The following is a 51,791-nucleotide window of genomic DNA, read 5'->3' on the forward strand; positions in this document are numbered from 1 at the left end:
TTCTGTTTTTCTGGCTAACTAATGATGTTTTGTGTGCATAGCTTTTTTGTTGAAAGCTACTATATTTTTTAACTAATTTGGCCTTTAACTTGTGATTTTTAGAATACCTTCTGCAGATAAAATATAAAGCAAACTATGCTATGGAGATAAACTGCACGATTAAAAACAACTGTAAAGTCTGATTCAACTACCAAAGTACGCACATGGTAAAACTTTTAAGGGATTTTACAAAGTAGGCTACGTGTTTGACAGTTAATAACAATAAATCCCTTTCTCTAACTTGAACAAAAATTATGAATCTTCGTCTTTGATGAATTGCCAAAAATAATGCTCAGAAGCATTTGAGAAAGAAAAGTATTTGCTACACAAAGTTAAATAGTCACGGAACAAGTAGAACAAAGCATCCAACAAAAATCATATGCTTCGAAACTTAATTGAATGTTGAACCTTTTCACTTTGGATATTTTGTTGTTTGACGTCCGAACCGACAGAAATAAAAAACAGAATGTTGAGGTTTAAACAGGAGAGCAGTGGTGCTATTTGTAGGCGATAAACTTGAACATTTAATCAATGGGCGTAGCACGTAAAGTCAGCAATAAACGTTCCCAAGTATTGCGTGCGAAATGCCACTTCATCAGGTCTGGTTTCTGCTTTAAGATATTTGTCGACGAGAATTTTCCAACCTTTCTTTTCCCCAGGTTTTTGTAGACATCGCCCACCTGCAATTGAAAGTAAACACTTCGGATGAGAACTTCACAAAGCTACACAAAGAAAAACTAACTACATTATTTTATTGCCAATATTTTTTCTCGTAGCCTGCCGTAAATAATTATAAGAATTATCATTGTCAAAGTTGGATTACAAAAGTAGTCTTTTCGACAAAATCTAAATTGTTACCCTGAACTATGCAGGTTCAAGAATAAAAATGGAATACGTCAACGCATGGCCGACTACAGATAGGGAGCCATGGTAGACGTATAACACAAGTCAAGTATAGTAGACATAAGTCAACTACAAAATTTCTAAAGTGAAAAACATGGTTGAAATTTGTACAATTAGAGTTCTTGTACTAACAACACATAAATAGTTCGACAAGCTATAGCCTAAATGTAACAAGAAAATTAATTGCACCTTTCCAAAGCCAGACATAGAGCCATGAGAACTGAAATTTGCTTGGTGATAAGGACCTTGAGCAGAGTTGGAGAAAAGTCGTCATGATGACCGAGCAGAGAGTGTTGAAGCACTTATCTCTCCAACACCGGATAATTCTTTTTACAACGAGTGTTTGAGCATGTTGTTGATCGCACAAGATAAACATGTTCGGTCGATGACACCTTCCCGATTCGCATCACTGCCTTCAAGTAGCGAAACCCTCACCTAAACTTGATACTTAACGACGTCTAGTTGATGAAAACAAAGCTCATTTTGCTGTTTGAAAAGTTGAGCTATCCATAATGTGCCCATCGCAGCTGCGATAACCTCACCTCAATATGTGCACAAGGGCTTCAAAATAACCTGGCAAGACTATTGGACGGTCATGTGATATATTGTATGTGACCTGATAAAGCGCGTACTATTTTTCAAGGTTGATGTTTTATGCAACATTGGTTAGATTCTGAAGTTGCATTCGTAAGTAGCCTATACCTAGCCTATATGACTTGATAACTTCTTGCAGTTTTTCTCTAAAATGAAATGCCATTGCCACACCAATGGATATTGTCTGGAATAATACCGATATTAGATCAACAGGAAAAGCGTTGCATTCTTTTTTTCACGCACTAACATCTTCAGACCAATTGAGCAAAGCTGCTAGCTCGTAAACGATTGATATTCGTGACAAGTCTGCAAACTAAGAGAAAGTTATAGCTTTGGTAGAGAGGTACTTTTTAAAAACCATAGTCTGTCTAAGAGAAAGTTGGTGAAAAGTAAACTTCAGCTGTAGATAAAGATGTAGCGAGTTCAATACAAGCTGATATTTTTAGCCTAGTGTGTATTGGCAAATTGATAATGAAATAGTGAAGATATTCAGTTCAGTTTGTTTGCATTGCAACGAATACAATACCTACCAAAAATAGTGGAGATTAAGAAACATTTCAAAGCAACAAGATCCTTACAATCAAACTTGCTTAAAATCAAAGTGGTAGGCCACGTGGGTTATTGAGAACCGAGCTGCGTTAATCACCCATGTACCACGAAATAGTGAAGATATTGAATATTGACCACCAGTAGAGCTGACAGATCTAGCTGTAAGATACACTTGGAAAAGAGGATGATTATATGGGGCCGAAACCTTTTCAGAGCGCCTGCAACCATAAACAAATTCTAGACGCAGCATTTTTCAGAGCTAACTTGTTATTATGCTGTAATGCTTTTGTATCAAGCCATGTTTTGTATCCATTCAGGTGAGTTATCTTTTTAACGACAAGCACTACGTCACATGTTTTGATGCATCTCTTGAAGAAACAGAAATCATTGGTATATGTATAGTCATGTTTCTGAAGAAATAAAATTCAAGGTCAACTTTTTTATGCAAATAGTAGATCGAACAATTAAACCAAAAGAAATCTTTGACATTTTTAATTGGTTATCAATAAAATCTTTTGAAGATGGAAAAACGTATCTTCTTTGTTCTTTCGGCCGCTTTCGAGGGTGGCCCAACTGCCCAAACCTCATGCTTTCTTGTTCCAGTTTTAAGCAGGTAGTGGTTTGAGTAACATCATTACAAAACAGTAGGCGAGATCACTAAAAAGTAAGAGCCCGTCAGTGAGATGATGCACATACGGCACTGATTGAGTGTGTGAGTGATAATATTAGCAAAGTCCTGCACCATGTAACATATTATAGCTTCTAGACAGTAGCGTAGCCAGGAATTTTGAAAGGGGGGGTTTTGACCACCCAGCGGCGGGGGGTCTGGGGGACCTCCCCCAGAAAATTTTGAAAAATTACTTTGAATTTGGTGCATTCTGAGAGCATTTTCAACAAAAATGTGGGTACGAATATTCCTGTAAAATGGTGCTGTCTGGTAGCATAGCAAAAGGATAAGATCATGTTTTCTTCGGCATTTTTCGAAAATAAAGCTAAGTCTCTGTGTTTTCTTGTTGCTAATTCCTGGCTGAGATGGTTGAATGTTTGGTATTGGCAAAACCCGCTCTTTTAATGCAATTTTGTTTAAAATTAGGCAATTTTTTTTAGACTGAAAGCATCATTCTCAATATCGTGACGTCACACGCATGCCAAAAGGGGGGTTGTGACCCCCAAAACCCCCCCTTGGCTACGCCACTGCTTCTAGATAAGCATGTGCTGACATGCTGCTTGCTGCCGACAGCAAAACCAAAGTTAGTTTTGTTAATACAAACAAATTTAATACAGATAGCCATTTGGACAAAAATATGAAAAAAGGACAAGAGTTTAGACAAAAAAGATTGATATTTCTTACGGCAACACATGGTAAGATAAGCGGCGTTTTGGATTTTTTTTTTCATGTGTGCACCTTATCTCAGCACTTCACTTGAGTAAACATGCAAATCTTAAAAAAACCACTAACCAGCATAATAAAATTTCAAGTCTGCAAGCTTGAAGGTTTGGCAACTTGGTATCACAAAATCTTCAACGTTTTACACGAAAAAAAATATTTGTTTTTGTCACAAGGTTCTGCTTAATGTCGTTATCAATCATTATACTTCAAAATTACGCAAAAGTTTTTTTTCGAAAGTTTCATGAAAATTAACAAGGTGTTTTTTTTCTTGTTTTGTGTATTTATTACGTAATTCCAATTGGGAAATTTTATAAACAAGCTCAATATCAAAATGAAGATTATGCAAGTGCGACCACAATAGCTTTTTTCAGACAGCGTTTTTCACGTTTGAAGAAATAACTTGTTTACACTTTATCTCTAGGTGGCGTATTTTAATATGACGTAAGAAACTTTATTCAAAGGTTTACGTCAGATACGGGTTTGTAAATCTTTTGGCTTTAGTGATTTGTGTTGTTGAAGTAGTAATGAATAATACTATTTTACGCCATTCTAAGAGATATTTTAAGACCTTCAATTACTCAATCAAAGTCTACATAGCCTACTTTCGTAGTCATGTTTGCGATAAAAGCAGTTTTGGATCTCATTTGATTTAAACGTGTTTTTACGATTTCTCTTCAATGCGTATAAGTTGTCGAAATGTTGCTCACGTAGATGAAACAAATAGACTAATAGTCCAACTAGAAAACAGCAAAATTTGAAAAAATATTTTCCAATGTCTTACAAGATTGGAATGAAATTTCATGGCTACATAGAATTCGTAATTGTATTATTGTTGTAACAAGTATTGACATAAAAAATATGACACTAAGTTGTTAAATATTTTGAATCACTTGTAATTCTGAAGGGTGTATTTCTGTTCAACCAGTGACCAAACTAGTTGCGCATACAATTTTAAACTCATACCTTCAGAAAGTGGAATAAATATTATTGCAAATAATGGAATGTAGGATTTTTAAGCTCAACATTCTTATTTCTTTATATTTTTAAGCGCTCATTCCAACGCACATCACGTTAATTATTATTTATATCTTTTACGCACAATCACAGCTGATAACCTAAAAAATATTTGTCTTTAAATTTTCAACGTCTGTGATGTAACGGAAAATTTCAACTTTGAAGTAATTTAGGGGAATTGAAGGATGACGTAAATGTTTTCCTTGTTTTGATGGAGAAAAGGAGGGTAGGCTACAACTTGATATAAATTGGAAAAATGTGGTTATGAAACTCATGTGGAAAGCCGTTGTCTTCGAGACAATCGAAATGCTCTCTAAGAGCTCAATCTCTAAACTTCGTGGGTTTGTAACTAGTTTCAAGGTTATGATTTATTAAAGAGAAAATTAAAAGCAGTTTTTGGACACGAATTTCAGTTTACTCAAACTCCATTAAAATAAACCTTCAAGCGACAGCACGGTACTCGATTAGACGTTAGGTTTGATATTATTGCAAGGCGAAGTCAGAATTTCATATATTTTTATTTTTGTTGAATGCTTGTTTTAAGTTTGGTATTGCACAATGCACATAGCAAATTGTCAAATTTGTGAAAAACTTGTAAGAGATCTACAAAACAATGATATTTTAATTTGTTGTTATACTGCAACTAACTTATAAAGCAGCAGCAAAATAACAAGACTGAAAAATACAAGAACTACAATTTTCAGTTTTTTTTTGTTTTTTTGGGGAAAATTAAACCTAGTGATTCTTCCAGCGTTAACGTGTTAGACTTAAACTTGATTTATCTTAGTCTGGTATTTGCGGGAGACAGCCGGCAAGTCACATAACATAAACAACCAACTATGAGCTGTCTCTATGGAATCGCTTCTTCGACAAGCTATGCAAGATCTAAACTTAACTTCACGTAAAAATCTCTTGGGGATTTGATCAGGCAAGCTACGCTCACACTGAAAATGAAATTTTGCAATCTAATTTCCTCTCCTTGAAGAAGTTATAGCCCAACCTGAATGCAGCTGGACAGCGTCGTATTCTGAAACCTGCGTAAACGAATTGAAATAGCAGAAATTGGGAGATATTGTTTAAAATTAAGTGCTGGAAATTTAAAAACTGCAGTGTTATCTCATAACATCCAAAATCAAGCTTTAACAAAATAAAACTTATATTGACAGATGTGAAAGTTGTGTTTACTCGGAATAAATTGATTCAGAGTGACCATTGCTTTTGGTACAAGAAAAAAATGACAATGCAAACAATCATTAAATGTTGACTGAACATTCAGTACGCAAAAGGCCACGTTATAACAGTCGTCGGTGTTTGCAATAAAATAGTAATTTTGCAAAAAACAGTCCTAGCGACCACACAAAAGCAAAGCTGTCAACTTAACGCCGTTTGAGAATAGATATAGTTTTTTGAGTTACATAACTTTTTAAAAGTTTTAAAAGGTTGCAGCAATGCTACATAATTGATGAGTTGAGTGCTTGCAGTTGTAGACCTTCCACAGTTGTGATCAGTTTCGTTTTATTTCTGACCATCATAGGCCTTGCAATAGTCAAGCATGAGAAAAAAATAGGTACGAGAAAATGAGAAAACATGAGAAAAAAATAGCGACAATACGTGAAAGAACGTGCTCGTGAGCAAAAAAGAGATTGAGTAAAATGAACATGATTGCAATTCGTAACACTTTCAGAAATATTTACATAGTTTCGAAAATATTCAAATCTCCGCTCTCGAAAAAAAAATGCATGTTTAGAAAACTACATAATAGTGAAAAGTATTCATTTAGTTGTTACATTGGTGACCGAGGTGCGTTATCATGACGGTTGATGTCGCAAACTAGCGTGTCTATCAGTAGTGGTTATGTAGTTACTACCACTAAGCCAGGCAACTTGTAATAGCGTTTATATTAATGACTACTAAGTATTTGTATCAGTAAATGAATTTTGAGTTCGTGTCCACATCATCTTCAAGAAAAGTAAGTTTTTAAAAAGCAGCTGATGGCTTTGCTTATCAGTTGCAGTGCATGACGATAAAAATGTTACATAGCATTTCACCAGATAAACTATCCTAGACAGCAAAGTCGGTCATTTTTACATTGATTCAACGTCTGCAGAGGTTGAATCAATGTAAAAATGATGAATTTTGCTGTCTGGGATAAAATAGATAAATCTTCAACATAAGCTATATTTGTAGCACGTATTCTTCCGTAAGGATGTTTTATTCTCTGCATTATCAAGTCTTCAGCTAGCAAACTGGCGTCTGTTATTTCTTTCAGTATGTAAGTCGTGCGCCCAACCTACTATCCAAAACATGATAGAATCTCACCCCTTCTTCTGCAATTTCCATCTACTTTTGGCAATTTGAGATATTTTGGTTTGTCGTAGAGACATGCTCAGCATGGTTTTATGTATCATTATTTTCTGGTTGAATTATGTTTTGTTTAACGCGGTTTTAGTCCCATATGTCAGACATAATACAAGACTACATGAGCTTCTATTGTAGTTCAATAGCCTGCAATTGTCAATAAATGCATAAGTTACAATGGAGCTTACACTCAATAATAAGGGTTCAATTTATGCTTAGTCTTTGTAATCTTTTGCAAATTGCAAGATTTCTTCCATTGTACGACAATATTCAAAGCTAGCACTGGCCGGGAGACAGTTGAGATTAATGGTTGCAGGTTGGATCGCACAGATTGACACCGAGCATGGTGCCAAAAGAAGCAATAAAATTGATCATTTGTTATACAATATCAACATTGAAGACGTAAGGCTTGACGTGTGAATTCACAACACACAATGCCTCTACTGTGCGTATCACAGATAGAAGCTTTGCTTAGTTGTCTGGAGCAAGGAAATTGTTGGACCAAGTTTGTTTCATAAATACAATACTCGTGAATGAAATTGCAATTAGCCTGCGATATTTTACTTTGTACACCTTAAAAACAAATTTATATTTCTTCATAAAAAGGAAACGCCTACTTGTGAAATCGACAATAATGTATAGCTGTACACTTACGAAAAAAGATAATTGTGAGTAAAAAGCAACTGCAAGTTTTCATAACGTCACAAATTACTTTCTGTGATGCCATGAGGAAGTATCGTTGGTAAAAAAGTTAAAGCAATTTAACAGGTTTACGATCTTAATTACACGAATTTTGAAAAACAGAAAAAAGTAGTTAGGCAATAGAAAGTTCATGCAACCGTGAAAAGTAGCATTTTTAAACGAAGACTGATAAATGAAAAACCTGTAGCCAATTAGGCTGATCTTGATACATCTTTAATCTAATTATATTGTTGTTAGTATTTTCTAACATCAGTAACCCCGCTTATTAAGTCCACTTCGGCACAAGGCGATTTTATGTTTGTTACGCAGGTGGGCCTATAATAAGCGGGCGACGATTCTCTGCATTTCCTAAACATTCAGTAATTCCGGACCAGACCAAGTTAGGCTTGAAGGATGTGGGCCTATGAACTGTGGGCTTAATAAGCGGAGACTATGTTGTATCAACAAAATCAAATTGGGCCTTTCGAAAAACGATGTGAGATCAGCAATTACCTCGACAGAACAAGTGTGTTTTCACAAATTAAAAACTTAGCCTATCAAACACTCAATCTGAAATATCGTAAAATAAACAAACTTTTTCATGAGTTGATTCAGAATACTGTATATTCGTTTCGGGAAGAGGCTCCGGGCAGAGGCGCCGGAACGATTTTTGACTGGGGGGGCAACATTACAAAAAAAGGGCACTTTTGTTTACTAAAAGGCCAATTTTTTTTCAAGTTTTAAGATAAGATATAGCGATAATGCTAATCTATCAGCTCACTATCTAGGCTATTGAGTAATGATAGCCTACAAGCGTCCGGTATACAAAGAAGGGCATCATGCCATGTTATAATGATGTAACCTACTGTTAAGCCTTAAAGCAGCCTGCGGCCATGGCCGCTAAGTAGTGCTTGAATGACCGCCGGTGCTACCTCTTCAATCGGCCAAGTTTGGCCGCCGGTCTCTTCTAGCCAATTATTATTTAATTTCGCAATAGAATGATCGTGGATTAACTGTCGAAAATATGTAGTATCAAAGAGTGACGCAAAATTAGGTCAGCGCGTCATAATCGCCACTGTTGCATTGTGCGGGAATATTTGTTATTGATGGAATATATCCATCTGCGATCACCAGCGCTGTAAGTCTTGTTTGTAATTCCCGGCGTTTATTTTAACAAAGTCTTAATCCGAAGTGCTAATTTACATCGGCTGGCAATATTGTCATTTTTACGTCGATTCGATGTTGTAGGACATTGAATCGTTGTTAAAAAGGAGAACTAGGTTAGTTGACATCCAAGGGGAAAAATTTTTTGATCATAAGTTATTTTGCAAAAGTTATGCTTCTTATAGTAATATCCTTCACATCATTGAAATACTTATTTTATTACCTTGCCGTCATCGTCAACAGATGTCGAACGTTGTTTTTCGTTGCTAAAAAGAATTCTAGGGGAGTGGCGAACTCGTTTAAAATCAGGCACATTGGAGACACTTGTGCGAGTGTAGTTAGGTGGTCCCTCACTACTGGATTACAATCCCGAAAAAGCAGTTACTGCGTGGTGCAACGATTCTATTGTAGGACGTCGCCCAGGCCCAGACTTCAACAACGCTAAGTGATCATTTTAGCATTGTTGCAAGTTTAATTTTATTTACTTGTGCTATCGTTATTTTTATTTTGTATTTTGGCCTCCAAGCACGCAGATTTGGCCGCCGAGAAGGAGCTCCCAGTAGGCCACGATGGCTGCCGAAAAAAAAACAAGTTTTAAGGCCTGTACTGTGTTGCAGTTGCAAAATTTTGTGCCGTAAATATTATCTTGAGGCAAAAACGAAAGATTATAAATAGGCTAAAAGCAAACAGCAGAAATTGTTATATTGCAAAATGTGCAGTAGCTTACATGACTTTAAAAGGGCACCATTGCCCCCCTGCCCCTCCATCTGCAGAAAAATTGAGGGCAGGGGGGCATCCGCCCCCCCTGCCCCCCGCTTCCGGCGCCCCTGGCTCCGGGCCATTTTTATCCACATGTTGCAGGACACGTCACACTACGACATCGTTGAAACTCGGTGAAAGATTGGGGGTTTCCCTTCTAAAATCGAGATGGCACACTTTGACGTACATCTAAGTCTAGTGCAACAGTTTCCATAGATCATTAAGAAATATAACTCGAAACGTTGGAGCAAGTGCTGCCACAAATCTAAATCATTAGCATTCCTTATAAAGTTCAAGCTGGCTATTCAGAAAGAAACACTTGCCAAGGTTTTGTTGAGAGCTGTTGTGGACTTAGATGGAACTGTGATGATCGAATCATGGTTTGCATTCTTGTAGCTTGTAATTAAGAAAATTTGAGCAATCTTCCTTTACCACGCAATGAACTAAAAGGGAAGCAAGAATTTTTCTGTTTACTTTTTGCAACAATTTTTCGTCGCGTGCGATTGCCAGAGTCACATGACCATAGCGTGCAAGTGGAAGGTCAGGTGAAAGGTACGTGGCTTTAGTTTTTTGGGTGTGTAAGTAGATTTGTTAAAGTTCTAGCAAAACAGAACCGAAAAAAAGTAACCGGGCCAAAATAATCATGTTAATTTCTGACGTTGCAGCAGCAGACCTGATATATTTCGTGTTTGCTTTTTGTCAGAGGTAATTAAATTACAGTAGATTGACGTGTTTTTTTGCTTAGATTTATTGCATTTAATTTCCACTTGAGCTACTGTAACTACTTTCTAGTTATTTTTACGCAGCAACAATAGCGCACCCAGAAAAAAATTTAGGGGGGGACTAATTTAGAAATGTGGGCCAAGTGATTTGCGACGATAGTGACAGTAAGCCAATGCCCATCCCTTTAATTAATATAAGCACTCATGGCCCATAACCCACCGGTTGGCGATACATCAGGATTCGTTCTCACAATCAGATTAGAAGTTGGCCTAGTGAACCCCATGCTATTAGAACCATCAGCATCCTCATCTCTACGTGACACGTCCACTCTTGCAATCTCCTAAAAATTTCGACTTTTTTGTCATGTATGACAAAATAGAATTAGCTTTCCGTTTGCCAACACAAGTAAGTGCGAAAACAACAACTAGCACGAAAACAGTTTGAAACAAAACTCTAATTTTGTAAACACTAAATTTGATGCGGACATTTTTCCTACTTACAAAACATTCAGAATTAGTTCGTATTTTCAATTAAAGTCCCAGACGCCTTCGTCTCTCTGCTCAAATGTCGTATTGCCTACAGTTTTACATGACCGTGTGATTTGGCATTGACGTATGGTACATCGGTATGTCCACCAGACATTTGACCATGAGAGTACGGGAGCATCTGAACTTTAGAGAGTTAAAGAAAAGTGCCACCAAAGACCATATCATGAAGTATTCTTTTTGCACAGATCAAAAATTCTCTGCAGACTCATTTAAAATTCTACGCAAAGGCAAATCCCAATTTGACACCAAAATTTAGGAAGCACTGTTAACGCTACAACCCAAATTTAAACAAACAATTATTTGCTGGAGGCGCGTCCATTCTCCTCAACATTTGCTTGATGTATCACGTTCCCTGTGGTGCAAATTTGTTTGTAGGTATTTATGTAGGCTAGTTGCCTTTTCGTAATGTAAATTTATCTTCAAGAAGTTGAAATTTATTGCATTTTTTAATTATTATTTGTAAATATGTAAAATATATTGTTATAATGCTCAGCCCTGTTGTATTGTTGTGTCTTATTCATATCTAAGCTGTAAGCAAAAGGTATAAATGAGGAGCATACAAAAACGTCATTTTTTGTGGCGGGTTTCGGGGGGCTTGAGCCCCTTTAGCCCCATGCTGGGTGCGCTACTGCGCAGCAACATGCAGCTACTTTCTCGAAATAGAAAAATTCAAAAACGCATTCGATATTCACACATTGTCATGTGTCGGGGTTTTCATGATGATGTGAATGTCATGCTACTCGGTGTAATTCGCATAAGAGAACAACTTTTTTCTGTTTTACAAAGCGAGCAATGGTGTCAGCAAAGCTTCAGAAATTAAAAAAAAGTAAATCCACGAGAAAAGAGAAACGCAGACTTTGGTCAGCCGTATTTTATTTTACGAAACCAAATTAGCAGTGCTACTTGCCATTACAAGGATGCAAATGACTTATTTGAATAATTTTTGACCGGCTGTTAGGGAGGAGATGCATTAGAAACTAACAGGATGGCACAGTGTCTTCCATTGAGTTTTAGTTAAATGCTCACTGTTATAATTTTTGCAGCGTAAAAAGAATAAAGTAACACGTAGAATGGGATTAACAATAATTTTAAGTGCTGACTGCTAACATCCAGTGATCTAAATTTGTGTTCTCATTCTAGTAAACTGTGTTTAAAAAGTTGATTTGTAGAAACTAAAAAGTGGATTTGCAAAGATATCAATACAGAAACCTGCCGAAGCTTGTAATCTATTTATGACCTTTATCGGAAATCAGCATTTCAGATGGTGGATTTATCGACGTAATTATGTTACCATACTTCATGTCACCAACAACATGCTCAAGAAGTCGGCAAGTCAATTGTTGATACCATCTATATTCCGAGAGAAGATTCCCAAGATTCCTGCCTTTCGTCTGAAACTTCCAAAAATCTTACAAGACATTTTATTGAAAAGAAGGACTTCAGTTTTTATTTATTTATTACTTACAGCTTACTTCGCTTTGACAGCGAATGGGGTTTCGTTAAATCGACACAAGATGGGAGGAGACGCAATGTCATCTAAATCAGTTCAAGATGAGATGTCTTCTAAATTGATGACATCGTTCTGCAGAAATTGCCCTAACATTGAACAATTCATGTCAATGCTGGAGACTTTCAAAGAAAATTATATGTCTCATTTCTCAAAATTGCGTTTCAACAGACTCTGTCGGACACATGGCCTAAATTATTTCAAATGTAACTTACTTTACCAACGAATGAAGCAAATCGAAATACCTGAGCTAGATAAGACTGAAGAACTTAGTGCCAACAATAACATTTTAACTAAACAAGTATTTGATCACGATGTCACGGCAACACCGACTCCGCTTCATGGTCTTCCCCAGAGTATGAGTGTCTTATCCCGGCGAAAACGGCTTGCAAAGGGGGATCGTAGACTTGTCTATATGTACTGCCGGACTTCGTTTGTCATGGAGATACAAAATAACGGTGAAGTTGTTGGAAGCCGCAGAAAGACTCCAAATGGTAAGTTGCTGTTGATTATTATGCAGAGCAGTAAAATTTTGCAATGTTAATGTTAGCACTCCTGACGCAGAAATAAATGACAATTTTTTGTCCATGGACAGCGTTGGAAACATTTTTGTTTTATCATATTTTAATCAAATTAACAGAAAGAGGCATAGATCTTACAACGAGATATTTTTGTTAATTCCAATAAGAGTTACAATATTATTTTACTTAGGAAACGTGGTAAACTACATGATTGATTGCTTTAGCTTTAACTCTTTTTTTAAAGTTTCTTTTCCGCGGCTTTAAGCTTTCATAAACTCAGAAAATTAGCCTACCAATTAGGTAATTATGATATGCTAATTGATAAACTACTATTTTCGGGTTGGTCAAAACGGATTACCGCAGGTATGGCACGAGACTGGGGTAGGCTATATGGTAAAATATTTTCAACATCCAATCCCGACAATTTTTTGAACATATTCAAACAAAAACAGTAGTCTACACTTTAATGGTTTGAAGGATACTTGTATAAAAAAAAAAAACGATTATAAAAAGACCATTGCACAATCGTACTGCAAATTCCATTGTTTTTTTACGACTACCCTTCGTTTGACTTTGCCGATGTGTTGCGTCATACGTGACGTTGGCTTTCGGAGTTACTCGGGTACGCACGGGAATTTTCAAATTAGCTTCCCTTGATGGATCAAATCTATGTAATCGTTTAACGCATTAACTTGTTAATAATTATTTTTTTTCTAAATAGGTCTCTGTGTGTTTACCAAGTGTGTGAATTTATTGTGAGCGCTTGACCTCTTGTTATTTATTCATAACCTTAGGAGATCATTGCAAAAAAAATCGCAAAACTAAACTTTTTTACGTTATCAGACGTTGAATCAATGTAAAAAGTGGAAATGTTGTCAGCTGGGGTTTTGCATACGTACAGTACTTATTTCGCCATCTGCATCAGGACGCAGGCTACCATTACGCACTTAGAGAGTGGTTACCTAATCTATAAACGATTACACAGTTCAATTTCATATTTTGGAAACTAGACTAAGTCGCTTGGATGATGTTTTGCTAAAATAAAGCAATGATGTTCTGATGTTTTTCACAAACTGCGTAACAAGGCCAGTCTTTCAGTAATAAAACCAGACTTAAGGTGTTTTGTATAGTTGTGGGGTGTGTTGGCAATCAAGATCAAAACAGAATGTCGTCTTCAAATCAGTTCTTATTGTTTACTTATCTACTTTGAAAAAGATAAATTTCATGCCAACATTTCAACTATCATTTATTTTTAATTTCATTTCAAAGTTTTCAAATAAAATTTACGACGTAAAATTGCTAGCAGCTGTGCAGGTCAAATTTCGTTGAACATCCAAATTCGATATTCATTTCAAGCAATGTAGACCTACCATCTAACCTAATGCAAAATTTCAAGGGGAAAACTTCATGAGAAGATTACTTTACTTTGCTTTTATTTGATAGAATTTTATATAGTTCTTTTTAATGTAAATCGATAAAGTTTAATATGATTATACACTACATTATATCATTGGAAAAGCACCTTAACATCTCAAATGCAACTACAGCACATTAGTCTGTTACGACTTCATCGTTGAGTGGTAGTGAGCTATTGATTGTTTGCATTGAAAATCCTTCAAAATCATTTATCTGTTGTGTTAAAATGACGTATGTCAAAAAGCGTCATGAGAACGTGATTGAAAACGCGCTAAAAAGCGTCGTCAAAAATGTTCTACAGACCTGGAACTCCGTATTTCGTCGTGGGAATAGGACAAGGTGATAACAAATTGACAACAATATTTCTTTCGCACGAGCGGGTGGGCCACACCTGGTTTTAAAAGATTAGACTTTGTAGTCTATTTTCAAAGTATTTTCAAAACTCATTACCATCACTGAATGCTCAGTAGATCTTTACTCAACTTGAATAAGGGTAGTTATCTTTGAACTGCCTTGAATTCGTTCGCACGAAACTGCACTTCGGCATGCGATGAGTTTTGGAAAGGCCTACCAAGAAAACAAAATGTATCATACCTTGCAGTATTTACGTAACCTTAAAAGTGGCACTTTGATTTGTACATAGAAGACAAACGATACTGAATCGTAAATTATGTTAGCCATATCTACATTACTGCAATTACATTGCTAGTTCAACATTTTGCAGATACCACTGCTCCCTTCCCAAACAGTAAAAGTCCCTGTTTTCACATGGTTTCAACATCCCTTGGCGTAGAAACGATGTGAAAATAGAACATTTTGCTGACTTGATAACTGAAAATGTTGAGAATGCACAAAATGTATTCTTGCATTAAAACACTTTCATGTATTATTGAGGAGCTTTCGTTTAGCTTCAATAATAATCACTCATCTGCCCAACTTAGAAACATCTTAGTGTTGTGGATGTAATGCAGTCTTACAATAATTTCTACTTTCTCCTTCATCAAAATAGTCTTTGGTTTTATTCATTTACAGCAAATAGTTTTTATCGCAACACGTATTCGTTTGGTTCGCGTTTAAGTTGAAGAAGTGGTGAGGATTTTCAGAAAAAATAACTGGCTGATTATTGTGTTGTTAATATTTACATCCTCGTAAAAATACTTTAATGTTCAAGGCAATATTGCAACAATGCAGTAAATTACTAAAGCAAAAAATAGTAAAAACAAGTGTGGGAAATAATAACATATGTGAAACATTAATCAATAAGACGTGCCAACTTGCAAAATGGGATAGCTAGCACATGTGACGGCGATCTCTACCCACGTCTTACGAATGATCCTTTTGAAACTATCCTCTATAAATTTAACGCTGGTAGCCACCCAGTTGTCCACCCCATTACAGTGTAATAAAAGTCTTACAATTCAGTCGGTGCTGGTGACAATTTTCTCGGCAGCAATCGCGGCAGTGTATGATTCAGAGGCGCGAGACTTAAGCCCTCTGGAAATTACAAATTAGACTTAATGAAGAGCTTGGCATTTCTGCACCGAAAGTTCGCGACATCGCTCTTGGTTCGCCATTTAACCATCACTGCAATAAACCAGAACGGAAACCGTATGTTGTGCAGTCGCATATTATGGAAAGTGATATTGTTATGGCATTGCCGTCACACAGCTAGCCTACATGCGGAACCGTTTTGGCCAATCAGAAGCTAAGTATGATCCATAAAATGTGTATTGCTTTTGTGTTCTCTTTAACGCGTGACATAATGTCTTTAAAAACCAATGAATGTGCGTATCGACAGAATATTTGCCGAGATGTTTGGTTGAACCAGTTGAAGAAAAAACTGTACGAACGCCAATAAACGGCAAACGATGTTTTATGATCCAAAATAAATATTTGCGAAAAAGCGGTAGCCTAACAGAACCGGTCCAAGTTAGGCTCAATAAAAGTAAATTAACTTTCAGAGGGTAATCCTACTTCTTCAAATAGCGACATAAAGCGCGACTTTTTAATTGGTTTGATTTGAGAATTCCAGAAAACGGTCGGTCGTGTTTGCCTTGCTTCAAAAACTGCTTGTCATAACACACGACTGCGACTTTATTGTTAAGCTTGTCGCGACTTTGCACTGGCGACAAGGGACAATGATGAAACAAATTTAATTGAATTATATAAAGCACTTATCAGTCACCTTGCGTTAATCGTCATTGTTACGTACATACCCAGCTCGACGTCTCCAGTTTAAAAACAAATTTCAACCATTTGCATTGATCTTTTTAGAAATGTAATTGAACTGCACAAGTATAAGACTACTCATGATCCGTAGTGTTGACAAGGGTGTTCATGGGGTAGGCTACGAGCCCGGCATTATTTTATGGGTCCGTAACCTATCCAAGGGGGCCGGAAGTTTAAAAGAACCACATCGTATTCGTTGGATATCGTGCGTTTTTCTCAAAAATATCATGATTAAAGGCCCTAGGATTTTATTAGTACCGGGCCCGAATTGTCCTCCCAATGGCCCTGCTCATGATCACTTGGGCCACTGTATTTAAAGAAAATTTTCCACTGCCCGGCGTATAGGCTACGTATGGCGTTGAGAGTTTTTAGTCCCTAAAAAGTAGCCACATTTTGGGAAAAAAACGCGTTAAGATGATGTATAGGTTTACCTATAAGTAGAATAAGCCGATATAATTTTTGCTGTAGTTTTGATTGATTTATATTTACGGAGTATGTGAGTGTGTGACATTCCAAACTTTGTTGTCCTTGGAGAAGAACGTTAGATCACTTGTAAATGATTACCAAATTGAAGTCATTTCACTTTGTATTGTTTCAATGTATTCAAATATTGCATAAATGCATAAAAGCGACCTTCATTGTCTTGATTTCCTTGAGAAGAAAGTTTTGCGTAGTTAGCTACGTAAACTTTTATGATGTTTGGGAAAATGTTATCCTCTGAATAAGCTTGAACTTTCATGAACCAAATCAGTTTGTTTTAGTTAAGCGTCTACACTTGTATTGCAGCGAGCCAAATGGTACTTTTTACATTGATTCAACGTCTGCAGAGGTTAAATCAATGTAAAAAGTACCAATTTGACTCGCTAGAATGAAATTTGCTAAATGATATTGTGGTATGTTTGTTGGAGGTGTTGTGCAACCTTGGAAACCAAAAGCTTTTTTTTCTTTAGAACTTGTCACGAAACCAAACTGGTGTTGGCGATTTATCTGCAAGCCAAACTCTGTATCTAAACAAATTAACATTTTTGAGTTCAAACGTTGATACTGTGAACAAGCAGTAGCATGTTTATGCTTCCATCTAATGTCTGCCTTTGTAGACACTATGCAGAGAATTTCCCCCAAGACCGACGATGCACGCGATTACTAATCATTTCGGCGTTAAGTAGCGCTAGTCCTGGGATAGTTTTGCAACTGGGATAGTCTTGCCCAAAAATCTTTGTTGTTCAAGGTTTCTTTCTTCAAATAGATTAAGAGGATAAAACGTTGTTTAGCGGACCTCGAAGTGCTTCAAAAGTTACTCGTCAAGAAATGTTATCAAGCTATTGTGGATAAGTTGTCACAAAAAAACTTTGTTTCAATTGTAAACACAACTGATATGCGTTGACCGCTAACCCTTTTTCACATGGTGTATTTGATCTATTACTTTGGGGCTTAGTTGTATTGAGATACTATTCATCACTGCACTGATAGCTTATCATTAAACAAAAGTTTACGACTTTGAACAAATTTAGGTGAAATTCAATTCAAAAATTTTTGTCACAATTATACGATTACAGAAATCCATTTGTTTGTGAGAAAACTTAACCTACTGCATACCGAAAGTTTAAAAAAGTTTATCGGTTTCCGTTCGTTATTTTCTTTTACTTGCATTTTTAAAGTTGTACTTTTTTTAATTCATCAGGGTAAAAAGGTCGTCTTCGTTGTTGCATTGCACCACTTACCTGAAACAGGGTGTGTCAAAAGACTAACTATTAAAAGCTTTAAAATTAGCTAATAGCGTTTACAACTTTGTTTTCATGCCTTTGTAGAGAAGATTCAGCAACTCATAATTTAGCATAGATGCAGCTTTGTTAAGACTGTGCCAGCTTTTTCCGAAAACATCACCAACGTCTTTAATAAAATACAAAAATGCTGCTATAGTGTTTTGATTCCTTGTTTAGGTTGTAACAATTCTGAATTTGAATGAACCTAGGTAATTTTCAACAGATTTGAAGTGTTAAATAATTAACAATTCAAGGTCCAACATCCGGTTAATTGATTGAGAGTTTTCACCCTGGATCGTGTCGTTTCGAAGCAAAAGAAACTTCGTCTCGCAACGAAACGATCCAGGGTGAAAACTCTCAATCTGAAAACTCTTAATTTTGTTTTGAAGTAAATTCTCGGCGAAATGTTTTGTTTCGACCAAAATGTTATTTCAATTAGGTGAATAACCTTCAAAACCACAGGAAACATCTTTATCACCGCTGCTGTGCAACGTGGATTCCCCAAACTACCAGTTGAATATCTCATAAGCGACTAAACATCGAACAATTCATCAATGCGGCTGTGTCTGTGGCAAAACAATTAAAGGCACGCCTGAAGGTGGACACGAAGATTGGCTTGCTTGCCTTCCCGTCCACTTAATCTAAATCTTCAACCTCCTGGTGTAAGCCAGGATACAACAACAAAAATTCATCAATTTGTGCATGCTTTGGATACGGTACTTTAAGTACTTTTTTGCCATGCTTGTGACAGCTTACTGGTGAAAATAACGCCATTTCTTTTCTTTGTTTCAGCAATTCTTGAAATTCAGTCGGTGAGACCTGGGGGTATCGTTCGGTTCTTCAGTCCGTATACTGGCTATTATCTTGCTATGAATGAAAAAGGAAGATTATATGGAACAGTAAGCCAAATTTACTTGTTCTTTGTCGCTGCTACAGTATCATAGTCAAATGTTTCCAGCGGCAGCATTCAAGCTAAATGATTTTGACAAAATTCTTTCGAAAAAATGTTGTATTTTTGCAAAAATAAGCTATCAAAAGTTGTAATTATACGTAAAACACCTTTAGTTTTAATAATAAATTTTACAAAACACATGCTATTCAGCATAGGCCTATGCATGTGCGTCTGCCAATTATGCAAGTAGTCTCGGTTTGGTGGCAACGACGTTTTTAAAACTCAGCCAGCAACAATGCTCCTTTTACATAGATCTAACATCTAAAGATGTTGAATTAATGTAAAAACGGCCAATACCCGATTTTTATTGCAAGATCATTGTTTCAAAGCAAGTTGAATTCAATGTGCAGCTAGCCTTATTGTGGTACATTTAGGCTACTGTATCAAAACCAAAATTTTTCTATGTCTTCGATAGCACACCAGAAACTACATGACAACAAAACGTGTTTTAGCAATAGCCCTATCCCAAATAATAATCATAGACAGTCTTTTAAGTGATCGTTGAAAAATTTGAAGCACATGGCCTGAAATAGATGATAAGCTACATTTGATTTTAGGACATGCAAGCAAAGCTAAAAAAGGTTTGAGAAAAACATCTTGCAACAGTTGTTTATGGTCACATGACAAATATCAGAAATCCATTAATTTTGATTGACGGAGGAAATGCGTTTTGCACTCTGCACATACATAGCGATTAGCAAGGATACAAATTCAAAAGGGATTCGCTAAAGACTATGTAAAAAAAAACAGGCTACTGCTACTGACATATTGCTACCTATGTCAAAAGCATAGTCTTACGCTAAAATACTCCTTATGTGACAAGGCTGGCCAATCATACTGACGAATTGCTTCCAAACACTTGATAATTTGCCCACAGCCTAATTATTGAATTCTATTCTAAACAAAAAATTTTGAGTAAATTTAGTTTTTTTCTTCTTTTTTTTAGAAAAATTATTCCTCTAACTGTGAATTTGTGGAACGACTGGAAGAAAACATGTACAGCACGTATTTCTCAAATTCACTACCAAACGAGAGAAGGAGAAAAAGAAAAAAGAGACGAGGAGGAAGAAGAACTCGGAGTGTGAAAAAACCTTGGTACGTGGCCATCGGAAGGTCTGGACAGGCTCGAAAAGCAACAAGAATAAAATCTCCAGCAAGCACTGCAGCTCAATTTCTTCCGCGACCCCTCTGGTGAAAAGAACCTGTTGAATCGACCTCGAATATTTTTGAAAATTTGCGCAACAGAATTAAAGAAGTACGAGAAAGAGTTCAACTTGTAAACACATGCAATGAAGGTATCGATGATTGAACTCGGAAAAGTCAGGAATTGAAGCGCTTCTTTTCGCTGAGCAAGCATGACAGTAGTATGAAGTTTCAGCTTCAAGGCAATATTGTAAGCCACAACATAGTTTCTTTGTGGTTATTTCTGCGTCACCTGCATTTAGTTCATATCGTTGTGTAGCAATTAATGTAAGTTTCAGAAATTAATTGTTTACACCCAGTCGCCTATAGCCTATAATAGCTATAGGTAGCCTATAGGCTATACCTTAGGGTGTTTCATTTTTTCACCATTTTTGAAATTCAAAATGCCTGGGGTCCCATCTGGTGGTATTTGGGGAAAAAAGTTTACACCCCAAATTTTTTTCAATTATGACGTCATATTGAGGTGGTCCACGAGGTTTGAAATTTTTGGGCCTCAAAATCTCGAAATTTGGGCGTATCTCCGGAACCACACATCATAGATCGACAAAATTAGTATCAAAATGCGCAGAAGGGTCGGTTTCCTATACCTGATGTAGAGAATATTAAGGTCTATCTGCTTGAGAAAAAAAGTTATTTCAAAAAATTTGATTTTCGGTCTATTTTCTCCTGATGAACAGAGATCAGGTGATCAAGATAATAAGTTTTTCTGTATTTTTCCACTCTTGGAAGCTGCTATTGCGTAATAATAGTCCTTGTTCGTTTTGCAAGAGACGAAAGGGTAATAATTGAAGGTAATGCTATTATAATGATGATGATGGCTATTCCTCGTCGAGGATATTATAATGTAACCGTTGAGGAAGAGGTATGTATGCTCACCTGCTTTAGATTTTGATTAAGTGTCATTATGGCATTAAGGCCAAGTATTAGTAAGTCGATGCAAAACTTCAAGGAATCGGAGAAAAATGTGCTTCCCCTTAATTCAGATATAATCATCACTATTTTTACTTGAGGAAGAGAGTACGGTAGCCGAAACTAATCCCAAGTTTTTGAAGAAAATACGGTACTCTATTTCAAAGATTTGAAAGATGAACTGCTGAAAGATGTAGTTGGCATATGGAACAAAACTGGTCTTCCAGTGCTTAGCAAACAGAGAATTGAAGCCAAGTTAAAAGACGTGATAGAGAAGTACAATGCAGCAAGAAAAAAAGAAATGAAACGCAGAGGTAATGAGGTTAATCAAGAATGGTTACAGAACTTGTTCGATATATGTGCATGTAAGTGAAGTGTTCGATCTCCGAAAATCTGGTTGTTTTTCAAAAGAAACTCTCTTGCACCTGTGAACTCGAAAACCGAGTCCAGGAGAAAGAAATCGCTTTCTTGAAAGATCAGCAAAAAGATTGAAAAATGCTTATCAGTGGCGTAGATGTCAACCATGTAGAAAAGGCTTTAGAACGGGAAAATCATAAAAGGAGGTGGGAAACGAGCAGTGAAGTTGAACAACCGAGCACTTCTGGCATACAATCTGCCAAAGCATCGGCATTACTATGTTCGAAACAAAGAAAAAGAAATGAAGCAGTTAGATGTCTACACAGTAGCGAAAGCGACTCTGATGGGGATATGAATTAGGAAGATGATAGGGAATACGAGCCTCTGAAACCAGCTATTGGGGGAAAAGTGTACAAGAAAGTACATTCTTTTTCAATAAATGATAGAAGTTGTTTACTTGCTGATCGTAGGATGACTTCGGTACGCCAACAGTCAGATCTTATGAGGTCGGTTCTTGGAAAAGATCAAATAGCTGCAGCACCTTCGACAGTATACCGCCAACGACAAAAAACAAGAGAAAAATCTCTGATGGAAAGTGAGAACCTTCTCAACTCAGCTTCTGCCATGCAGTTATGTTATGATGGGCGCGTTGTCGATAAAATAGATCGATACGTTTTCTTGGGTCAACTTGTTGATGATAATGGCATGAAGCACGAAAGTGTGCTTGCTGTTAAATATTTTCCCAAAATTGTGTCGGTCACTGCAGCACTGATTTTTGACACCATCATCCAGGAGGCTTGCAGAGTTCACCTATCCCAAGTATATTCAGTCATGGCTGATACGACTGCTCTCAATACAGGAAAAAAGTCCGGAGTCAATACTCGACTGGTCAATTATTATAATGATGAAGTTGGTCATGATATTCATACCCTTAAATGTATGTCCCACATAAACGAAATATATCTTTCCCACGTCATTTCTTTTGTGGACGGCGCCAAGAAGGGACCCGGAGCAATGCAAGATGGGGCTTTGCTTAACCAGATAGCAAGACTAGACAAGCCCAGTACTGAAACCTTAACACCAACTATTACTACGCAATAACAGCTTCCAAGAGTGGAAAAATACAGAAAAACTTATTATCTTGATCACCTGATCTCTGTTCATCAGGAGAAAATAGACCGAAAATCAGATTTTTTGAAATAACTTTTTTTCTCAAGCAGATAGACCTTAATATTCTCTACATCAGGTATAGGAAACCGACCCTTCTGCGCATTTTGATACTAATTTTGTCGATCTATGATGTGTGGTTCCGGAGATACGCCCAAATTTCGAGATTTTGAGGCCCAAAAATTTCAAACCTCGTGGACCACCTCAATATGACGTCATAATTGAAAAAAAATTGGGGTGTAAACTTTTTTCCCCAAATACCACCAGATGGGACCCCAGGCATTTTGAATTTCAAAAGTGGTGAAAAAATGAAACACCCTACTATACCTATAGTATAGGAATCAAATACCTATAGCCTATACTATAGGTAGCCTATAGTTATAGAACCTATAGCAAGGGTTTTCACTTCTCCAAGAGGGTATAAGAAAAAAAAAACACAAACTACATGATAAATTCCCAAAACCTGATATAAAAAAGCTGATGTGACTGAATTTTTCTTAGACACTCGGCAAGGAGGAAATTTGGTTACAAAAATTGAAAACCCCTCTCCCTTGAGTTAATGCTGTTATTTTTGGAATTCATATAACTTAAAACAGTTGGTCACTATTTTTGTGTTGATTGTTCGTTGTCAAGACAACGTTTTATATAATTTTCAATTCTTTTTCATCAGTTTTATCTTAAGTCATCGCTGTAATGTATATTTTATTTGTATGTTAGAGATTTTCGTGTAGTTTATTTTTGTGGTCGATGAACTTCGGCGCATGCAAAGCTAAGTGGGCAATAAGTTAATGTGGAATATCTCATTTCATTACTTACTGACGTTTAACTTTGTATAATTAGTCGATCTGTATTGGGTCATACTAAACTTTGTCTTCTTCATCTGCCTCTTTCTTCAAACCGCAATCAATTGTTTTATTTTAAAAGCAAATACTACTGTTTTAACCTTAATACAACGTTTTCAGACTTTAGCTCTGGCTAGCTGGGGTAATATATTTATGTGACATGCTTTACCTTTTTGTTGAAGTTTTTTCAGCGTATTAAACATAAGCTGACCACATCTTGTTGTGGCAAAAACTAGATGTTGTAACGACAAAAACGGTAGGGAAAGTGCGGGATCCATTAGTAGGCTACAGTAGGCTACGTAGGTCTACATCGTAGAATATAACCGAGCGCATTTAATAGTTGAATTGACCGCGTATGACTGCAATATCACACAATAGTGCTCTGTAGCGCACCCAGCATTGGGCTAAGGGGGGTCAAGCTTCCCCAAACCCGCCACCAAAAATGAAGTTTATGTATGTTTCCCATTTATAAATTTTGCTTACAGGTTAGATATGAATAGGACACAACAATACAACAGGGCTGAGCAGTAGGTAACAATATATTTTACATATTTACAAATAGTTCAGTCGAACGTTTTCGGTTTAACTTAAGCCATCGTCAGGAACCTGAAAATATTTATAAAAATGCAATAAATTTCAACTTCTTGAAGGTAAAATTACATTAGGAAAAGGCAACTAGGCCTACATAAATAACTACAAAAAATTTTGCACCACAGGGAAGGCGACACATCAAGTAATTGTTGAAGGGAATGGACGAGCGTCCAGCAAATTATAGTTTGTTTAAATTTGGGTTGTAGCGTTTTATTAACAGTGCTTTCTAAATTTTGGTGTCAAATTGGGATTTGCCGTAAAATTTTAAATGAGTCTGCAGAGAATTTTTGATCTGAGCAAAAAGAACACTCCATGATATGTTCTTTCATGACAAGTTTTTTTAACTCCCTAAAGTTCATATGCTCCTGTACTCTGCTTCTGTACTCTTGTGCAGTGGCGGCTGGTGGTGTTTGTGAGCAGTGGGGCTGCAAACGACTTCGCGGGGGTCTACGGGATCTCCCACAAAAAAATTTGAAAAATCGCAATAAATGTGGTGCGTTCTGAGCATGTTTTTACCCAAGTTTTGAAAAAATGCATTCACACTCTGTTGAAAAGTTGATGTATTCCTAAGTTTAAAAAAAACTAACAGTATTGCTTTGTAGACAAACTTTACTAGTATTAAGCTTAGTCTTGACTAGCCTAGCCGTTGCATACAAGGTTCAAATAACTTTGAGATGTCCTAGCACTTCCTATGACCTGTTAAATACCCTAACTCTACAGCTAACACTTCTACATTCGTGGCTCATCGCTACTCTGCAAAATAAAAGCTAACTTTAAAAAGTCTGTAAAGTTATTCGGTTAGGTGGGGCTGTGTTCCATGCAGCCTCAACAGATTTAAAAATAGCTGTAAACTACCAAAAGAGGTGGAGCTTCAAGGATAATTTTTAGCCAATCAATCTTGAAATCCAGAATCTCGGGCTGCAAAGTAGTTTGCCCAAAATCGGTGTTGCCAAACGAAACTTTTAATATTTTAATTTTCGATCCACAATTCTTAAGTGAAAAAAGTAACCCAGTCGGACAAACTCAGAGGAAAACATATTTTTTCTCTTCTCTTTGTTTCAAGTGGGGCTGCAGCCCTACAGCCCCGTGGCACGAGCCGCCACTGCTCTCGTGGTCAAATATCTGGTGGACAAACCGATGTAGCCTACGGCACGTCAATGCCGAACCCTACTGACATGTAAAACTTTATACGACATTTAAGCAGAGAGACGAAGGCGTCTGGGACTTTAGTTGAAAATATGAACTAAATTTCAATGTTTTGTAAGTAAAAAAAAACGTCCACATTAAATTTAATGTTCACAAAACTAGTGTTTTGTTTCAAACTGTTTTCGTGCTAGTTGTTGTTTTCGCACTTAGGCTATTGGTGTTGGCAAACGGAAAGCTAATTCTATTTTGTCATACATGACAAAAAAGTCGAAATTTTTAGAAGATTGCTAGAGTGGACGTATAGGAATGAGCAGTGGCGTACGCAGGATTTTCTCAAGGGGGGGTTTTGACGACCGGCGGGCGAAGCCCGACGGCGTTTTCGCTTAAGACAACAGCCAGCGGCGGGGGGTCTGGGGATCCTCCCCCAAAAAAATTTTGAAAAATTACTTTGAATTTCGTGCATTCTGAGAGCATTTTCAACAAAAATGTGGGTATGAACATTCCTGTAAAATGGTGCTGTCAGGTGGCATAGCAAAAGGATAAGATCCAGTCTATAAAACAACATTGTTACAGTGATTGCTTTGACAGAGCAATGCAAAACATATTAAATGCCTTAATCTACGTCGTTAACTACTAAACCATTTTTAAGGGGGGGGGGGGGGGCATGGCCCAATGCCCCCCCCCCCCCTGCGTACGCTACTGGGAATGAGGATGCTAATGGTGCTAGTAGCATGGGGTTCACTACGCCAACTTTTAATCTGATTGAGAGAACGAATCCTGATGTATCAGCAACTGGTGGGTTGTGGGCTGTGAGTGACTTTAAATATTAATCAAAGACAGGGATTTCTAAAGTATAAGGTATCCTGAGGTCCCTGATCAAAGGGATGGACATTGGCCTATTATCACTGTCACTATTGTCGCAAATCACTCGGCCGACATTTCTGAATTAACCCCTATTTTTTGTCTGGGTGCCCTACTGATAATGCTGAACGATCGAGATGAAAGTGTTATTTCAAACTTTACTCCCACAAATCAAGGTTTTTTTTACATCGATAAGACAGGTATTCGTCTACATTCACACGTGGATATCAAATAAAATCGTAGCGCCGCTGCCTAAAAGCAATTCTCAGCAACAAAATGTAAACTATAAAGATATTGCAAAAGAGACTGAGTGACACCTCAGGGATGTCTGGCAAACATGCAAAACTGCCTTCTCAGAGTAAGAGGGTGCTTAAAATAGTAACCTATTATTACCAGGTGTGTCATTATTACCAGCTAAAGTTAACACCAGAAACAATATCTTGAAAAAGCTTACCAACTCAGGGTGGGGCACTAACCCACAAACCCTCAGAATTACCGCATTGGCTTTGTACTACTCCACGGCAGAACGTGCCCTGTTTGAAAAAGGTCCTGTCACTCAACCAAACTGCAACTCTGCACTCAACCATTCTTGTTGCATTATTACTGGATGTCTGAAGGCTACAAATACCAACAAACCTTATCTGCTTGCTGGTATATTGTACCTCCAGGCATTAGAAGAGATAACAGTGAAGCTGAAAAGCTAAAGCAAACATGTGATGAAACACAACCTCTCTATCAACAAACTGCTGCACAGATCCGCTTGACATCAAGAAACAGCTTCCTAACACACGTTTAGTCACTAATTTCAACAACAACAACAAAAAGAAGGTAATTTTTAAGCACTAGAAACAACAATTAAAAAATGATCCATCATACGAAGGTTCCACCACCAGAGTCCCTTCATCCAGGAGCAAATGCACCCTGGGCAAAGTAGAAAACTTTGAATCGACTCCGAACCGGTGTTGACTGTACTAAATCTGTAGGCTTAATGGTAAAGTGGGGCTACAACACTGGTCAATTTACATGTATCTGTCGCACCAAGTACCAAACAGCGGACCATCTAATTCTTGTGTGCCCCCAGCTTACCAACCAGTGGAACTTTTCAATATACAACTCCGTCGCACAAGAATGTGTCGATCTGTGTAGGCTACATCAAGCAATTTTAGAAGACTTGATAGATGGCCAGGTATGTTGTCAGCATAGTATAAATGCGATTCTTGACTTGCTCAAAAGTAAGTTAACGCTTGTTTGTTAAATTAATTCAAACATTTGCAAACAACAAAATTTTAGCGTGGAGAGCCAAGCCTTCATTGGTTCGGGAACAGTGGCCTCGTCTGCAATTGTAATACAGCATTGGTCACAGCGGTAAACCATAATCTCTTCGTGGGAAAATTGTAACATAAAGTTCCCGGATCCGTTTGTCTGCATGTAGTGACCGAAAAAGAAACACTCCTCGAAACGTCTATTCAAAAAGTGTATTCCTGTAAAATTAGCCCGCGGCTATCGAAAATGGGACGCAACACCGTACGCCTCTAAAACTGTCACTACAGAACAGATTACTTGGATAAAAGACGGAGAATTTGTCCAGCTAGCAAGCACCAAATAAACCAGTTAAATGTGCGACCGACTTCCAACAAACAACTTCAAGAATGAATCAGAAAAATTTGTGATAACTCAAAGGCACGTCAGCAGTTAGTGTGACGCAATAATGAAAGACAATTATGAAGTCATTCAAACATTTGTTCCAGAGGCTGATGCAATATTTCATGTTTAAACAGGTTTCAAACTGAAACAAGTTTAAACAGGTTTGACACGATTCTATGAACGATGGTGCAATTTTGGCCAGGGAGTCGAACCGAACCCGAACCGGATTTTTGTAAACCGGTTTTGGTGCGATTTTGTCTGAACCTTAACCGGAACTGAACCGAAAATTTGAGTTAGCTTAAACCCTAACCGAACCCGAACCGGTTGAAAAAAGCGGTTCACTCCAGCATTACGTCATTGTTCGCATTGTGGTAAGTGAAGTTGTACGTAGCATGTTGTTATCTTGGAGGCCACATTGTACGGATGAATTATAGCCTATTCCGTAACACACGATCCACTATCATCGATGCTTTGGAGAGGAATTTTTTGAGGTAAACAACTTCTGTTCTGTGACATCATAGACAATATAGTTTGATTGTAACTTGTGCAACAAACAACAAAGGCAAGTTAATTGAGCAAAGCAGTGTTGAGATCAGTGTTGCCAACCTTGCGGTTTTCACGTCCAATTGGGCTAGTTAGTAGTTGGGCAATAGTAGGCCTAGGCCTAATTTTATCGGACCCGAACCGGAACTTATAAAACCGGTTTTCAGTTTCTTCAAACCTGAACCGGAACTGAACCAAATTTTGAAACAATCTTTGAACCAGAACCGGACCCGAACCGGAAAAATCAAACGGTTCGACTCCCTGATTTTGGCACATTTTCTAGCAACTTCCATGACGTAATATTCAGTAGACTTGAACGGTTTTTATATGACGTTTGATTAGGTGAACAATTGTCTGGAACAAGCATAGGCCTACATGTTGGGAAGCTTTCTTGATAACCGTTGCAATACAAAATATAGCTGTTTCAACGTAGATGGCCTAATACAGTGCTTCTCAACCCCAGGGTCGCGACCCAAAACTGGGTCGCCGTTTCATTTGGCTAGGTCGCTGTAAGATGTGGTGGTAAAAGATAATGTCTCTTGAGTCTTGAGCAAAGTTAAAATTGCCTACCACTACTTTAGTTTTCGTAATTTCTACTATTCAAACCAGGGTTGCCAGATACTCAAGCTATAGTAAGGCCAAATCCATTATAAAATAAGGCCAAAAAAAGGCCAAATTTTTTATTTACTTCTAAGGCTAAATAAACGCTAACAACTTAATTGAAATAATTTTTTGAAAATGCCATTTTACGATTAAATATGACAGATAATAATTTAGCACTGTCAGAGCATAATGACCGGTTCGTTTGCATAATTTGATTAATGAAAAATTACTGTAGTAGCAGATAAACTAGAAACCACTATTACTTCAATTCATGAACAGTGCTATTCGGAACATCTAGCTAAGCAATAAGCATGAATTTGTCTTATTGAGTATATGTACCAGGGATGTCTACAACTACAGGATTGGAAACTATTTTCAGGGCTATATATGACTACAGAAGAATTATTAAAATAAAACACTGTTTGTATCAACTAAAGAATGTATAAAATTCAATAACAATATAAAATATAGCCTTCACTCACATCAAAACTTATTTGCTGGGTTTTTTTTTGGTCATTTATCGGTCATTGACCGATTTTTTAGCAAAATGTCCGAAAAAAATGTAGTCAATTCGGTCAAAATGTCCGAAAAAATATATAGTCAATTGACTATTAATGACCAAAAATGACTAAAAATGATCGAAATAAATAAAAAATGACCGAATTTTTTCAAGTCATTTCGAACAAATGACCGAAAAGTCTCAGCAAAAAAAACCCAGCTTTATTTGATGTATAGAAGTTTAAAACCACGAATCTAAAAAATCAAAAATAAACGAATGCAAAGATTTCCTGTCGTTCTGTAGCATTTTGCGTATTGCAAACCGGATCAGAAGTAAACGTGGAGTGTTCAAAAATCAGTGAAATGTGTTGTCGTAGGCTTTTATAATAAACTTATTCACAGACCAACCCAGTACGAAATCAATACGTTTAAGATGTCATAAGAACTAAAACTAATACTCGGTTTTAAAATTATTTAGCAGCAAACAAAATACGACAAAATTGCACAAATGGAATGCAAACACATCACATTAACAAACAAGGCAAGTGTATACTTTACGGTTTACGGCAGGTGCAACTTAATAAAACCGCCCTGTCCACCGCTAACACATTCTCTACTCTTTACCAATGTCTCTACTCACTAATTAAAATTAAAACGAATATAAGTCAGGCTCTAAGTGATGATAAGTGATACTTTTATATTACAATTGAAATTGAATTTCCTTAAAATAATACTTTCTAAACCGGTCAAAACTTGCAGCCATAAAAAGAGCCAAATAAGGCCAGATTTTCTGGCCTTATTTGCATCAATTTTTGTAGGCCAACTGCAATTTAAAAAGGCCAGTTTTCTGGAATTTGGCCTAAAAAAAGGCCATCTGGCAACCCTGATTCAAACTACGCCGCAGGTTTCACCCGACGAGTTTACCACACGCATTTTGCCGTGAAGTAGTACACAACAGTAGCCTACACACTAGAGTAGACTAACTTGGAAGAAGAATTTTTATTTTGCAAAGCTTTAGAAACAACAACACGAGGTCGAGGCGAAGAAATCTTTGCTTTGGTCGCCTCATTTATGAATGAAGAGGGTTAGAGTGGATAAAATGCTCCAGTATTTGCAGTGATGGAGCTCCAGTTATGCTCGAATCCCGCGAAGGTTTTACTGCTCGTGTGAAAGAAATTAATCTTAATGTAGCCTACTCGTCAGTCACTGTTTCATCAAACCAAAGGAGAGAAATTGTCTTCAACCTGAAGATGAAATGAGATTGGCACTGAGTAAGACAGTTCCAAATTTTGACAAGTTGTTGAAACAATGCAAAGTCAAGGCTCATATTAATTAAATTCGACATTTTGTTGTTATGTTTAATCGTGTTATATGAGTGTGGCTCATTTTTTCATGCTCACAAAACGTTGTGCGAAACGTAGTTTTGGAAATAGGGTCGCCAAATCTTCGCTATTAATTTAACCTTAATTTTTTGGGTCGCCACAAATAAAGGTTGAGAAGCACTGGCCTAATATGTGAATGTTTTGGCAACTGCAATAAAATTGCTCAAATTTAAGTAATTTTTTATGACACCCCTCTAAATGCTGTGGTCTCATACGGCCATGGATTAAACAAACAGAAAATGTTAGCATCATTGTTTATAGGTAACGCATAGCCTAATTAAGGAAACCTACTGTTTAAAACAGGGGCGGATCTACCGGGTGGGCCTGATTGGTACAGGCCCACCCAGATTTACAGTAAGCCCTTCCAAAATCAGATTTATGAAAAAAAAAACATATTAACGTTTAACACTAGAACAACCAAATGGCACTGAATTGTCTGTGGCATCACTATTTCACAACATTTGTAAGAGAAATTCGGTAACACTAAGGTTTTGTATGCTGGCCGCCGTGGTATTACTGGTGAAGGCCCACCCATAAATTACGTTCTGAATCCGCAACTGGTTTGAAATGAAAACACTATAGTAGAAAAATATATCAAATGTTTCTTTTCGAATTAAGTTTCGTATTAAAAAATTTCGTACATTTTGATTGAAAAATATTTTTGTTTCATTCTTGTCTTGAAATAAACAAGAAACGTACCAGCAAGAGAATTGCCTCTGCAGCTCCGTTGGTTGAACTCCGGGTTTGCTGACCCAAAAACAATGGTTCAACGCACCAGGTCTGAGTTTGAGGAACGCACATCACAGACAGCTCTCTTTAGTGGCAGCTACTGGATGAAATAATTTGCAGATAAAAACACTAACAAAAAGCCATATTTTCTTCTGTGGTCTCATGCTTGATTCCAAGCATTGGCGAAATGATAAGTGTTTTTTTAGTCCAAATTTTTCATTAGCCTACTCTATTCTAGCGATAGTGGTAGGGTGACCGCTATGACCAGTTCTTTTCTCTCGGCTGCATTTCCTTCAGCAATAAACTAGACCTGTTCAAAAATAAATCAATTTTTTTATCTTCTTGCATTGTTTCCCATGATTATGACCATGAGAAATCCAAAAATGACAACCAATTTGTTCTCAGATGATCGAATGTCCTGCTTCAAGAAGCCTAAAAATTTCCATTTTTGCCAAAATCGCCCGTTTTTGACCTGTTAATAATAATAAAGCTTGTTTTTATATAGCGCTGTATCCATCGCAGAATACGTTGTTCCTTAGCGGTTTACAAAGCAAATAGTGTCAATGCAGCCGTATAGAGACACAACTGAGTAGGCTACATTATTACCCGAATCCATGGGCTCTATCCAAGGGGGGGGGGGGGGGGGGGGGTGATCAATGCAAAACAGCGGGAGAAGGAGCGTGCTACTTTTATCGACTGGGCTGCGTACAGTCAGTTCAGTTTTTTTTTTTTATATATTTCTGACCATCACAACGAAAACAATACACGTCAACATAACAAAGGTCTAGACTCTAGAAAAAGGTAGAAGCGACAAAACGCGAACGTTAAAACGTGCTGGAGACCGAAATAAGTAATTAGCTAAGTTAGAATATTGGCACGTCACAACACCTCCACATTTTGATAGCCCGCAGGTGATTTGTTTAGTTCTGTATTATTAAAAATCGTGTTTCCCTAACATTGCTTTGGAGAAAATAGGCCTACATACAGTAGCCTACAATGACAACAAAAAATATAATATAGTTTACGAAAAAAAGCGGGGGAAAAAGCAATAATAATATAAGTTATGCCGTAAAATCCCTTCAAGCGTAAGTGGGGGCACGCCCGTGCACAGAGGTATCGTTACAAACAGCCAAAATAAAACACATTTTTGCTAGTTTGTTTTCACAAAGATCAAACTTTGTTGCGTGCAAGAAATGCTGTAAAACTCAATTAAGAAAATATCGCTCAGCAATCAGCATTGATACAAAAATGCAAGCAACGTTAGCGGAATTATCTTGGCAAACGATGATTAGGTGCAAATGGGTTTAGGTCTAGGAGATAGTGCATGACCAAAAGAAGATAACTGAAAATAACGGTCAGAATATAATGTCAAATATACTCTATCCCGAAGGGATATTCAGATGAATTCAGTTGTTAGCACGTTTGGACAAACTCTTCGTCTAAAGCAAACCATAGCGACTATTTTATGCAGACCTTGCAACTCATGACTGGAGCCCTAGGCCAGGGGTCACCAAACTTTTTTCTCTGAAGGCCGGATTGCTGCGAGATTAACAGCTGCGGGCTGGATGCAAATTGCGAAACGATATTATACAACTATTTAGAATCTTCATTGACTTGAATTGAGCACAATATACTGTATAACAAAGTCAATGGTGGAATAGCAAAGTTGTGATGAAAATAGAAAGATTGCTGGACACGTTATCCCTTGCTGTGATACACTACAGGGCATCGTGCTCTTGAAAAAACATTACATCTTTCCAAATTTGGCCTAGACTGTCCCTATTTGTGGTGGCCTAATGATAAAAACAGAACACCAACATGTAAGCTGCCTGGTGGAAAAATGTAGGTTTACAAATTCAACAACGAACTATAAGAACCAACACTTTTAACAAAGTCTCTATTACACAAAAAGGCAAAGCCAAAGACGGTTGCTAATGCCAAGGGAAGCACATATGTACAGAATTGTAGTGCAGCTGTAATTTCGGCAGCAGGTGGCGGGCCGGATGAAATCAGTTCGCGGGCCGTAGTTTGGTGACCCCTGGCCTAGGCTATAGTGTGTAATTTTAATCTCTACGCTATATAGTTGATATCTCTTTGAAATGATAGTTTTAAGAATCCTAATAGCGAAAGTGTGATCACTGAATCTCAAATCACTGTGAAACTTCTAGTTTCAATTTTTTAAAAAGACAAATAATTCCCTATTAGGCTACCAGATGTTCTTCGGATTTCCAACACAAGCGCCAAAATCTTGTCTAATTTGTGCGGAAGAAACAGAACAAAAATAACCTAAAATAGACACAAAAACTACTACTCATAAGCCTATCTAGTATAAATGAGATCGACCTCCAGCCAAATTAAAAGCTTACACTTTGGCATGGTCTAGGGATGTAGGTCGCTATGGTGAAAACTTTGCTAATCGTTGGTAAGATTACGGATGACCACATGATGTTGCGAAAAAACATTTGGCAAATTAAATTGCTGTTAGTAAGACTTGTCAGTAGCCTACCTTACTGCATAATGTAAGGGTGGGCAACGACTAGTCTAGCTACGGGTAAAAACCAAACCTGACAGGGTTGGAGCAAAGCTACTAAGTTTTCACTAATTTGTTGGAATAATGGTTGTACTTATTTTCCGTTCTGATTTTCATTCATGGTCCGTCTAATTAGCAGTGGTGACGTTTTTCTACCAGCTTTGCTTTACAGAATTTAGGCTGCTCAGTGCTCACACGAATGAATGCCTTCCTTGGTTTTAGCCGACGGACATGCATATGGATCAACAAAGACTTTGTAGATGGCTGGGCTCCAGTGCTCGTCAACTAGAAACAAGGTGGCTTCATTGCGATGATACTCAACTAGTTGGAAGCCTGCAATCGTTTGTGGAGTAGTACACGACTAATCATGGTGCACCTTAGATGTGATGCAGTTTAGAGTGAGCACTGCAGCACCAAATAATAACAGGTTGGATGAAAGAAAGAAGTGTGACGTACAGAGGCGAGTCTAGGTCTTGATCGTTATTCGGGCTCATGATAAATTATATGAGTATGATGATATAAAATGTGACATTTTGCTACAGAGGCATCTGCTTCAAGCATCGTTTTCAAACTACAGATGGAATTCAGCTATGGTGACTGGTGACATTTAGGTATAGTAACACTTTTTCGAAGATCTCTTCAGGTGTCACAATTGGTGAGTTTTATGGTATAACACGTTCTACAAATAGAATTAAGAATATAGCAATGAATGCAACATGAAAATCCAAATCAGAAACCCATTAATAACGAATTTCTGCAGCATCGATGTCTTCATTTTTAAAACATATTTCTAGTGTTTCCTAAAGATGTACACTTGTACAGTACATGATGCCGACACTCAGCCAGCAGATATTGCAGAAATTAAGCAAGTATTAGACCCATACTGATTCTTTGCATGCAGATGCCGAAGACGCTGATGGTTCAAACCTTGAGATACAATAAAGTCTTTAACCTTCTTTAGTTCGTCAACATAATAAAACACTTTGTTGCACCTGGTTCAGAACTGAGCAAAATATATAAAAACCAAAAAACTTGCAATAAATTGTCGAATTTCATTGCCAACATAAATATTACAGTATATTGATCCTGAGATCTCAATCTACTTTAATTCCGGATAATGTTGTAAGGAGATTCTTTAAAGTAACATATATAATAGTATAAAATAGAAATTAGTCAGAAACTGGTTTATATGTTTGAAATGGTTTAACAGTTACAAATTCACGTTTTGCAAAACCGTTTTGATTACAATGTAGATGGAAAAGTACAGCAGTTAGTTTGCCACCATACACGCAGCCTGTGTCAAGTCCTGTACTGTATTCATTAAGTTGTAATTTTCTCACAGCATCATGACCAAAATACACATGCTCTGGACCTGGCCACTGATCTGACCATGGCTCACCGATGTCTCTGCGATAAGTTGCCTTTAACACTTGACCATGAAAGTCATCGGGTTTCCAATACAAATTTCGCATGTTGATCATATCCATAGGATCTTGCAAATGAAGTTTTATGCCAGGCACCAGTCCAGCGTGTACCACAATTGTTTGCAATGAAGGCAAAGATAATGTGTATGGAAGATTCGTTAAAAAATCAACAGCACCCGGCTTTAAGTTTTTTATCCATAATCTGGAGTCTGGAACTTTGTCAGGATTCTTCTTGTAAGTTAAATAATCTCTTAAAACTTTTTGTTCATGGTTTCCACGAACGCAGTGAGTGTCTACAGCTGTCATTATGTAATTCAGCATTTCTTCATTTTTAGGGCCTTTGTGAATCATGTCACCAACAAAAATAGTAACCAGTGATTTTTTTGTTCTTTTCTTGACTTCGGCAATTAATTTCATTGCTTCATCATAGCAGCCATGCACATCACCTATTAACAGAAGATCCTTTCCAACAAGGTCCGATGCATGCAATGTTTTGTGACGTACAAATGGTTCTGTCTCATCAAGTAACCTTCTCTGCTCAAGTGGTACAGAATGATGAAAATATGAAGAAAAAATTGAAATGGTATAACCCAATAAGCCAGCCATCCTGAATCTTGCTTTAAAGAAAGCAGATTTTATTAACATATCTTTAAAACATAGTGTGATGTTAACTAATAGACAAAACCATTTTCTAACGATCTTAATGCATCAATACATAAAAAAAATTTCAAAGTTACAATTCTGGATATAAAAATGAAAAAAATGCAGATGTTAAAATTATTTTTTGTTCTACAATATTGCAGTCATACAACATAGAGCATAGTTATTAAGTAAATGAAAAAAAATCACAGACAGCAACACTTCAAAAAGCGAAAACTTCCTGGTGTCAACCTCAGTGACTGTGCAAGTGATTCAAGCATGCAAAATTGCCAAAAGTAAGCTTGCAAAGGAGCTTTTTCAGCCTAGCAATAAAGATTTCCACAATCAATAAGTTTAACTACAGTATGTGGTAGTGATCATAGCACGAGTGTGCTGACATTTTGAATGAAAATGAGCTACCGCTCATTTAAAATGAAACAAATTTTATATTATAAACTAAATTCTATAAAACAAACATGACTTTTCTGTATTGGATAACTTTTGGGTGACAGCACTGAACTGAGAAAGCTTCTTTGAGAGCAATCCAGGCAGTTTCACTGGATGCAGGCCCAGTCATAAACGCTGTCAGATTGATATATCCAAGTTTTTGGTTGTTGAAATGCTGTTAGTGAATTCAATTCAATATTATTTTTTGGCTGCTTGCACAAACGTGTGGAGATCGGCAAAGTAAACACATAAATTAGACAATAACAAATGGGAAAAATGGCAATTTAAACCAAAAGATTTAAAATATGCATAAAGCAGTGTTTGGTAATTACTATGTTGCGGACAGATACACGACTTTATGCCGCCATCCAAACGATGCACACACGTTCACACAATGGACGCCATCCTTATGCAGCAAAACATATATTATGTGACACGGCCTAAATAAAGTGAGATTTCACTATTTTTTATTAAAATACAGTAGCAATTTTCATTTTTTACAACAACAAAACTTGCTTTTTGCACTTACAAAATGCTAGCGTATGCATGAAGGTGCCACTAATTCATTTGTTGGTTTTTAATCTCAATGAAAACGGCTGGAGAAATATCTTACTAATCAGAAATGTCTAAATACTCGAAGTGTTGATGTGACTTCCCGCTGTTAATCTTGTTCCTCACTGCAATCTATGCTCGCTGCTTCAGGAACAACACAGGAAGTCAGTTATAATGAATTATTTTGTTTTTAAAGACTGATTTTGACTAGGTTAAAACAGGCTGTCAAACACAGTCTTCAAAATTAGCATATTTTTACTTCGGCAGAAAAGTTGCCGAGGCTAAACGGTAAAAGTTGAAATTGCCTCGGCAATTGCTGTGAATGTTTATTACAAAAAAGTTGTACCAAAACATGCAAAATAAGAAGCGAAAAATATACTAGAGCAGTCTATCACGACCACACTGTTTGATTTGTTATGATGTAATAATACCATTTTTGAAGTAGCGATAAAGCGAGCAATGCGATTACGCGGTACGCACTCTGTTACGATAATTCACGTTAAATAACTCACAGGGGGAAAAGAAAGTTAGTTTTGGGTTGATTCAACGTTCGAGTCAGCACAAATCGATTTAATTTTTCAGGTGGGTTATATTGTGTAACAACAATACCCAATAAAAAATTTACATTGTTTTACATTAATTTGACATCTAGAGACAGTGAATTATCATAAAATAACGTTAATTGCTCAACCAGGTACCAGTAACAAATGAATAGCTCCCTGCGAGAAGATTGCCTCGATTTATGTATACAGTACACTAACATAATTTCGGCACAATTGGGATACTGCAAGCAACGCAAAGTCTGTTTGATCAAGAACTGGCTGTATGGAATCCGAATGTAAATCTACACTATCTCTTTCGCAGAGCTCCATCTGGGTGTTGACTAAGGATCAAATCTATGGCTGTGGCATAACAACTGGGAGGAATGTCTAACCCCAATCATAACCTTACAATCGCTCGTATGGCCTCAGCATTTTTATTGCCGACGCTAATGCGCCATTGATGCATCTGCGTCGGCAATTGCCGATTGCCGAGGCTAATTTCAAAGACTGCAAACAGCGTTTCATCATTACAATATATTTATATATATACGGTATATTAAATTAAATATAGTCAGGGCTGGATTTCAGCCAAAACGGTCCGGAACGCCACTCCGGAGGCTCGATCAAAAAGTTGACTTGTCCGGAACGGCGTTCAGAAAACTTAAATACTTTATACTCTTATTATTTTATGCTCTTATTATGCTTTGCCCTGTTCAGAGTAGCGTTAAGATGGTGTTTGTAATTTGTATTATTCATTTGATCCGTTATTGTGTAACCTTGAGGAAGCTTGACTGTCCTATAGGCTAGCGCCACACCCTGACGTTTACACTCCGATATTTTATTGAGCCACCTTATTACGTCACAGTTAGTTTTTCCTGTATTTTTCCACTTTTGTTACTGACTGTTTTCTGCTGCTTAGCACCACTCTTAGTACCGGTATGCCTTGCCCTATTCAGAGTAGCCTTGCATGTTTGAGCAGCCGTGGTATCAATTGCAGAAATAGCCCGCCAATCAATCCCCGCATATTCTATTATCACTTTGGAAGTTCTATCCAAGACTGCTTGTTGAATTCAACAGACTCGTCATTTATTTACGCCTGCAAAATACTTGATCCAGCTACTTGGCCAGAGGACACAGTAATGACACACGGAGAAAACGAAATCATTGAAGTGGGAAAGAGATTGTGCTTTGATGAACGCGAAGCTGCGAGGGTGCATCCTAGTTCGTACCCTGAACAGTTCGTACCCTCAGTTCGTACCCTGAAAAGATGGAGAGAAAAAATTAAAAAACCCGAAGTCGCTGATCGTGGTTTCCGCAAACAATCTCGAGGGTTAGGGTTAGCGGAAACTTCGGTTAGTGGTACCTAACTGCGGAAAAATATTTGTGGAAACTGCGATCAGCGAGGGTTAGGGTTATAGAGAGCACAGATTACTCTATGGTTAGAGTTAGGGTAATGGTTAGCGGAAACTGCAGAAAAATATTTGCGGAAACTGCGATGAGCGAGGGTTAAGGTTAGAGAACATAGATACTCGATGGTTAGGGTAAGCGGAAACTGAGGAAAAATGTTTGCGGAAACTGCGATCAGCGAGGGTTAGGGTTAGAGTAGAGATCACTCTATGATTAGGGTAAAGGTTAGCGGAAATTGCGGAAAAATGTTTGCGGAGACTGCGATCAGCGAAGGTTAGGGTTAGAGCATAGATTAGGCTACTCTATGGTTAGAGTTAGGGTTAGAGGAAACTGCGGTTAGCGGAAACCAGGGATATCTATAACTACGGGATTGGAAACTCTGTGGAACTGAAAACCATTTTATACACCAGTAGGGTCACTTTTCTTTGTGCGCTGCTGTGATAAATATTCACATAAATTGACCTCAAAGGGCAGCAAGTGGTAGGCTAAACGAACAACCAAAAGTGTAACAACCAATTCACCTGTAAGTTGTAAGGACTGCGCTTGCCTGGTGTGTTTATTTGTTTGTATTCCATTAGTGCAGTCATGTAGTATTTTGTTTGCTGCTTAAAAAATTTCCAGAATGACTATTGGTTTTAGTTCTGATAACATTGTAAAGGTATTGGTTTCGTACTGGATTGGTCTCTGTGAACAAGTTGATGATACAACAGCACATTTCACTGATTGCTGAACAGTCCTCATTTACTTCTGATCCGATTTGCAGTACGCAAAATGCCAAAGAACAACAGTAGGCGGTTTTTGGACTCATTGCATTCATTCATTTTTTGGATTCATCGTTTTTTTTTTCTAGCAGCGTAAATTTACTTTTAATCTTTTATACATTAATTAAGTTTTAATGTGAGTGTACATTTTGTATTATTATTGTAAAATCGAATTGTGTATATCTTTTAGTGGGTATTGTATTTTGTTAATCTTTTTGTAGTCGTAGTAATGTGATGACCCTACTGATGTATAGCACTGAATAGACTTTCCAATCCCGTAGTTATAGATATCCCTGCAATAAACCTATTTTGTCCGACTTAGGAAGCGAGCTTCTGCATCTTGTTTCAACTTTAGCGACTTTAGCAGAAGATGAAGCAATTGCCTTAGGTTGAAATGTTCTTTTAACTGCTGTAAACTTTTTGTGACATGACGGATGATAGACACCTATGGGTAACGCAGAGGAACTTGTCTGAATGATTTTATGTGTGATGACAGAAAAGCAATCGGATGATAATTGTAGTCGAATGCTTGCAATGTTTTTCCATGAAGTCCAAATTATTTCATTCACAACTTTACATTTTGCATCGTCTGAAGTCGTGCTACAGCAAATAAAACATAGTTGATGTTCTCCAGGTCTTTCATAGTTGTCCTGAAAAAAAATGTGTAAGCCTAAAGAGTTTGAAGTATGTCAACGTTAAGCTAAATTAGCAACATGTTGGTGACTAATCTATAGTTTTGCGTTGCCAATCGCGATATAATTGTATACGAGTTGATCTCAAAATTCAGTGCTTCCATGTCGCGTAGCAAATATCATCCTTTATCGTGATAGTTACTATACCTTATGTAGACATCAATTTATTGTATTCTTGTACTGTGTGCTTGTGCGATTATTTTCTCCTGTATCAATCACCTGCTCTAAGTTATGTAACAAAAAGGAAATCTTAATTTGTTATCGTCATCCTGCACTGGCTACATAAATCCATCATTGTTAAATCTTTCAAAGGATGGCATCTTGCCTGGTGTGAGGCAATAGACCTTTTGCATAACAAACCAACAGAGCGTGACGTTGGAGTCGTGAACGACTAGCCGCTGTTCACAATGCTGTGCGATAGGGTTAGTGGCGTAGTTTGCAGGCGAATAAATTGTTTAACGTTTGCTTGAGCTGTTGTTTTGTGGTCTTTACAGGCGTGTATCAGTGTTTCAGTATAATTTGCCAGAAAATAAAACTCTTTTAAGTTGTAAACTTAGGCTACAGAAGTGTAAACCTTCGACCAGTTCTTTGCTGTATTGGAAGCGATCTTGCCAGGCAAAGATAGGAAGAATTTCTTGTATTATACAGCTTCAAAAGCTAAGCATGCAAATCAAAATATTGATGCAGAACTTAATGACGAGGCTACTTTCGAAATACCTCAAAATGCTACAGGAGCACTGCATCTACATAGATTAGCGGTGGAAGATTGAATTTTTGCTAGTGTTGAAGCTTCGCCTGGGTTTGTTTTATACAGACTTAAAGCACAAGGTTTGGTATTAGTTCTGCATTCGTACTGTACTGCACACCGTATTTTTCATTCATGAATGCACCTCATGTATTTAAGGTTGATTAGTTTGAACATATTCCCTCATCGTGACGTTATCATAGCAACCATGAAGCCAGACTTCAAAAAGGACTACCCAAGCACCATGATCATCATCGACTGCACTGAAGTAGGCCTACGTCTCGAAACACTGTCCTCACTTCACCGTCAGTCGCAAACGTACTCGAACTATAAAAGTACGAACACTGCAAAGGCATTTGTCATTAGTGGGAGTTGATCCAAATGGGGGTAATATGTTTGTATTTCAGTTGTACACTGGTAATGTGAGTGACAAAGAAATATATCAGAGGAGTGGATTTTTTCACCTTTTGAAGCAGAAAATAGCTGCTAATGCACTTCATGCTGCAGCACTTCATGATGCTGTTATGGCCGATAAAGGGTTTCTTATAGAAAAAGACTTAGCCTACATGGTATTGGTCTACATTTGAATATCTCACCGTTCCTAGGTAGAAGGCCTCAAATGAGTGAGGACGAAGTGTTGAATAAACGAAGTATTGCACGCCATCGCATTCATGTAGAGAGGACCATAAAAAATTCGTCAATTTCACATCTTCGACAAGAAAATACCAGTGACTATGCTTGGTATCATCAATAAAATGTGATTGGTTCGTTTCATATTATGTTATGCAGAATGAAAATAAAATGTTGCAAGACAAGGTGCCACTATCGTGGTCCATAATTCCCGGTCAAAATGCACACGCTTCACAATGGCGTCCTAAATTGCCTTTCCTAGTCTGATAGCCAACACTATGATTAAAACGAACAAGTCTTGAAGTGTGCCGATAATCTACAACAATTCATAAACACAAAAAATTTACTTTCACCTGCCACCGACCTCACGCTTGCTTGCAATAACAAGAAACGCCTTCATAAACCGTAGTAAACAAGCGATTCTCAACCCTCAGACTCAGCGTAACTCAAACGTCAAACTATTCAATTGCGACCTTAACAAATTTGGTATCGTTGGAAAGCTTAATTCCTCTAGTTTAGGATTATCACTCTCCTCCAACCAGGGACCTTTGGCAAAAAAAGTTGTGGCCGTTTTTTAAGCAACACCTTGCGCCGCTAGTGGCGCAGCTAATCTAGCTATGTTTTCAGCAGAAACAGCAAGCCGAGTAAAATTCTGGCAGTCGAAGTTGCTCCGGTGACCACTGACCAGCTTATTAGCCATGTAGTGGTATCCATCTTGAACTCTGAGCGTTGCGCAAAAAGAAAAAAAAATAGCCATGAGGTTTGTAAGTAACTAGGCAGTACGGTACTGAGTAGGTTTGGTACAGCAAAGATTCTTGATCTACCACTCTGCACTGGCTGCAGTACTAGCCTAAATATCACAGAACTGAGTACCGTACCAGGCAAGCCTACAGTAGTTTAATTTGTTTTGGGAACTATTTGCAAGAACATCATCATCGGTACCGTAAGTTGTGTCAGGTTATTCATTTAATTTGGTTTGCAACAGAAGTCAAAACGTTAGATACGGTACCGGGCAGCAGGCGATACACAGGTACACTAGGCCTATAATTGTGTACAGTACGGTATGCCGGGCTATGATGAAAGTTAAAGGAAACAGGTCTAAATGTTCTTTACATGCAACATGTCTTATCATCTCTAGCTTATGTTAAATTTTTGAGTTTCCTGTTGTTCTTTTAGTTGAGTTCTCTTTCATTTAACATCTTGGATTTTAAATGGCATTGCATGCAGGTGTGAAGTATTTGTACCAATGAATGCGGTATGGTAGTAGTAGTAGGCCACTGTTACCAGTGCACTGGTGCACAAACTGACAAAGGAAGGGTGTTTATTGAGACCTGGTAGCTTCTAGTGATATCCATGCAATAACATATTCAGATATAGATTAAGTTTGAAAGAGCAAATGTTCTGTGTGGCCATTTTTTTCCCAGGTCTGATGTTAGTTTTCTCTCTTTACAGCTTTAAAGATTTTTATGAAATACCGGTAATGATTTCTAAGTTGTATAGCTTAGTTTATTAAACAGTTTGAATTGATAGACTAGTTTTCAGATGTTATGGAGATAATTGAATAATGGAAAATCAGAATCAGAATCATTGAATAATGGAAAATCAGAATCAACAACAATCAAGCTTTTGTACGCGCTGCACAAGACCTTCTGGCAGCCTCTGGTGGAAGCCCTAGCAAACAGTGGTGCCATGCGGCATGGTGTGAACAATGGTTAAGCAGCACGTACCCACTTCGCCAAGTATTCAGATCCCCGTCCGAAAACCAGCTGGGACATGGCCTCTCTAGACTTGCCTCATCAAGGCATAACCGTTTTCTCACTGGTGTTGGACGCTATGGTGCAGACATGTTGCGCTGGGGCTTGGCAGAGAGTGCTGCTTGTGAGTGTGGCGAAATGCAGACGGCAGCCCACATTATCAAGGATTGCCGGCTATATAGACCACCCCATGGTATGGAAGGCTTAATTTCCATCGATGACGACACCAGGCAGTGGCTAACCAACGGATGCCCTGACATATAGCGACAATACGAGAGAAGAAGAAGAATCAAGCTTTTTATAATGAAAGTTTATGCATCAAATGCCAATCTCATAATTTATCGAAGCTACAAGAAGTGAAACGAGGTGGACTGAAGACATTAATCAGCTATGCACAAAACATTGGTGACAGTCATCTTTATCAATATCTAACAGAAAAAGAAGAGAGCGAAAGTAGTTGTAAGGTGCATGAGGTGTGTCAAAAATTACTTGCTGTTTGCTCATGCTTGGAGTGGATGTGATACAACTTCTGCAATATATCAACAAGGTACCAATATAATTAATCAGCTTTGGTAGCAGTACATTTTAATCTTGCTTTCAGTGTTTTATATATAGTATTTGTTACAGTGTTTTATATATTCCTGAACTGCTTACCATGCTTGTCTGAAAGTACATTTTTACCATTTTCTGATCAGCTTTTAAAAGATATGCAAGAATTCAGATGGCAGTCATTACCAAATCCACTCAATATTATTCTAATATTGTAATACTTTTATTTGGAATGCCAATGTATGGAGTGTATGCACACATTATTTGGTGACAATGATTAATTATGTCATCTGTCTTGTTGCTTAGGAAAGCTAAAGATTTTCAATTACCTGAAGAAGGAAGAATTTCAACAATCTGCTGATGTATTTGGGAGATTAGATTCTACACGTGAGCAAATAGCTGATGCTGGAAGAGATTTGTTATTGAAAAGGTTAGTTACTGGGACTGTATTGGTGCACAGTTAATTAAATAAGAAGAAATGAAAATGTTGCTGAGTAGCCTACCAGTCTGAATGAGATTCACCGATAGTAATACTATATTTTGTTGATCCATCAAGCTTTAGTGCAAAACCTGCCGATTCACTTGGCCAACTACGGTACGTCAAGTACAATTAGTACATGCAGATGGTTGCAACAGCTTCCACTGTTCATCCTGATAGATTGCCACCCACCGAAGCTGCAATTCGTTTTCATTCCTTCAGAGTACATTTGCAGGTGAAATAATAGTGCGTAGCCTAATGGTATTGTAACACAATATTACATAATTGTAACACATTGTAACACAATCATTTAGTATAAAAGCGTCTTTGCTCTATAGATTATACCACTTGAAGATATTTTTCAAGAATTGTTTATTGTCGGTAACTTCAAAATATTACAGCAAATTGCGCTATTAAACTGCTGTAAGGAAAAGATGCAAGTTATAGCAAAACAACTTGCGTTATAATATGACTAGCATAAACATGTGGTGTACAACAAATCAAAAATTTTATGGCAGCAAGATTTGATTTATCTAAGTTGATATAAAACTGTTGCTTCAGGTATGTCAGTGGAAGCATCTTGACACTGAAATCTTGGATCTCGCACAATGGGGATGGAAAGCTGACGCAGCAGGTGCAGTTATGCCAATAAAGGCCAATTTAGATCCGCCACCAGAATGGCTATTGAACGTTGTACGATGCAAATGCAAAGAAGGAACAAAAAATCAATGTGGTACAATGTCTTGCAGCTGCAGAAAACATGGCTTAAAGTGCGTAACAGCATGTGGAGAGTGTCGTGGGGAAACTTGTTGCAATCTCAGTTGTGTACAAGAAGACTGCCCTGAGGATTGCGACATTTTGATCATGTTTCAATAAATGATCTGTTCTGCCAACAAATTAAAATCAAAATTTTACAAGTGCTCCAGTGATATTAAAAATCTTCTATTCCGTTCATATTGTACTCCAATGTATGCATGTCATCTGTGGGAAAATTATCATCAACGTAACATTAATCGCCTGCGAGTTGCCTTCAATAATGCATTTAGAATTACAGTAGAACTCGGTTAATCCGGATCTTCGCCTAATCCGGATGAAACTGGAAGTACAAATGAGTCAGGTTTGATAGAACCGTCATCGGTTAATCCGGATCTTCGCCTAATCCGGATGGAATCGCCGGTCAAATCGAATCCGGATTAACCGAGTTCTACTGATATACACAATTTGCCTAAACATTATAGCGTACGTGAACATCAAGTCTTGTGCAACATTATAACATTTGATGCATTACTTCGGAAATATGTTTTTTCTTTTGTTGGAAGATGCGAAGTATCGTCTAACTCTATTGTTGCCTCCCTGATGAGGTCCGATTGCCATCGTATATCAAATTATCGTTTTCATTATAATAATTCTATGTATGCTGATATCTAGTTTTGATGGCTGCCATGTCATCTGATTGTTTTTATCGTTCTGAATACTTTCAGTTCTTCTAACTTGCAACACTACCGTACCATTGTCTGTAAACTTGTAACATTAGATAGCCTATTTAGTGAGATTTTGTGCATTTGCAGTTTGTGTATTATTTCTTTGTTTTGTATATTGACAGCTTTGTCTGATGCAAATAAATATTATTTTTGTGTAGCCTATTGCCCAAATTTGGGCTACCCGAAAGATTCCACTGGATAGTTTAGCTGTACTCCTCAGACATGGCATATCCACTAGCAGTGTGAGTCGAATTTTCACCGTCGACAAGAACAATAGTTACACGCCTTGGGCAGTGGCCGAGTGGTTAGCGCGTTGGGCTCGCAGTCGAGAGCCTGCATGTTCGACTCCAGCCACCCGCACTTGCTGTTGTTTCTCTGGGCAAGAAACTTTACGATAATTGCCTCTACCCAGTGATCGATTTCGAGTAGTACCAAATTTAAGTCATGAGTAGAGTAGACAACCGGAAACAGACCTTGCAGTCGGCTGCAGCGTGGGTCAAGTGTACGTCGGAAGGCGTACACCGATGCATAGCGCTCAAGTCCGCTTTCCCGCAATGCAGGATAAAGATAATAAAACAAAAACACTCCACGGCATAATTATTGAAGTAAAGTTTTAAAAATTTTCGCATTTTTTGTATAATGCCCATAATATACTCTCGCCACTTGTAGCGTTTAGTTTCGTCATTAAACCGGACCTGGGGTCAAAATGCCCCCTTGAATCATTATGTGAAGCTCCTTTATGTCTAAAAACGATTTTTTAGAACAAATGTGTTGGATCTGCAATTATCAATGGGCTGAGAGTAATAGGTAAGCAATTTTAATTTGATGACGTCAGAGTGACGTCATTTAAATGTAAATAATATTTTATCAAATGTGAGTTGTCTCTTTCTTATACACATAGAGAAAAAAGTTAAAAATGAGCCTAAAAACTTGTGCAAAAGGAAAAATACAGTTTCGCCACTAGCGGCGCAAGGTGCTGCTTCAAAAACGGCCATAACTTTTTTTGCCAAGGGTCTCTGATTGGAGGAGAGTGAAAATCTTAATCTAGATGAGTTAAGCTTTCCAACGATACCTAATTTGTTAAGGTCGCAATTTATTCCAGGTCAATACGTTTTACGCTCAGACTATAAAGGCATGCCTGAAGGTGGACATGAAGATTGGCTTCCTTGCCTTCCCTTCCACTTAATCTAAATCTTCAACCACCTGGCGTAAGCCTGGATACGACGACGATTTACCTATGCGACATAGCCAACGCTCAATCAAATATTTTAATCCCACTAATACAGTGCCTTATATTGTAATTCTTATCTCAACAACTCAGCTTTCTGCCATTGCTTTAATGATGGTGTTCACAAAGAAAACAGAAAAATTTATCTGAAATTATCAGTAAATTACGATAATTATGTTATTGTTCTTGAACAAACACGACTAATTTGACAAGCTTGATGAATTTCACAGTATGCACAATTTTACTACCAATAACGCTTAAGATTACTGATAAATTTTCAAGCATTTTGCGTTTTTTGGAATTTTTTCAATTATTGCTGACTTTGCTGTAAACAGCCTTTGAAGCAGAAAGCAAAATACAAAGTTTGGAATTTTTTATGGTATTTTCATTTGATTTAATTATTTTGCCTACTGCACGTCAGCGGCAGTGTAACTCAATTGATAAAAGCATCCAACTGGTATCTGAACAGTAGCGTATTTAGGGGGGAGGATAAGGGGTGATGGCCTCCCCTAATGATCAGGTAAAAAAAATCATAAATTTTGCAAAAAAAAGTTGTAGCACAAGACATAATTGCTTGGGTGATTCATCCTGCGCAACTGTGTCACAAGACCTAAGGGGCGATAATAGGCTTTTTCACAAACTTTTTGGCAAGACTTGCTCAGTTTTTGGCGAAGAAATCCGAATGCCGCGGAGAGCACCTAGACAGCAACATTGACCTAACATTCCAGCTGAAACCGCGGAGATCTATTTCAAACAAACAGTTTTTCTTCCTTTTCTTGACAATTGCATGGCACAAATTCACGAGAGATCCAATGAGCACTGCTCGCTAGCTTTTAAAGTCAGCACATGATATATCTGCCTTCATTGATTCATGAAGATGAGAACTGCCCGATCGACGAGATTTTCGACTTCTACCATGCCTACCATCAAATGCTGGATGTTGAACCAAGCAATTGCTTTGCAGCTACTGTACTATTAAATTACTAAGAGCGAATTGGCTTGCAGTTTCTGTGGATAAAATACATTCGACTTTTGTGGATGCGTGTCAAGCTGTTGAATAACTCGGCAATTATCCATAAATTACTTCGAATCTTTGCTACGCTTCCAGTTACAACTGCCTCCAATGAGCGATGTTTCAGTTCACTAAAGTAGCCTACCTGCAAAATTATTACCGCACGACCATGACCGAGCCACGTTTGGATGGTCTAGCTCAGATGTATTTAAACAAGGATATTATACTCGAGTATGATGCAGTCATTGATATATTTGCCAAGCGCACCCATCGCATTAAACTGTAAATTGTCATTGCGAATCGCCGAGAATGTTCAAAAAGTAGGCTATTCGAGGTCGGAAGGACTAACTTATTGTTTATGTTCTGAAGTGTTTGATATCTTTTGTTGGTTCATTGATTGGAACAGTAACTTACTTCTACGGATTCGCTCTTGATTTTGGACCCCCTCCCCTCCTATCTGACGGCTTCAACTAACCCTCTCCCCCCATTCTGACGCATCATATGACATTTTGGTATAGCATACTCCCCCTATTTAAAGGATCAAACAAGTCTAATTTTTACCCAAGTAGAAAAAATTTGAAACAATTAACAACCATTTTCACCAAATTTGAGTTTTCCATGTACTACCGTTGAGACTACCCCTATTGGCCTCCAGCCGCTGAGTCAGCCGCTATGCGGCTGACTGACACAATGTCTTGGCCCCTCCCTAACAAACTTTCTAAATACGCCACTGTATCTGAAGGTATAATTATAAGCACGGCGGTTACCTCAGTGGTTTGATTCTGGATCAAGAGGTTGAAGATTCGATACCTACTGCCGCTGTTGCGATTCTATTCATGCATAACTTACAAAAAATTTTGTCCCTTTACAGTACATTATGTTCGATTTTTCGTCATGTTGATAAAAACAGTTCGTGCTGCATGGGATGGGGCAGCGCTAATCAACAAAAAAAAAATTATCGTTATCGGACATTATCGGCGATAATTTATCGTTTATCGTTATCGCTTAACTTTTTTTTGATTTATCGTTTATCGTTATCGCTTTAGGCATTTTTCGTTTATCGATTATCGTTATCGCTTAACTGAAAAATGAGTTATCGCGCCCAACACTGTCTATGGTGAGTGTTAGGGTTAGCGGAAACTGCGGAACAATGTTTGCGGAAACTGCGATGAGCGAGGGTTAAGGTAAGGGTTACGGTTAGCGGAAACTGCGATCAACGACTTTCGATTTTTTTAATTTTTTTTTTGATCTTTTCAGGGTACGAACTAGGTTGCATCCAAGCTGCGAGGAGACTTCGTGAATAATTATGTAACTACAAAAAAAGATTCCAGAGTCTTCAAAATTTGATAACGTCACTAAAATCCATTCCAATTTAATCGAGCGAATGTGAGCGGTGATTTCCACAAATGAACCTCATACTGACATTTAACCGTGCTTCTATACACACTGACAACTGTTTCAAGTATAGCCTCCTCTTTATACGAATGGTCGGTCCTCCACTGAGAAAGTTGAGAGTTTGAGGCCCTGCAATTGAGACCTGAAGTCGCCAAAAGTCTTATAGTTTTGCATATGATGAATGTCTTGAAAAATTGTGGAACTTGTAATTTTTTGTGTTATGGATTTACTAAAATACGAATATTTGCATTGAACAACGTTATATCATTTGTACATTATGATACTTACGGTACTTCAGCAACGTTTTAAATAGGAAGTGGCTGCATTTACGGCGCAGTAAATACAGCTGTTCCATGCCATTTTTTTAATCTTTACGTCGCTTTTACTGCGCATGCGCGCTGTTGCCGGAAAAAAGTGCGTACCGGTATATAACTTCTAAATTCAACAGTTTTTTTCAAGTGAATCAGTGGCGCGTGCGATCTTCGTCTGGTTCATACTCGCAATGTCAAGAGTTCAATTCCACCGAAAAGCATTTTTTTGTAACTTAATTTTTAACTAACCCGAAGTGTATAATCTTTGTATAATATTTTCTTATAAGTGACTCAATCGCTAGGCTACGTATTTTTGTGGCCGTTCAGTTTAGTTTGTTTTCAGTTCTGACCATCACAACGAAAAAACAGTATAGCCTATGACAAACGTAACAGACGTATAGAAAAAGGTAGAAGCGACAAAACGCGGACGTTATAGCGTGTATGATAGCAAAGCAGGACTGCTTGAGGTGGCTGCTGACTAGATGACCGTTTGGTCTTTTCGCAGTCTCCTCGTCATATGACACACAACCGATTATTATTGTATACTTTGTATTCTTTTCATGTTTGTGTTTGTGACAAATAAATAAATGAACTGAACTGATCAGTTTAAAATATGGCACGGTCGTAACACCTAAAAATTTTATACCATAAACAGACATAACTCAGCAACAACACTACATTTAACATTATAAAAACAAAAAGCGAACGTTTTCGGCTAGTCATATAGCCCTTTTCAAGCCTATAAGAAAATACATTTTTAAAAGAAATGCTAAAGAATCATATAGTATCACAGCAAAAATATGGTCAAATCTAAACATTTGAGAAACTGCCTCGCTCACACAAAATGATAACTGAAAATTACACAGCACAACGGGTCAAGTATTTCAGAGGTAAAATTAATTGATTGTTCAGCATTCCGGTTGGGTGGGGGCTGGTGTTGGAAATGAAACTTTGAAGTCTTGAGGAGTTCTTCTTGCACTCCGAGCTCCATTGGAGGTCCGCCCAGGTAGTCGCACTGATGGATTGGCCTTCAGCTGTTTTCATCAGGAGTTGTGCGACACGTACAAATGGGTGTCTCGATTTCAGTCGCCGAGGTTGCACGCTCGCAGACTCGAGACTTGAGTGGAGCAAGTGGTTGAGGGTCATAGCACGGAGAGAAAGAGACAGGATGGCTTCTTCGCGATGAAGCTCGGCTGGTTGGATGCCTGCAAGGACAGGGAGATTGTCCGATGGTGTAGGTCGCAGGCATCCTGTCATGATATGCAAGGCGTCGTTTATGGCAGTGTCGATTTGATGGCAGTGGGCACTGCGGCTCCAGACCGGTGCACAGTATTCTGCTGGAGCATGAACTAGCGCAGCAAGTGTCAACTGCGGCTCCCCAGTCTGAGCCTGTCAGACGCCTTAGCAAAGCTGTGCGTGTTAAGATCTTTTTGCGTAATGACTCCAAATGTTGACGGTAAGTGGGCAACCTATCTAGGACTACCCCTAGATATTTAGGGTTTGGGCAGAAGGGCTCTCGCCTCTCAGCCTTAGTGCCAAAAATTTTTGTGGACCTGTGCAATAGACATAATGAAGGTCACACCAACAAAACAAAAAAGGCGAAACGCTAAAATTATACATTGATGCAAC

The 51,791-nt window shown here is 37.7% G+C and overlaps 4 protein-coding genes across 7 annotated transcripts; 3 read left to right on the forward strand and 1 right to left on the reverse strand.

Moving 5' to 3' along the window:
* The first annotated feature begins 11,873 nt into the window (after nt 1–11,873).
* Nucleotides 11,874–20,648, forward strand: LOC145777638 (uncharacterized). Its single transcript, XM_082589074.1, has 3 exons — nt 11,874–12,723; nt 18,951–19,057; nt 20,057–20,648. The coding sequence occupies exons 1-3, from the start codon at nt 11,955–11,957 to the stop codon at nt 20,303–20,305; spliced, it is 1,125 nt and encodes a 374-aa protein (XP_082445200.1). The 5' UTR covers nt 11,874–11,954; the 3' UTR covers nt 20,306–20,648.
* A 113-nt stretch (nt 20,649–20,761) lies between these two features.
* On the forward strand, nt 20,762–23,803 carry LOC145777649 (uncharacterized). Its single transcript, XM_082589083.1, has 2 exons — nt 20,762–20,920; nt 22,086–23,803. Exon 2 carries the CDS (start codon nt 22,168–22,170, stop codon nt 22,678–22,680), a length of 513 nt encoding a protein of 170 aa, XP_082445209.1. The 5' UTR covers nt 20,762–20,920; nt 22,086–22,167; the 3' UTR covers nt 22,681–23,803.
* An 8,528-nt stretch (nt 23,804–32,331) lies between these two features.
* LOC145772198 (bis(5'-nucleosyl)-tetraphosphatase PrpE [asymmetrical]-like) lies at nt 32,332–37,012 on the reverse strand. Its single transcript, XM_082584049.1, has one exon. It carries the CDS (start codon nt 36,182–36,184, stop codon nt 35,285–35,287), a length of 900 nt encoding a protein of 299 aa, XP_082440175.1. The 5' UTR covers nt 36,185–37,012; the 3' UTR covers nt 32,332–35,284.
* Nucleotides 37,013–43,847: 6,835 nt separating this feature from the next.
* On the forward strand, nt 43,848–46,299 carry LOC145779723 (uncharacterized). Of its 4 annotated transcripts, none has more exons than XM_082591362.1 (4): nt 43,848–44,255; nt 44,564–44,687; nt 44,814–44,970; nt 45,297–46,299. In XM_082591362.1, exons 3-4 carry the CDS (start codon nt 44,875–44,877, stop codon nt 45,609–45,611), a joined length of 411 nt encoding a protein of 136 aa, XP_082447488.1. In that variant the 5' UTR covers nt 43,848–44,255; nt 44,564–44,687; nt 44,814–44,874; the 3' UTR covers nt 45,612–46,299. The 4 variants fall into 3 exon arrangements, 3 of the variants coding, with proteins under 3 accessions (XP_082447488.1, XP_082447500.1, XP_082447494.1); XM_082591374.1 differs by lacking the exon at nt 44,814–44,970; XM_082591368.1 differs by lacking the exons at nt 43,848–44,255; nt 44,564–44,687 and having other exon boundaries at nt 44,794–44,970.
* The last annotated feature ends 5,492 nt before the right edge of the window (nt 46,300–51,791 follow it).

The sequence above is a fragment of the Aplidium turbinatum genome, chromosome 1 (assembly GCF_918807975.1).
Source record: "Aplidium turbinatum chromosome 1, kaAplTurb1.1, whole genome shotgun sequence".
In the NCBI taxonomy this organism is placed as follows: domain Eukaryota; kingdom Metazoa; phylum Chordata; class Ascidiacea; order Aplousobranchia; family Polyclinidae; genus Aplidium; species Aplidium turbinatum.

What these genes read in the sequence shown, in the direction of transcription:
- LOC145777638 (XM_082589074.1), top strand. Translation starts at nt 11,955, where the DNA reads ATGACCTTTATCGGAAATCAGCATTTCAGATGGTGGATTTATCGACGT. An exon ending in CCGCAGAAAGACTCCAAATG is followed by an intron (nt 12,724 to 18,950) that starts GTAAGTTGCTGT and finishes TCTTTGTTTCAG; the next exon opens with CAATTCTTGAAATTCAGTCG. An exon ending in AAGGAAGATTATATGGAACA is followed by an intron (nt 19,058 to 20,056) that starts GTAAGCCAAATT and finishes TCTTTTTTTTAG; the next exon opens with AAAAATTATTCCTCTAACTG.
- LOC145777649 (XM_082589083.1), top strand. Translation starts at nt 22,168, where the DNA reads ATGGAAAGTGAGAACCTTCTCAACTCAGCTTCTGCCATGCAGTTATGT.
- LOC145772198 (XM_082584049.1), bottom strand. Translation starts at nt 36,184, where the DNA reads ATGTTAATAAAATCTGCTTTCTTTAAAGCAAGATTCAGGATGGCTGGC.
- LOC145779723 (XM_082591362.1), top strand. Translation starts at nt 44,875, where the DNA reads ATGCAGATGGTTGCAACAGCTTCCACTGTTCATCCTGATAGATTGCCA. An exon ending in CCTTCAGAGTACATTTGCAG is followed by an intron (nt 44,971 to 45,296) that starts GTGAAATAATAG and finishes CTGTTGCTTCAG; the next exon opens with GTATGTCAGTGGAAGCATCT.